General features: G+C 42.3%; 1 protein-coding gene across 6 annotated transcripts; it reads left to right on the top strand.

The window, feature by feature from the left end:
- The first annotated feature begins 22707 nt into the window (after positions 1–22707).
- On the top strand, positions 22708–61846 carry ppargc1a (peroxisome proliferator-activated receptor gamma, coactivator 1 alpha). Of its 6 annotated transcripts, none has more exons than XM_072687800.1 (13): positions 22708–22938; positions 26393–26572; positions 43074–43265; positions 45150–45272; positions 45915–46263; positions 47960–48005; positions 48193–48266; positions 51162–52188; positions 53190–53282; positions 53705–53825; positions 55784–55905; positions 56290–56441; positions 59051–61846. In XM_072687800.1, exons 1-13 carry the CDS (start codon positions 22891–22893, stop codon positions 59152–59154), a joined length of 2631 nt encoding a protein of 876 aa, XP_072543901.1. In that variant the 5' UTR covers positions 22708–22890; the 3' UTR covers positions 59155–61846. The 6 variants fall into 6 exon arrangements, with proteins under 6 accessions (XP_072543901.1, XP_072543900.1, XP_072543904.1 ...); XM_072687799.1 differs by having other exon boundaries at positions 43071–43265; XM_072687803.1 differs by having other exon boundaries at positions 43071–43265; positions 45915–47112.
- The last annotated feature ends 10243 nt before the right edge of the window (positions 61847–72089 follow it).

Below are 72089 nucleotides of genomic sequence, written 5' to 3'. Positions count from 1 at the left end.
GCGCCTAGCCTTCGGCCTAGCTGGCACGCTCATATAGTGCTTATTATATACGGAGGGTTATTAATAAACGCTAGCATGTGTCACTACCTCCTGATGTGCTATCACACTCTCTGTTTTGGCCCACTGCTTCTTACGTCTCTGACTTGTTTACTCGCCAGTCTAAATTGAGGGCAAAGCGAGGGCAAGTGTTAAAGTACAGAGTCACTGCTGGTTCCCGCATGCTGCTAACCGCACACATCCGCTCTGGGACACACACACACACACACATATATATATATATATATATATATATATATATATATATATATATATATATATACATCGCTGACATACACACAACCATGATAAAGTGTACACATACACATTAAGCTCTGGTCTACAGGCACATTCTTTCCCTTGCTCTTATATACACACACCTGTTAAGCCATTACACATAAAGCTCTGGTGTGCCGACACATTCTCTCTCACACTACCATTCTCAATGCTCTCTCTTTTATTCTCTTACTCTTTCACGCTCCCTATGTGGTCTCTTGCAGTCTCTCTCTCTTTTGTTCTCACTCTATATTTCTTTCTCTATCTATTTCTATTTCTCTCTCTCTCTCTCTCTCTCTTTCCCTGTCACACACACACACAAACACCTGTTTAGCTGACTACTTGACTGCCTCTCCCTGTCTTCTTTTCCCGGCACAATCTCTTATGTCTCTTTCTTGTTTTCCCCGGCTGACTCCTTAATTGCCTTTCGCACCCCCTCAGCCCATTAAAGCCTCATGGCTGTCATTACTACATATTCATCTTGTCAACATCGTTATCCAATGTGACTTGATATGGGCATGAAACAACAACTGCTTGCGGGTCCACTGTGACATCATTGCCTCCATGCTAAATGGATGGTTGGCAGTAAAACTCCACCTACAGAGCATTGCCTTTCATACTAAAGCGGATATATACGCTGTATGTCTTTACTATACTGCCATGACACCAGAAAAAGTTCAAGTTAGATTCAAGGTAGATGATCAGGTCAAAGAACATGGGTCAGAACCCTGCTGGGCATTTGGGGTTATGATGCCAACAGGTGGACCTAGCTGAAGGGCACCTAATGGAATGGGGGCATCCAGCAATGAAGGGCACAACAATGCTTTGAAGATGGTCAGATATAGTAGATAAAACAGATACCCCTTTCCATGGGTTCCACAAATAGGATGATGTACATGGAAGTTCTTAGGCAGTCAGCTTCCCTATTTTAGAAAAGTCTGCTTCGAATAAGAAAGAAGAAGTTGTCATTGGTCAAAAAGGAAGAGGGTCTGACACTCATGTGCCAGTGGGCTGCTACTATACACCCATGACTTCTGTCAGTGGCCAGTGCACAGCAAACCAACACACATCAACAAATAGAAAAAAGGGATTGTCAGCAGTGGACTTTAGAATGTTTATAAAAAAAAGAACTGATGAACCAAATCAACTAGAGTGAACGAGGGCAAGCAATCTAGAACAGTGTAGAACAGTGTGACCAGATGTGTTTTATGATGATGTGAATGGGGAGAACATTCTAGAATAGTTAATAGAAGAGAACGTTGTAGAACCATGTGAATGGATGAGTGTATATATATATATATATATATATATATATATATATATATATATATATATATGTGTGTGTGTGTGTGTATATATATATTGTAGAACAGTTTAAATGATGGATGACAATGTAAATGAGGAGAACATTCTAGACCGGTGTGAATGAATGGGGCGAATGTTTTATGACAATCTGAATTAGGATATTCTAGACTACTGTGATTCTAGACACATTAGCTTGCATCATAATCTGTACTAAAGCAACCTAGTGGAATAGTATGATTATTATTTAATGCAAACACTCATATATGCACCCCTGAATGTTCCGTTTTGACAGTGTAATGTCTGTGTTGTTGGTATTAGCAAACCTGTACACTATTAAAGATGCAATGGTCCATTAAATGATTTCCCAACAGTTCTGCTTGTGTGGATGCTCACATGGATAACTCACTGATTAACAGGACTGTGTACCTTTAGCATTGAAGTAATAAGCAAGTCAAAATACTGTGAAGGATTCAATATGTCACTTATATGTGCACCCTCACGATTGACCAAACTTAGCATGAGAATGAGAATGTGTAATGTCTGTTTATAGAGTATTCGTCAGTGCAGTTTATGAAGATTGTGATTATTTACTTTTTCGTTAAATTACAGTACTGGCTCTCATTTCTGTTTGCCTTTCAAGAGTTCATAAGATTCAAAGATTCTGCAGGCTGGCCCAATGTAACCCATGGCTGCATGTTAGCTGTGTTCCAAGGCCTAGGCTGCAGCTGAGGTAGAGTGGGTCCTCGGTAGGACTGTCCTATGAAGACTCCTTCTTAATAGCCTGCTGGCTACTAGAATGAAACAATCTAATGAGGCAGCAGGGTGACATCATCAACTGTGCAACTGTGATACGAAAACTTATTAGAATGAATTAGAATTATAACAACTAACATTTTAAAGCAAACTCCGAAGGCTTGGTTTTCTGCCATTTTCGTGGTGCATGTGGTAAGAAGGGCTGGCAAGGATTCATCAGTTGCACCCTCAAAATCACTCAGAATGTGGACTGCATTTCTAGGCTGTATGCGAAGGGTCCTTCACTTTAGGCCAGCCTTCTGTGACACTGCGGCCTAGAAATGCAGCCCACCTCGCAGGCAGCCTTGGCTTTGGAACACTGCTGTTTACTGAGATTCTGATTTGGTTACCTTGCCTTAAACCTTTCCATGACACTTTTAATAAAGGACAGCATTCTATAACAGTCTGAACAGAAGCAGTCTAGAATAGTCTGAACAGAAGCAAACATTTCAGAACAGTTTGAACAGAATCAAACAGTCTAGAACAGTCTGAACAGAATCAAACAGTCTAGAACAGTCTGAACAGAATCAAACATTCTAGAACAGTCTGAACAGAATCAAACAGTCTAGAACAGTCTGAACAGAAGCAAACATTCCAGAACAGTCTGAACAGAATCAAACAGTCTAGAACAGTCTGAACAGAATCAAACAGTCTAGAACAGTCTGAACAGAATCAAACATTCTAGAACAGTCTGAACAGAAGAAAACAGTCCAGAACAGTCTGAACAGAAGCAAACATTCCAGAACAGTCTGAACGGAATCAAACATTCTAGAACAGTCTGAACAGAATCAAACAGTCTAGAACAGTCTGAACAGAATCAAACATTCTAGAACAGTCTGAACAGAATCAAACATTCCAGAACAGTCTGAACAGAATCAAACAGTCTAGAACAGTCTGAACAGAATCAAACTGTCTAGAAGAGTCTAAACTGAATCAAACATTCTAGAACAGTCTGAACAGAATCAAACAGTCTAGAACAGTCTGAACAGAATCAAACATTCTAGAACAGTCTGAACAGAATCAAACATTCCAGAACAGTCTGAACAGAATCAAACAGTCTAGAACAGTCTGAACAGAATCAAACTGTCTAGAAGAGTCTAAACTGAATCAAACATTCTAGAACAGTCTGAGAAGCAAATAATCTAGAACAGTCTAAGTAGAAGCAAATTTCTAGAACAGTCTGAACAGAAGCAAACAATCTAGAGCAGTTTGAATTAAGGAGAACATTTTAGAACAGTTTGAATGGAGCAGACCATTCTAGAAAAGTGCAGAAGAAGAGCTTTCTAGAACAGTGTAGGTGAAGGAAGACATTCTGGAGCAGTGTGAATGGATGAGATTGTTCTAGAGTCTCCCAACATTGGCCCAAAGGTATGAAACACCAGCCAAGTGTTTGGGTTTCTAACGTTCTATTGCTCCTCAGAAAAGAGCATAGCTCATGTTTCGCAGTTCAGTGACTTGGGAAGAAAGAGTGTGTTGATTGGTTTGTGAGACCTATACAACTACTACTCTCTTTCCCCTGAGGAGAGTTCGGTTGGCCCTCTAAGCGAGTGTACAGTAGATGAATCGGTCTGAGGGGTTAGTCTACGAGCCGTATTAGTATAACATTTCCCTTTGTATTCTTGTAATCCTATATTTAGACTCTCTGGGTTCAATCCACCCTCCATGCACCATTGTACAATCTAACAGTTTTGCCAAATCACAGGTCGACTCTAACCTATATAACACTTTATCCAGACCAAGGGCTCAAAGTGTCTGGTTTAATTGCAGCAGTTTATGGACTGCACTCTTGGCCAGGGTCACAAATATAGGCACTCAATGCTCTGAAGTATTTTTTTTTTAATGGGGTCCAAAGCCAAAGCTGCATTTATATAGGATGAGGATCTGTTCCCCCACCAGTTGGAGACACTGGCACAGAATGAGGTGCCAGCTGGCTGCCACATGATGCCAGAAATCTGGCACAGCCAGCAAAGCTCTACTGGCCACGCAAAAGCACTTCAGCACCCCATGCCTGCACACACATATGCATGGCAACATATTGATGTGCAGATCCGTCAGTGGGTTATTTATTTCTTTTTTGCAATCTCATGGTGTACCGAACACACACTTGTCACTGTTTGTGACATGTACTGTGCAGATGGTGCCTTCGAGTTCACCTTGCATAACTGTGTCAAACACAGACTAATTAAGATATCGTATTATGTTATGGGCGCTGCAGCAGCCCTACAACTAAACATCAGCGTTTTCGTATCCAAACTATCTTTTTTTTACATTTTAAAAAGCTGTTTTTTTATACTATGTAAATATTTGATGATTCAAGGACCAATAGAAATCATTACATTATTTGCACATTTATTTTATATAGTAAAGGCCCTGTTTCAACTGTTACAATTGTTATTCATCCTTTCTCTGTTTGACAGCCCAAATCATACAAATTGAGATGTCAACCCTAAAAATGGGTGTCCAGATTAGCACCAGCTAGGCATATCAAAAATCTTGTATATCTACAAAATGGTGGGCAAAAGCCTCCCTAACGTTTTTATAGAAGTGAATGTAATTAGACTTTATTCTATTTGGATCATCTCTATTGGTCTATTTACTTATTATTTATTTATTTGAAATTTGACACAATGTAAAGAACAATTCCCAGATTGACATAAAAGTAAAAAACTGTCAAAAAGTAAAAAACTTTCTGATGAAAGTTTTTGCATGACAGTGATGATATGCTGCTTGTTCTTGTGTAAAGATGTAAGAAGAGTCCAGTGTCTCAAAGAGAATAAAAGCAGTGCTTTTTTGGCTGAAATCTGCAGATTGCTCCTTTTCACCTTTTTCTGTCTCATCACCATCCAGTGCTTTAGAAGCGTCCTTCATAGTGATTTTGCTGGTTTAGCAATTCTTTTTCATATCAAAAGGACTGATATCTTAAATAGAAGATTAACTTTAGATTTCAGCTTAAGCAATTACAGACTTCAGTGTATATCTAGTCTATTTGATGCTGCTGAATAGAGTTTAGGGTCCAAGTCTATGTGTACTTTTATCTGTTTCAATCCTGCATGTACACAGTAGATGCATTTAATTATATAAAGTTTATTTACAGTTTTTAATGGCTCATCAAACAACCCATCAATTACACACTACCATCCTAAACTTCCCAAACACTAATGTAAATGTAGACCTCATAGAAACCTATATAGTCCCAATGCATGTAAAGCAATGTAATCTAAAGCAATGTTTCCTCATGTTAATTCTTCTTTGGCCCTTTGCGTTATGAAGTATTTTGATCATTGATGTCCTGCGATGGTAGGCCATTATGTAGAAGAAGCTTAATTTGCCCATCGCTAACTAATTGCCACATACTTAAGGGGAGTAATAAAAATGCTATTAAGTAAAATACCTGTGTCATTAACCTAACTGGGTTAATATGGGAAGCAGCAGGGCTTAATAAACAAAAGCAGTGGTGCCTGCTCCATGCAGGGCCAATTAAAAATGTGCCGCCATTAATTACGTAGCTTGCCTTCGTCAAAACAAGTTATTGGCACTCCAAGGCATTAAAACTTTTGTCCTTTTCATTGTCTGAGCATTCCCTACTGTGTTCTTTTTTGAGAAATCGGGTTAGAGTCAAGTTTAGGTGCTGGATTAAGATTAACGGTAGGGTTAAAATGAGTGTCACATTTAGCTTCAAGAGAGGTTATGGCAAATTAAACAGATGTTTCAATCTGTTGTGTTGTCCATAAATGCAAATTACGGGCAAGGCAAGCATGTACCTTGCTCTAAAGTTAACTATTTGAATAAAATATTATCAGTTCTTGAATGAATGGTGTAAAAGCTTGAGCACTCCTGGTCAAAATATTGGTCCCTTGCGAATAGCTAAGCAAGTAAAGGTTGACACATTTCTTTAATAATTTAAGCTAGACCTTTTTTATTTCCGTATTTTACAGTTTTAAAATAACAAGAAAGGAAAAGGGCCTGAAGGAAAAGCCTCATTTTTCAATACTTGTTAAGGGGATTTTCACCTATTCTTCCCTGCAAACGGCTTCCAGTACTTTGAGATCCTTAGGCTGCCTTGCATGCACTGCTCTTTTGAGGTCTATCCACAGATGTTTGATGATGTTTAGGTCGGAGGGATTCTGAAGGCTATTGCTATAAAAAATAACTTCAGCTTTTGGCTTTCTTAGAACTGTTCCATGAAGGTCATGTTTGTGCAGGTGGCACTGCACAGTAGAACAGTAACCCACCACCAATCTGCTAAATCTTCCTGAAGGTGTTTTGCAGTCAATCAGGGGTTTTTGGATTTGCTGTTCTAGCAATCCTACAAGCAGTTCTCTCGGAAAGCTTACTTTTTTATTCCATCTTTTCTTAATTACACAATCACAAAACGAGGAAAGTGCTTTGTGGCCATCAATATTTGTAACTTTCAGAGTGCTAGGCAGCTGCTTAGAGGAGCCCATGGTTGTTGATTGTTGAAACAAGGTTTTGAGGAGTTGATGACTGTGAACAAGCCATAGCACTAACAAGCTAATTAAGGTCTAAGACCTTGGTAAAAGGTAAAACGTTATCTGAGAGTCTCTTGGTGTGCTCTTCTTCAAGACTAAAGAATACAGTCATTCATCAGTTCATCTTCTTCTCACTTTACTATTCAGAGTAGCAGACATTTTGATCAGATGTGCTCAAAATTCTGTATGAAATGTTATTTGTCATTTAAGTAAGCCAGAAAGAAGAAGGAATTGACTCTATAACCACTGCTTGTATCTCCTAGGTGAAAATGCACCCACTGCTCTTGCACTCTTGTCACATTCGGTTGTCTGTGAGCTCAGGAAATAACTTCACCCAGGCTGGTCCAACAGGGCCAGTTGCCCACATAAATCAGCAGCACATCTTCACACCTTAAACCAAGGGTGTTAAACTCAATACTTGGAGCTGCCGAAGCCTGTAGAGATTTATATTCTTCGACCACACCATGTTCAGCTCATGAAGGTCTGGTTAATCAGCTGATGAGTTCAATCAGGTGTTTAAATGGGTTAGGATTCTAAACTGTGCAGAGCTGTGGCCTGCAGTCTAACACCTAAGCCTTAAACAAATGAAGAATGCTGACTTGATTGACATCAATTCAAAACACAGAAAGTTGTTGTCAAAATCCTTGTCTTCAACTGGATCGTCAACTTTAAGAAGGAAACCTACCTTCTTAACTTTCAATGGTTAGCAATGGAAAAAGATTTAAAGTAATTGTGGAGCATTTCTACTGGTCCATTAATCATGAAATCCAGTATAAAGAACAGCAGTGATATAGACGTATACTTTAGCTTTAGCAAGCGTTTAGCATTTCTTTTATTTGATCTCCTGGGCCTTCTTCTGCTCCTCTCCAACATTTTGTGCAGGTTGTGTTAAAGTATATATTTGTAATAATTCTTAGTCAATGAAAATTCAAACTTGCACAGTTCTTTTCTCTTAATTTGAGTTGACCAGAGGTATAGGTAGAAATGCAGGACTGTGGATATGGCAGAACACTGTATATATAATGTTTCTCTGTGGTAAGCTGTAGGTGCATGACAATGAGTTGTGAGGAAACAGTAATATTCCTGCAGTCTCTCCCAGCCAGAAAGCCCTTCAAAACACCCTTTGTGAGCAGTGTTGTCAATAGAAATGCCAAAGCATGTCGACCTAGAGTGGTTAGGTCAAGAAACCCATTAAAAAAAACCACACACGCACATACATGAAGTTACACATTAACAGTCGTGCAGCCTTGCTGAAATTGGGTTCTTAGATCTTCAAAGTGCCATCAGGCATGAGTAAACAGATCGTAGTTAAAGTGCTGATTTGATGGGGCTCAGATAAAGAGAAGTTAGTGCAGGGGAAAGTTTGAATCGTGAAGGAGTGAGGAGCATGCAGTCGAATGTGAGTCTGATTCCACTGGCATGACAGATACTGCAAAAGATATGAAATTTCTGCCCATTTAAAAATAGGCAGGGTTCAAGGAAAACTGCCCTCATGTCAGGTACTTGTTTTTCCACGTTGTCAAGGAACGACAGCGCTGTTTCCATATGCATAGACAGTGCATTATCATTTCTCCCCTGAGAATTTGTGAGCTCCCCTTAACTTTAACTTCGATTTTGAATGCAGGTCCCTTGCCTGGAATCAATACAGGTAGGATTTGTTAAACCTGGTGCTTTAACACACTTACACATAATAAATATTGTTTTATATAAATATTGTTTTTAAATAATGTTTTAGTTTTTTGATTGTTGTGATGCTTCCAGGAAATATTTTCTAGATCTTTACCTGACCTAGATCCTCCTGACCACATATGCACATGTTGTCCTTCTCTTTTTTTACCTCTTTCCACTACTTTCTCTTTCATTCTCTCTTCCTCCAAAACAATGAGTGTTACTGTTGCCATACAGTATTAAATCAGGAACATTCAAAACCTTGAGCCTCATTAATCAATAAGAATTTTCTTACATTTGTACTTTAAAAAATGCAAATAAAAGTCTACATCACCACTATGCTCTTATAATGAAGTTACATTGTCCTCATAAACTCTACAAATCCCAAATAAGAAAACATTGATGATGTACAATGATGTCAGAATCATTGGGAAACGTGAGGTTAATTTACTTAACATAGCAAAACTTGAATGTACGGATGCACAACTGAACCATACTAAGCACATGACTGTTGAAACTTGGCAAATTTTTGTGTTACATATTTTGAATTTCCTGCAAGGTATACGCTGAATATGGACATTTCATTCCTTATTTAATTTTGTGATGTTGTACCTATGATCATTGTTGCTGTCCATGTCTTTTGTGTTTTTTTCTGTTTTTTTTTTTGCTGTCTGTTGCCCCCTATCCCCTTGTTGTTTGTTTGTTTGTGAAATAAAAATTCTTGATCACAAAAAAAGAACCTCTAGCTGTGAGTGAAGCCCAATGTCTAAAAATTTCAATCTACCTCTAGTACAGTCTCTTCTCAGTTTTGCCAATGTTACCAATTACCCAATTGTCAATCTGTGTAGTGCACATTCACAGTTGTAAGTATAATGCTCTTTAAATAGAATCAATTTTATCACAGAAATAATAAGAATAAAAAAAATTTAAATAAACCTGTAAATATGTGCATTGCTACACCCATCCAAAGCACTAAAAAACACATATTGGTGTTTGATGTACACTCTTAGAACTAAAAGTAGCAGAAAGGTTTGGAGCAATGCCATAGAACCTGAGCACCCGGACTCTTAAACTCTTTACATGTATGGAGGCCCGGTGTAGTTGGCATCCTTAAATGGACTTGACTTGACCCCAAAAGCTGGCTTCATTGACTCCGCATTCAATAACTTCCTGATTTCATGGACAATTAAGAGAATTGTCCGTTGACCTCAGGTTCATTTTCAGAGTTCTTCTGGGCAGGATTCTGTTTTTGGCGTGAACTGTCGCGTTAGTTACGGAGATCACTTGTGTTTTGGTCATCATGCTGTTCATGTTCATCAACATCTGTAATGTTACTATGATCAAGAGTTTCAGAAGGTGAGCCGTAAAAAAAATAAAACATTATAGGTGTTTGATCACACAAACCACATTCCTCTCCACACTGTGTTTTATCACTTAATTGCCTTGATTCTACTAGTCTGTTACACATAGTTGTGTCACCACACACATTACATATTTTTTTTCCATGACAGGGGGTGGGGCTGCATTGACATTTCTGAAAATAATAAGTGTAAATCGTATCTTCTTCACACGTAAAACCTTCTTCACTTTCAGTGGAAGCCTATTTCAATGGAAACCAATGGTCCATTCATCATGAACGTTTGGCACAATGTGAGGAACAATTGCCAGATTACAATTATGTCAAAAGTATATACATAACCTAGTACTGAAACCACCCGTGCTCTCTTCTTCCCTCTCGTTCGACCTCTCCCTCGCCCTGTTAAGAATGATGCACTTTTTTTCCCTTTTTCACTTTCTTCTCTCTCTTCCTCTCTCCATCCACCCCTGCTTGTATCTGTCTCTCATGGCTCCAGTGCAGAGGGGACTGGCGATGGAGGCATGAAATTGACGTGATGAAAAACAACTGGGCTATCTCTCTGAGCCATTGGCTGTGCCATTAAGATTCCCCGCCCTGCGCCCCAGCGTGTCCCCGTCCCTCTGCTGCAATAGGGGGACATGCTGCAAATTACCCCGTCGCTATCGCGGGTTATCAGCCGTCCACAACCATGACCCCCCTCTCTGAAATACCCCAACTCACTTCCCTCCCAAAGCTCAGTCATCCAAGCTTCAGCTGAATGACCGCACACACTTTCTTCTTTTTCCTTTTTTTTCTGTACCTATTTCCTCCTGTTCGGCTTGGTTTGGCGGTAACATATTGGTTCTATACCCTCTCCCTGCTTGTCTGCGACTTTATTTGGAGGATGTAGCATGGCATTCACTTCATTCTCATGGCTGCAGTTCTGCTTATTACACCACACAGAGGGTGTTAGCAGGCTAATTAAGCACTATTGCAGCAGGGTTGGTTTTACCAGTGGTTGTCTAGTAGTGTAATTTGTTAGGGATTGGCTTGTCTATTTAAATGGGTAAATTGAGTAGGTGTTTAATTTCCCTAAATTGAAATATCAGAGCTAGTATCAATAACAACATGGCTGTGTCTGTTAGCAAGTTAGTTATTACATTAGCTTGAGGTCAATTTGAACAGAGCTATTATCATCAGTAATCACTTAAATTACCATAGAATGTGGCATGTACACAGGCTATGGGATATTATAAGCTTTCTATTTTTCAGGGCAACCAGACTTAATACATAATGCATGCAACTATATTATTGCAGGTACTGATAATGTGTTCACCTTGTGTGTTTACTTAAAGGCACTGTATACGATTCTAGAGAACGACTGTTGATATGTGAACTCAAAATAAACATACCCCTCCCTTCAGTGTTCCCTCAAAAGCTCCTCCCCCAAATTCATACACATTGTGGTTTAGCAAACTGTTGCTACAATTGCAGCTGCTAAGCAAAAAAAGTTGTGAATATCTATCACAAACAGAACTGGGACTAAACATTGCTGGCCTGTTTTTGTGAAACAGAAAATGCTACCTGCCTTTTAAGCAGGATCAGTGCAAAATCCTCATCTCTTTTTATGTCTTTCAAACACTTTATCAATGTTGACACTTCTTTGGCCCTGCCCCTTCCCTTCCTCCGTCCCTCCGCTTCCCCCATCCAGTTCACAAGCATGAATGCACCCTGTTGCTGATTGGCTGGAACAGTGTTGTGTTTCTCGGTCTGAGCCACTTTGTTTGTTTCCCATTTACAGAGCCAGGGCTGAGTACAAACACTGTGCAAACCGACCGGCGAGCTAACAAACCACGAGGAAGTATTTGCCATATTTTACAAAAAGTGTATTGGATTGAAACTCGACAGATACAGCATCTTTAAAGGATGAGAACCATGACTACTGTCAAAAAAAGTGCTATTAGAAGATTCACACTTTCACAACTTGTAGTGTTTCGTAACTCTAGTCTGGAAGACCTCAGGCTGCTCTGTCATATGTTCCTCAATTTGTTTTTCACTGCTGTCCACAGACCATCCATATTGGCTGGGATTTTCTTTCCCACACATTTCCCACACATTTACAGATCTCAGTGGCTTTTAAATAGTTTTAAATGCTTAATTAACGATGTTCCATCATGTTCTATCAGTCATTTGTCATTGTTTTTAAGAGGCTCTTTCCACATGTAGCAATCATTTCTAACATTTTAGAGCCATCCAACCATCATTACCATAACCCTGTTTTTTGATGTTTCTATTATCATCTTTGTGATAATATGGATACAGAATATAGAAATACGGTTCAAACTTTTGAGTCTGTAGAGCCAGCTCTTTCTATTGCAGGTCATCGCCAGATCGTATGTGACTCACATCCAGAGTTATGAGGCTAGAAGGACAAGTCTACATACTCATCTCCGCCTTTCTAACTGGTGAATTTGTGTGTCTGTCATATGCCTCTCATCTGTAACTGGTGGATTCATGAGTGTGTCTGTATTTTGTGTGAAACTGACCAATGGACACTCAGGGCCTCTTGCCTTGTCTATCTGGTGGATTTGAGTGGTCGTCATCTATGTTATTTATACATTCCACTGCTTTAGTGAAGCTAAGACTCTGGTAAACCCATTTCAAGCACTAAAACAATCTGTCCACATGAGTGAAGGTATGTTTTCACAGGAAATATGAAGAATTTTAAAAATCAGACGTCAGTTATTACCTTATATGCAAGTGCCTTAAAATTTATTTTGAGAAAATACCTGTAGACTCCAGAAGACTAATTATGCTGGTGTTGTGGTGCTTCTTTAAGTGAATACTAAATTCACTACGCATCAGTGTGTAGACATCCACATGAGAAGTCATTGGACATAAATGTTGGACACAGTGTTGGACACAATTTTGCTCCATTTGCTTCTGACTGACTGATTAAGTCAACTACTAAAAGCTGACAAATGCTGGATCTGGGTGACTGGCAGCAACGTTCAACAATAAGACACTCAACTCATCCTTCAGCATCCCTTTGTTTCTGGAGTCAGTTAGAAGAGCAAGACAATTCCATTCCAACACTTTACTCTAGACTTAAGTGTAATGTAGCTAAAGTAGCGATGAGCATCATCATCATCATCATCATCCACATCATGAACAGACGACACCACATTTACAGATTCACCACATCTAATAACCCTACTGCAGATTCACAGTCTCAGCCCCTGCCCTCAGGTCTAGGCCCTCTGAGGCCTCAGCTAATGCACTGTTGTTGTGTGAGGCATATATATGCAAGCCCTGAGACTCGAGTAAAAATATGGGTAAATAACTAAACTGGCAATTAAGTACACCCAACGAGTTACTGCGAGGAAGAGTGTCATTTAGTATGTAAATTAGTGCATAAGTAAGTGACCAGGAGCGTAAGTGAATTAGAATGGAAATAGATGAAGAGGTAAATGAATAAAAATGTTATGTAAGTGAGTTTGTATGTAAATGCATGCATAAGAGAGTGAAGGCAAAGTCAATAAATAACTTAGTATGTAAATAAATGAATAAATACATGACTTTAAAGAACTGAGCGTAATGTTTGAGAGAGAGAGAGAGAGAGAGAGAGAGAGAGAGAGAGAGAGAGAGAGAGAGGGAGAGAGAGAGAGAGAGACAGAGAGAGACAGAAAGAGAGCAAGGGAAAGAGTGTTGGAATGAATGTGTGAATCCACACAAACAAACACATAAAAAGCCTTGCAGTCAGTATTAATTAAAAGACTTTAAAGGTGTGTTTCAGCCCCAGACAAACTAGTGGTTCTGTCTGTGGTTCAGTTCTCCTTTTCTTTCCATTTTTGTCACCTAGCATATTCTTTCTCTCCCTCTCTTTCCCCGTGCTGCTTTGCGTCTGCGTATCTCTGCCTCTACGTGGATCATCTTCCCTCATGTCCAGATGATGTGCCAATTACTCCCTAATTACATGCGTCATCTGGACGAGAGGGGCCGACTGCGGCCTGATAAATCCTGTTTACCGTACTGACAAGCCTTGCGGTGCTCACAGCTAGCCTCCAGAGGCACTGACGGAGGAATGGACCTGGAGGTGGAGAAGAGGGAAGGATAGAAATGAGGGCGTTTAGAATAATGGCCCTCTGGACGATGTGGGGTCTGAGTTGTGAGGAGGACTGGTTAGGTATGTGTTTGGACACGAACAGTGGCTCATATTTGTTTACTCACAGGCTAATTTAGCTGCAGGATTGCGGCAAGGTGAGTTGGAGAACGTCTGGTGTTGCACCTTCATGAAATAGCATAGTTAAGTGCTTCATTAGTGTCAAGTAACATTGATAGGAGACGTACACTCTTAAAGCTAATGGTGCAAGAATGGAGACTTTGGAGTGATGGCAGAGAAGAAGACATTATTACTAAAGGAGCTTTCAGTTGATGGTTCTTTGAAGAAGCAAACTTAACATATTGTCCACATAATATTAAGTTTCTTTACCAGTTCAAGAGAAGCTCCACAATTGCTTCATCAAATGAAATGTTTTTGTATAGTGTTTCACAACTGATGTCGCCACAAAGCAGCTTTACAGAAACCTGCTAATGAAACAAAATATCAAAAAATACTTTCAATCTCTTTAACTTCGTGAATCAGCTTCTTTAAATCTCAAAAGGTTCTTCAGACATATACTATATGGACAAAAGTATTGGGACACCTGCTCATTCATTGTTTCTTCCGAAATCAAGAGTATTAAAAAGATGCTTTTGTTGAAGTAACTGTCTCAACTGTCCAGAGAAGGCTTTCTACTAGATTTTGGAATATTGCTATGAGGATTTGATTGCATTCAGCATTTTTAAAGGCCTGTTATGAAACTCTCCTCAAAGCCAGCCAGTGACCCTTTGACAACCTTTATTTTTAAGAGTGTACAAATAGCAGAACCACAGTGGGCTGTACTTTCTCACCAGAAACTTTTGAGGTCATGAACTCTATTCCATTTAAAGTTCTTTCAGAAAGCAGACACCCCGTTTCCTTCATGCATTGAGGCTTTCCCCTCCGCTTTTAGCATTAACTTCTAGCATCTCAGAACCATCCAACCATCTCCACCTTAATTATGCTGGTGTTGTGGTGCTGACAGTTTGCTGCATGGCTAACTGCGAGGCCAGCTAGGCCTCTACACTTCACTGTACAGAGTAAAAATGGAGAGAGACATCAACTATCGACTTAATGAGTCAGGACTTTAGGAGCTAGCCCCAGAAATATTCATTAGCATAGTTATGGGAACTGCTTTGAAGATTTCAGACCTAAGCTGAGAACACCGCGAAAGCCACCGTGCAAATGACTCCTGTGGTCAGCGGCTCAGGAGGACAGGCAAGGAACACGAAGAAACCGCGAGCGGAATGCTTACACACCCCTTTGAGAGGTTGGATGTTTTTCTCTCCTCACAGGAATGCTCGGCACAGCCCGAAAGTGTGCGGTTAATACTGAGTGAATCGGATTCACAATTATTCATGATATTTTCTCACAGAAGAGTAAGTCATACAAATAACTGTGAAAGATGCTCCACAGCTGTTTGCATGCATTGCAATATTCATTTGGGTCTCAGTCTGAGGTGTGCTTATAGCATGTAGTGAGGGGGAGCGTATGGATGTTACTGTAACTGAATACAGTAGCACAGTCGATGATGGGGAAGATACCCATCAAAAGCAGGAAATGCTGGAAAGGGGAGAAGTGTTGTGTCCAGTGGCAGCCCCTTATATTTAGATAAGTGGATTGATAGTAGGCTTGGGTGAGCGGTCATTGGGGGTCTTTGGGTGTGAACAGAGGGGTTTGGGTCTGCATGAGGCTGCTGTTGTTCCTTTTTAGTTGTTCCCATTTTTGTTGCCATGGTGAATGTATTTATATTGAAACTCTCTTATCACACATCTCTATCTGCGAGATCTGCTCCATCTCTGATTTCACTACTGTCTCTCTCTCTCTCTCTCTCTCTATCTCTATCTCTATCTCTCTCTCTCATTCTCTCTTTCCCTTCTATCTTTTTCTCTCTGTTTTTTCTTCTTACCATCTCTTTGTCTCTCTCTTTTTGTTTCTCTCTCCATCTCTGATTTCACTCTCCCCCTCTATCTCGCTCTCCTCTCTCTCTCTCTCTCTCTCTCTCTCTCTCTTTCTTTCTTTCTTTTTTCTTTTGTTCTCTCTCTCTGTCTATCTTTTCTGTCATTCTCTCACTCGTCTTGTTCTCTTCCTCTCACTCTCTCTCTGTCTTTATCTTTCTGTCTATCTTTATCTTCTTTCTCTCTGTCTCTCACTCTGCTCTTCCTTATTGATCTTTTTCTCGCTTACCTTCCACTCTCTCTCTATCTCAGATTTCACTATTGTCTCCCTCTCGTTCTCTTCTCTCTCTTTTCTGTCTCTCTCTCTCTCTGTCTTACTCTCTTTTCTCTTTGTCTCTGTCTCTGAGTTCACTACTCCATTTTCTATCCTTTTAAGCCTCTCCATCTCTTTTCTGTCTCCTATCACTCTATATTTCTGTCTGACTATCTCTCTCTTCATTCTCTGTTCTGCTCTCTCTCTCTCTCTCTCTCTCTCTCTCTCTCTCGCTCTCTCTCACTATCTCACTCTCTCACTCTCTCACTCTCTCACTCTGTGTGTGACAGTAAGAAGGGGCCTCAGTGGAAATGGAAATGAACTGTGTTGTCTCTTCCCAGTTGCCCCTTCCCTGCTTTGCGGCGCAGCCCAAAAGAGCTGGTGTGGGGCGGGGGAGAAAGTCCCTCTGTAAGGGGAAAAAAAAGATGATGATCCACTGGTTTTTATGATGCCGTAAGGATTTTCAGCCTCACCGTTCCACCCCTGTATGCAGGCCAGCCACAGAAATGCATCTCACATGTAATTTTTTTCCCCAGCCCCTCACGCTTTCTTAAAAATAATTAGGCCGGTCATGGGCAGTGCGCAGCCTTCTGATATCGCTTTCTGAAGGTTCCACCTTGCCCTTCCCCCACACCACCTCATGATATGATTTTAACATAGAATTGCAGCTAGCGTACACCGTTCAAATACTGACCTAATTCTTCTCTGGCATGAACACACTGCTGAGGGAGCAAGAGAGGCAAACTCATCTTCTCACACAAAGGGAGTTCTAGTTCTAATCATACCAGTGCCTCATAAAAGCAGCTGCTAATACGCTTTCCACGTCCCTCAGTCCAACGCAGTTAACGCATTTGGATGTTTTGGTCTCGCAGCCTCAGTCAGTTGAAGTCTTTACCCTCCAGAAGGACTGAGGACTTTTCTGTATGCTTTTTTAAGTAAAGGTTCCTCCGCGGTTCTTGGCTTGGTTGTAGGACTCCGGGGCAAGCCTATAATTAGTATAACGCCTTCATATTAGAGTTTCTTTAATATTTTATATATAAGGTCTCACTTTTTCAGAATTGTTCAGAAATGGATACCTTAGGAACCACCTATTGGTAACCTTTCAGGCTTTTATTTAATACCATGGAAGAACCACTTTTCCCTGATTCTCACAGAGATTTCTGAAGAATTGACGTTTCACATGCACACTTCTCATTCTCAGAAAGGGTTCTTTAAAGAACCCTCCACTTAAAGGTTATTTGGAGAACCACATGTGGTTCTTCCATAGTATCGCTTCATAAAAACCTTTCTATCTCCTTTATTTTTATGAGTACAGTTTACTTCTTTGTCCCCAAGTCGTGGACTAGCGTCCTCCAGCTTTTACACGCATATGTCATTCCAGCCTCGTAAAGTCTGCCAGTGCTTGTTTGCCTGCCAGATTCGCGTTGTTCTTCATGCATCTTTCATGACTGCGTGGTGGTCCTAACTCACCTTAATAACAGCTGCAGATGGGCAAGCTTTTTTTCATGCATTGCTGCAGCGTGAATCCGAGGCCTACTCTTTTTTTTTTTTACATGATATTTTCACGCTGGGAGGGAGGGAGGCTCCTGCATCGTAAGGCCTTGCTACGAAATAACACAGGGCTTCCCCACCAAGTCCACACTCCTCTCCAGAGTCATCTCCCGTTGTTGACACACTGCTGTTTCACACCATTGTTATTTCCAATTTCATAGTTGAGCCCTGGCTAGTATGCCCCAGCCCAGCTATGGCATTCACCGCAGTAATACACACTGGACTCTCCAAGGTGGCAATCAGCCACACTCCAAACCCTCTGTGAAATGGCTGACTTTCGTCAATAGGAAGCCTATTGTTCTGCTAGAGTGGGGCTGAATGGCTTTCTTTCATTCTTCTCCGAAGATGACTTCCTTTCAGAAGTGTGGGGCTTTCATTTGCTGTAATTATCCTTAGCTTTATTTGTAGGCTTAAGATGGTATCCTGCGTTTTTGAGGTGGAAATGCATTTCATGTGAAGTACATTTGGGTGCCTCTCATTACTTTTTTAAAAGTAGCTTTCATCTATTTTCCCTTTTGTTTTTTGTTGTTGTTGAGTGTTAGCTTCTCTAAGAGTGGGGAAAAGCTTCCGAGATGCCGGGGTTGGACGTATTACATGCCGCTCTGCATGCTAGGTTAAGTATTCGTGGAGGTTTTAATTAGGCTGTTCACTGTATGGATTAAGGCATGACATGATTTCTTCATATCTTGAATGCCTGTGTATTGCTCTCCCATTTCCAATATCTGCCTGTGTTGAATTTCATCGGAAGCATGCTGCGGCAGCAGACCCACACTAAAGGACATGCAATATGTTAGCTATATAATTTACTTGGATTGGCATGCCACAGTTCCAGCATGATCCTCGCATGCTGCCAGCAGTAACATGCACCATGATACAATGCCAAAGAATAACAACATGGATACCAGGCTGATTATTAAAGCTTTGCCTCAATGCATGGATAATCATAACCCATGAATAATTGGCATCTGTTCCAGAGTGTGCAAAGCATTTGCTCACCCTCTCTTGTTTACACTGCTATAACCGCTATACCAGACTTGCAGATATGTCTGAAAACGCACCCCTTCCGCTTGGTTTGAGAAGAAACCACACTGAAAGACTTGCAGCCACAGTCTTTCCCTCTTTCTCAGAGACATGGTTTCCCCCCTGCCACAAATGGTGGAATACATCCCACAAAAGAAAAGAGTCAGCTTAGCAAACATGAGCACAGATGCCTTCAAACTGCAAGGTAAGCTCCCCGGGCTTTGCCCCAAATCTGCCTCCAAGCCCACGTTAATAAATGTTTTACTGGGCTGGTGTCTCCAAGCCTTCAGTAGGCATGGCTTATCAGTGCATTTCTGTGGGCAAGTAGCCCTATCTGAAAATAATTATATATACACTATCTTTACTATCCAGTAAAACACAAGGTGTGCTCCCAGCATGCAAATACACAGATCCATATATATATATATATATCTACAGCTGTATATGAATATACATATATATGCCTGTCTCCCATTGAGATCTTATCATAGTTTTGTTCTTAATTTGCTGTATTTCGTGTGATTTATAAGGCACTGAATTTCTCCCAGACTGGAGAATCTTGCGATGGTGTTGAGCTGATTTTTGTTGTTACTTAAGTATGTCTCTTTTGACATCTGTATCAACAGCCTATTGTGAAGTTGATGTACAGTACTTATCCATGTTTTTACGGAGCACCAGCAATGTGCCAACATGCTGATTTGCCTGTAGACTGACTGTGTCTAGATCAGCCTACCTACCCATCTTGGAGACTTTATCTGACAGCAGGAAAAAGGCAAACCTAATCAAAAGCCATTTGAAAGAAAATCACAACAGAGACAACTCTATTTTTAGCCTGCGTTTTCTTAATTGGCATGACGAGTACAATCAGATAAGGTTTGCTTGCTTGTGTGTGTGTGTGTGTGTGTGTGTGTGTGTGTCTGTATGTGTGTATAAGTGTGTGTGTCACATGCCTCTACCGTGCAGTATGCGGCCATCCATTTCCATCCCTTCTGCTCCAGTCTGCAATCTCACCATTGGTGGCTTTCAGATCCATTCCTTTTACACCGATGTTGTGTCTACTCCATCATGCAGGAGATAGGGACATGTGCAATTTGTTTATAGAGCAAATGACTCAGATTGATTTTTTGTATATTTTAAAATCCACCCCATTTACAGTCTTGTGTATGAATTTGGCTCAGCACCGGAGCATTTGATGTACAGAGTTAAAAGCCTTGGGGTACACTATATCCCCTAATGTATTATATTCTACTAGAATGTCATGAGATTCAGAATTATAGTGCCATTGCTCCACAGATAGAACTGTGTGCAAAGGCATGACAGTTCATACAGGATCGTCTGTCCATCTAAAATGTCCATTTTAAAAATGGATTGAAAGGAGATCAAGTTTTATTTCCCATTTGGAACAACAAAAAACAACAGGAGAAGGAGATTTCAGCTGATTTGTAAAGGGAAAAATGGAGAGAGCAAAGTCATTCAAAGAGTGGTTTGAGGTAGAGAATCTTACTGACTCAGGTAGCCATCATTCCAAAAAAACACATTTTCACTGCTCCACAGCTTAATGCTGGGGGGCGTTATACCCCTCTAGCCCACACATGGCATTAGGCTCGGTGCCAATAGATTTATGTTTGAGAACCCTCATTGGACGGATGTTCATCCCAACCCATGGGGGGCTGTTAGAAAAGGAGAAACCTTGGAAACATGCCATTTAAAAAAGCCAATAATAAAATATATAAACAATTTACAAACATACATTGGAATTAATTAAATAAATAAATAAATAAATAAATAAATAAATAAATAAATAAAATAGTATAATGTTCAGAGATCTGTAATATATTTTTTGGGATTTGCAGAATAACATGGCCCCTCTGCAACTGTGTACTGTACACGTCAAGCATCTGGTTCACATGTATCTGCCCCAGAGAGTCCTATTCTATTAGCAGTCCTTCTCCACAGGGACAAGACAAGCAGCGTGCGTGCATTTGCACATCTGTGTCAGCAACTTAAAGTAAGTGAATGCATTCATTAGAAGGGGTGTCCACAAACATTTGGACAAATAGTGTATTTGTGGTTGATAATGGTAAAATGGTGAGGGCTATTACAGTGCTGCGGTGTGAGTCTACATCTCTGCCATAAATGTTTTTTTTTTTTTTTTTTTTTTTTTAAATCTTAAAAGGAAACTTTTGTAAACCCTGAACCTGTAATAACCACGTGATGCAGCTTTTAGATGCAATAGACATCCAGTTCCAATCCCCTCCACAGGAAACAGTTCTTTCTCGCTAGGTTTCTCTAGAATTGTGCATTTTACACCAAAAGCACTCAGGAATACTGCATTAACGTGTTAACCTTTAATCGGGTATACATTTAGAGAAATCAGTGGACTTCCCCTTTAAACGTTCAGCTAGCACGCTACACCTCATGCCGTGGCTGCCGTCCGCCACTGCTCTGCCCTGTGCTTTGTTTTGACTGTCTACAGAGCCGTTGTTATTGCTCTCTTTTGGTACTGTTTCGTACACATGAAGTGTTGACACTGTACACCTTGTCACCTGCTGCTTCTTAAGGCATGACAGAGAGAGAGAGAGAGAGAGAGAGAGAGAGAGGCCGTGGAGAACGGGTATAACTAATCTAACTAATGGGAGAATTTTCCATTCCCGTTTTTGCTGGTTGAATCCAAGCGGCATCCAGGAGAGCAGCGTGCGCTTCACATGGAGCGAGCAGGGCTGGATGAGCAGAGCCTGTGTTCACATGGTCGCTCTGTGGGCTGCAGGGGGGTCACATTACAGCGATATGAGGTGAGGCAGGCGCATAAGGGACAGTTTTCCCTCAGTAAAGAGAGACACCGGCGCTCATTGAACAGATGCGCATCTCCCATGGGGGGCTATTAGGAAGGAGAAACACCTCGGAAACACAGTGTTAGTGAACATATATGGACATGGTCCGTGAAAAAGACAAAAAAAAAAAAATTTAAAGCAAAAAATAAAAAAGTAATAAATAAATAAATATTTTCTTCGCGTGTTCGGAGATCTGCGATAAAGATTTTTTTTTTAGATTTGCTTAATAACGCGGCCCCTTCGGCAACTGTTTACTTCGCAGAGCTAAAGTAATTAAGGATTAAACGCTTTTCTTAAGCAGCACCAATATAGCAATTAATTACACTGCGAGTGAAAGCAGTTCGCAGGAAAAGCGAAGAGAAAATCCACGCCACTGCTCTGATACGCAAAATACACGCTGTCAGAGCAGCGGCGCTCAGACCAACCCTAAACCGCCAACAGTCGCCGACACAGCGGTGGAGTGGCGTGTTGTGACCAGCGAGCAGAAAAACTCCGCTCGCTAAAGCCATTAACCTGCCTCCTTCTGAACTTTACTCATTTCAAACGAAACCAATGACAGCTGACCGGAGCCTTAAAGCACATTGGCCGGCTGTTTTTCCTCACTTCCCCTCCAATTCCTCTCTGTAAGCTGAGAGGAAAGCAGTCGCGTTAAAGCCTCTGAGCAGAACCTGTCGTTTAGGGCTCTAGCAGGAGGGGGTAGCGCTCCGTTTTCTTCTTCCGCCCGTTTTCAGACAAGCCCCGCCCTCCCGCGCTAGGATTGGCTGATCCTTCCTGCTTGATTTGCAGCGTTCGAGAACGGTGGACTGTCTGGGAGTTGGAGCGACTAGCCAATCGCAGCGCGGAGGCGGAGTGTTCTCAGCCAATCCACGCAGCCGATGGGCGTGGTTTGTCGGTAAACGGGTGGGAAACGGAGGAAAAAAGAGCACGGGAAGGTTTTTACTACGCGAAGGCCCCGCCTCGTCTCCGTGACGTTCCCGGCGAGTAGCGGCGAGAGGGGAGTCACTCGCCTGCCTACTTTTAATAGCTCTGTCATGTGATGGAGAGCAGTTGTAAGACAGGTCGCCCTCGCTCTCTCGCTCGCAGTGAGGGGCACTTCCCTGCATGAGAGCAAGGTGGAACCGCTCGGATCTTTGTCGTCATCCTTTTGATTTTGATTTTTCGCCCCTTTTTTGTTTTTGATTTTTTTTTTTTAAGACACACGTTTTTCTCTCGCAACCGTCATTCAGTGGCTGGATGGCGTGGGACAGGTGCAACCAGGACGCGGTGTGGAGAGAACTAGAGGTGAGAAATAACGGCAAACTTAACGACTGGGCTGAGCACCGGAGCTGGGCTGTGTTATTTTCAAAGGTTGGACGCTGGCTGCTTCTGAATGCACTTTGCGTTTTGAGCGCACCGGCTGTTTATCCGGTAACCGGAGCCTCGGAATGAATGCACGGGAATACACAAACGAGTCGTTTTTTATTTTCTTTTTGAGAGAAACTGCGCTTTTTGGTAGGTGTCTGGCATGTTTTTGTTTTTTCCCCCTTTTTGTAATGTGGTGATAGCCTGTGCTTGGGGTGCAGCAGGTGAACCGGGGTGGGGGGGCGGTCTGTGTGTGTGTGTGTGTGTGTGTGTGTGTGTGTAGGCTATCCGTACCGTACACACACTCACTCACTCACACACACACACAGGTACCCCCGGCACCTCTGATATGTGTCGGCTCCAGGTGCTGTCCACGGCAACTTCTCCTGTTCTCGCGGATTTGAGCCGTTTTAAACGGAGCCCGGAGGGATGAGAGGTGCACGCAAGATACTAGCGCGAGTGTGAGCGCGCTGCTGAGCGCTTTCGGAAGAAGAGAGAGAGCGTGTGTGAGAGAGGGGTTTGTGTCCGTCCAGCTGACGGGATTGTACCAGCAGCGCTGTGGATGGAGGAAAGTAACGCAGGCGAGGCTGAACGGAGAGCGGAGGAGCGGTTCAGACCGTCGTGCTGCAGCTGTTTAATGTGTTTAATACGGAGGACCGGAGTGAAATGAGGAGATTACACACACACACACACACACACACACACACCGTGAACGCGCTCAGGGGAGTTAGTCCGCTGCTGAGAGACAGCTATCCACACAGATATCTGTCTGTCTGTCTGTCTGTCTGTCTGTCTGACAGTCTGTAGAGGAGCCGCGGTGGCTGGTGTGTTTATTTTCTCTGGCTGTATTCGCTGGAGCGGTAAATGAAGCCCACCAGAGCAGTGTGTAACATGTCAATTATTCATGCTGGAGATGAGCTCGAGTCTGACGTTGGATATCGAGTTTTTGCCCTCGATGTTTAGCCTGTTTGTCGCACATTACTTCAGTTCACCAGTGTCTTCCCGGCTGCTTTCCAGTAAAGCGCACAAATGCAGCAGTGCGCTCTCTCTCTCTCTCTCTCTCTCTCTCTCTCTATCTCTCTCTCTCTCTCTTATATCACCTGGGGAAGTCGCTATAGACACTGAAAGACAGTGTGTGTGTGTGTGTGTGTGTCTATCTTTTGATCTTCCGCGTTGTAAAGTGAGCTGGCGGCGCGCGCGTGGAAGCTGAAAGTGTGTGTGGTAAATCAAGGCTGCGCTCTCTCACACACTCGGGGCCGGTGCTGCCGAAGTGGGTCTCGCTGATGGTGCGCGCGCGTGCGCGTGTATGAGTGTGTGTGCGTGTGTTTGGGTCTTCTGGCCACGCGCCCTCAGTCGAACTCTGGCGTCATGCTCGTGCGCCTCGTGGGTGCGAAGCAGCCCCGCCCCCTAAACTCAACCATCTCTCTCTCTCTCTCTCTCTCTCTCTCTCTCTCTCTCACACATACACACAAAATACACGCTCGGCTCGTATTACTGTCTTCGTGGGTTATTCCCATTATGTTCATCTTCTGTGCTCCTGTAGCTGTATGCTGTTCTGTAGACACCTGGTCCATCAGGGCTTCACAAACCTAAGGGCATTCATTTGACTCTTTTAGCTCAGAAAATGATGATCAGAATAAAAAGCTGTATTTTTGCATAAGAAGCCAAAGAAGAAGTCATGGCTGAGTATCTCCCACATCTATGTTATGCCCATCTTTTCTTCTCAACTTGGGGGCACTTAGTCCCCATATAGTGCTAAAAACATGACCACACACACACACACACAAAACATGTCCAGAGCTTTTTGAGCTAAGCTTGCACAAATAGCTCAGATCACTGGAAGAAAGCAGAGGGATGGAGGAAATGTTTGTGTAGGAAAGCGATGTGTAAGCATAGTCACACACTCATAATTAAAACCCGAAAGGGTACGCAGTGCGAGAGTGCAAAGGTGAACACATTATGGATGCAACGCAAGCACTTTGACTGGAACCTGCCCACAGCCTTCTCCACTGGGTAGCTCATGTAGCTACTGTATGATTTACCTCCTGTGAAAGGTTCAAATAGGGTTCAGACACGGTCTTCTACAGAAGTAGTTCCTGGCCCTGGTCTTGGAGGACGCCCTGCCCTGCACTTTTGAGCGGTCCCCTACTCTAATACACTACCTTCACCTTGGGAAGGGCTTGTTAATTAGCTGGTTAGCTGGATCAGGTGTGTTGGGAGCAGGATAAACACTAATCCGTGAAGGGCAGGAGGGTCTTCTAGGACTAGTGTTGGAAACCGATGTTCTAGAGCATGATCTTCCCCTCTGATTACTTGCACATTGGTAACAGGATGGTGGATTACATAATGACACATCTTTCACAGTCTGGCCAAACACTCCAGTGTCTGGTCTTAATATAACTGTGCTGGATGCCGAAAAAACAGTACAGTACAGCTTGGCAAAATCGTCCCAGGAACTTGTTTACAGAGACAACATCAGCCAGTGTGTAGGCCTGTAGTGTTCTAAAGCCTCAGATAGAATTGAAGGTTGGCGAGTTTTAAGTGTGTTGATCCCAGTGTTAGCAGTTCGATGAAGCCTATAATTTGTGTTCGAGGAGCCACGCTGCAGCTGTCGCGCTGTTGCATAGTGAGGCAGCCGGTGAACAGTCAAAATATTAATAGGCAGTGCTGCACAGCAGAAATGTCTTTCTCTGACAAGAAAAAAAGATGCAGTGCAGTGTGTTATCCGTACACTTGTAAAGTGCTGGAAAGGCGTTACGGCTTATTGAGCTTTTAACATTAAGCCACTGAATGGAAGAATTGGTGAGATCTTTTTCTGAGACCATCGACTGCTGCAGTGATGATCACAGCATCTGTCCCTCTATCTGTCGTCATTGTCGGGAAGAAAACCCTGGATCTTCAACTTTTTAAAAACCTTCTTCTAGAAAGGAGGTTAATGCAAAGAGATTTTAATCCCATTGTATTTTGGACCATTTCCGTTGGCCAATTCACCATGAAATCTGTACTCAAAATAAATGGGCAATTGGTGGTTCAAAATACATAAACATGGCAATAAAATAGTTGTTGTGCTTAAGTATATCTCTTAAATCCTGCACTCATACAGTCTTCAATTCCACAGAGGCTCCACAATGGCTATTCATCTTTTGACACATGTACTGTGCTTGTTAAATAGATGAGTGAGTTCTATACCAGTTGCATGTACCATGCTTCTACATGAGATGTCTGATGTGGATGTGGGTGTATATCATGTGGACCCACACCTCAGATCCTGTAGAATGAATGGGGCTGGTTCCTTGGCTGGTTCCTTGTTCTTAGGAAGCACTATTAACATCACTTTGGCAGTTCACTGAAGATGAATGGCTGATGTTTATTCTCTTCATTTTTTTTTATGCAGTGTGCTGCCTTGGTTGGGGAAGACCAGCCCCTGTGCCCTGACTTGCCCGAACTGGACCTCTCAGAGCTGGATGTCAGCGACCTGGATGCGGATAGCTTTCTGGGTGGACTCAAGTGGTACAGCGACCAATCAGAAATCATTTCCAGCCAGTATGGCAACGAATCATCCAACCTGTTTGAGGTAAGGAGGGCCCTCTTTTGCTAGCTCATGTCCATTGTGTTTTTGACTCAATAGGTGCAAGAGGATATTGGATGGCTTTATCTCATTAATGTGTTATAGTGAAGACTGGGATATTATAGTGAACAGTGGAACCTGATCTCAGAGGAGTTTGTCACCAAGAGTCTCAAGAGCATAATGTGCCAGACTATTGGATTTTCACACCCTAGTTTTCAGTGATTACAGATAATGGAACGTACAGTGAATGTTGAATTCCTTGAAAGGTCTGATAGTTAATATTTGATAAACTGCAAAGAATGGGTTTTCGGCATCCACCGGAAAGTACAAAGGAGAGTACGCCGTACTGACTAATTCATAAGATACTGATATTGTGATAAGCCAACAACCTTTGTCTACTACATTAGCTTTGCGTTGTCAATTGGTGGCTTATCAGTGCTTAAATTGCACACACACAGGAGAGGCCGCTTGTCGAACTCACAAAGTAGTGGTTCAGCCGTATTGCTGCTGATTGTGGATTGGAAGCGACCATGGCTTGCTACCTCAAGTGACCCACACGTTACCACCCTCGTTAATGCCACACATACTATAGTTTATTTTGAGGCCGTGGAGTAGCTCTGTGTTCTTCTATGCCGCAGTTGGAAATCTCATCTTGGTCCAGCAGTAAATCAAGCGTGTCAGCTTCTAAACGAGCCTGGCCCATTTCAGTGCTGTCATGTTGCCGAAAGAGGAGGAGGGGGTTAAAGCTTTACACTTGTTACTGTGTAGCGTATTCCATCACTCACACAGAAAGCAAAGTCCAGAGGAGAAGAAATGTGGCAGATGAAACGACACGGCCGAGGCCTGGCCTAACTGGCTAGTTCATTACGCTCTTATCTGTGGAGATAGAGGGGGGGAGGGGGGGGTGGCGATAACATGGCTTTGCTCTTCGTCAGTGAAGGCAAGGGCTTGGTAAAAAGAGCAGTGACTGTTTTTGCTCAGGCTCGCTGGTGCTTGTTTGTGAGCGTGTGTACAGGGCTGTGTGCCGGGGGGGCCCTGGGGACTGTACAGTTACTCTGTGGTGTATTACAGTCACTCTGTGGGGGCCAATGGTTCCTGTGGCAAGAGGAAGGGGAAAGAGGGCAGGATAAAAATACCTGTGTGTGTGTGTGTGTGTGTTGTGTCTTGAACACAGTAAGTATCAGTGTCATGGGGGTCATGGAGGGGCTATGACCTGATGTGATAGCACTGCTGTGTGTGTGTGTGTTCATGGGGAAACGTTACTATCATGTTTCGTATCACAAACTTAATGGATTTGGTTTATTTTTCTGGTAAATTCTATCTGTTTTTTGTCCATTTTTCTTTATGAATGAAATATATTATTATGTAATGAGGCACTTCCTGAAGTTTCCTCACTTTTCAAAATAAAAGCATTTACAAAAACATACCATTCACTTCCTAGTCAATACAGTCTCTATATGGACGATAGACTGGAAACCCAGCCTGTTTTTAAATCATTGGTTTTGTGATGAAACTCAAAATGACCCATTTATGTTTTCAGACTTTTATTTTGAAGGATGCAAAATACAGGGCAAGGAAGAAGTCATTTTAATACAATAAAAGTTTAATATATATATCTTTTAGATATTAAAAATGGTTCTACACAGTGTTTCATGTCTCCTTTAGGTCTTTAAAAGAACCTAATAAAAAGTGGTTCTTCCATGGAATTGGTACAAAGAACCCTTATTGCCGCCTATATTTTTAAGAGTGTAGATTTAAACAGTGTTCTATATATGGTTGTCGAAACGGCCACACAGTTTAAATGGGAATATGACATATTTCCAGTTTGTTGTGGAATAGACGTTTGAAAGTGCACACTGACTGGAACACTTTTATACATTTTGTAGCTTTTAGCAACTGATGTATGCCCGTGGCCCTGATATTGGCCGGGGGCGATGACTAGGCCCTGCAGCAGCAGTGTGAGGCATTAATAAATACCCACACTTATGCCTGTTTGTTTCCAGTGCACTGCCGTTGCTGTCCTGTGTGGGTCACTACAGCGCTCAGCAGCGATGTGAAGACAGGTTAATAAATGGCCAGCTCTTGTGTAAAGCGAGTTGGCAGAACGTTTTCATCTCCTCCCCTTGCTCCCATTCAAACCCCTGGCAATGTTTTCTTAACCCGCATGACTGCAGTGTAGTTAATAGGTGGCCTGTCTAGTCTTCTGATCTCACACACACTCAGGAACATCACACACTTTCTCTGTCTCTCTCTCTCTCTCATGCTCACACTCTCTCCCATACTCTCTTTCTACGACACATACTCTTACACGACACAAATCCCCCCCCTTCACCGCATCCCGCTTAAGGCCTTTTTAATGAATCAGATTCAGTGAAGTCATTTATTTCATGTCTTGCTCTTTTGTGACATTTTTACATCATGTCCCATTATTGCAGGGCCGTGTGGGGCTGGCTAGGAGGCAGATGAGTGAGAGAGATAGGAGCCAGTAGGGCAGCGCTGCCTGCTGACTGTGTGTGACGTGACAGCTAATGCCCTTCAGTGCCAGTTCAGTCCCTACTTATCAGGCCCATCTCTAGGGCTAAAATGCAGTGGAGGTGGGGGAACTTCCTATGCCCCACGGTGCTGGCCAGCAGGGCTGTACTGTCACTGACCAGCTCTCTCCTTGGACTGGACAGGAGAGGGGTTAGAACAACTCTCTAGCAAATTTGCAAAAGTCATGGCACTTAAAGACAAGGTCCTTTCCCTTCTTTCCCTCTCTCTCTCTCTTTAGGCTTTAGGCAAATGGCAATTAGAATAAAAAAAGCTCCTATTTGGGCAGTAAGTGTTTCTTTATTTTAACTAATAATCACTAATAACTTACAGACAATAGCGGCTTTACCTCACTGTGTTCATTAAAACATTTCCAAAGCTCTCCTCATGGAAGTCAAGTATTATTTAGAGTTATCACCCAACACCTGGCACTGACTGGGGGTGTCCAAGCTTAGTCCTCCAGTCTAGCTCACATGATTTCAACTACTTTCTTATTCATTGTTTTTTACTGTATTTATATGTACTGTTGTTATTGATCTATGAGCTATCTTCTGTAATGTGATTTTTTTAACACAAGCGAAAACATCTCTCTGAAATAGATATGTGTATTATCTCTGAATTTTAAAACGTATAAAGGTTGTTAATATCTGTAAATGTGTTAATGATAGCATTAATATAAACTGGGCAGTACTGAGAGTGAGAAGCTGCAGTGTTTTAGCAATCTTGTGTTTCACTCTAGCATCATCATCATGATTTTAATTCAAGACACTCACTTCCACACTCACAGCACTCTCTATTCTAGAAGTGTTAGTTTGAGCAAAGAGCAAAACCAGGTAGGTAATGTGTAAAAGAATGGTAACTAAGTAGCAAAATTTCACAGAAATGGAAGAATTTATGGTTCAACAGGCTGCTAGATTTATGATTAACTGAGGGGTGGTGAAATTGTTGACATCAGGCCTGTTTGAAGAGTAGCTTTGACGTGAGCGTGGGACACCAGTGTTTCTATCAGTTACCAATCCCGAAGGACAAATCTGCAAAATCTTTGCTTGCTAGAAAGGACTGGGTTATAAACCATGCTTCCAGCAACTGTGAGAAGATTTCTCACAGATTTATTCACTCATTTAAATATCACTAAATAAAATATGCCACCAATTATTGCCCAGCTGGGTTTCAAACTGACGTACTGTAACCAGAACATGCTGTCTGTCTTAAAAAGTGGTCATGAAATTCAGATTAGGGCAGAGCAGTCTTCTGGCATAGTCTTTTGGAGGAGCTATCTCCTTCCCAATATACTTGTACACATGTACGCTATACTTGTACTCTGTCATTGAGGTCTGGCATGCTGACTCTTGATGATGGTCCCTGCCACTGTATCCAAAGCTAAATTGTGTTCTCTATGTACCGTGTGTGGAATGATACAGTTGCTGGCCTCGAGAGAGATCACAGCGGCCTTTTATTTTGAGGGCACTTGACACCTAGTCAAAATAACTGCCCAGCGACTGCCCTACTGTATTAGATCATCCAATGAGGAGTTACTGCCGTTTAAAAGCATGAGTGTGCTGCCAGCGAGCACATGCAATCCTGACTTGGTCGCAATGTAAAAAGGCAAAAGGCGCCACCTACTTTTGCGAGGTGCCTGAGTGTGGCTGGTGTTGACTGATCAAGACTTTGACCACACATTGACCTATCACTCAGCTGTTCGTGGGGTGCTTCTGCCAAGGGGACTGTTTGCGTGTAAATGTGTGTGGCGAGACTGATTGAGTGCACGTTTCTTATAAGAAATAACCGTGGGAATACAGTAAGAAAGCACATAAATTATATTTGTAAAGAATCTACAATCAGTTCACATCTCTATAACCTTCATGTACTTTTCCAGAACTGCCTTTTGGTAATACTATCAAAATTAGGGATACATCTGTAGGCTTTGTCTATAAGGTTTGAACATTATAGAAAATTTGGATTGTCACAGGTTTTATTGTTTATTACAGGATACTACAACTATAATATACTGGCAATGTTCCGCAAGAACCTTGTATCTCCAAAATGGTAACTTTACAGGAGAAGGACAAGTCATTTCTATTGGTCCATTTATCATGGCAATTGGATACAATGTAAAGACCAACCAGATTCAAATTATGTCAAAAAGTAAAAAAAAAACAGCAAAAATGGAGATACAAGGTTTTTGTACGTAGTGTAGTGGTTGGACAAGACTTTTTTATGTTGCTCTGGATGAGAGTGTTCAGCCAAATGCTGTAAAGTGAAATGAGGGATGTGTGTAGTACCCCAGATTAGTGGTGTAGGATAGTGGATAACAACACTGCCCTTCCCATGGCAGCCTGGGGTTGGATTCCCCCCGGGTCAGCCACATCACACTACACCAATAACAGGGCAAAACTCCTAATTCTACATTGGCCTACATGTGTAGCACGATTCCAATGTATGTCACTCTGGATAAGTAATAATATACTATAGGACACTACATTATACTATAAAGTATAATTTAGTGTCCTATAGGAACCCAGTAGAAAGTGCTGGAGTATTACGTAAGGTTTAAGGTATGTGTTTTTGTGAGCATTAACATCTGAGGTAGAAGAGCCCCACAGAACATCAGATGGCACACAGACACCCAGATGTCCCTCAGACTGTAGCTGCTTTGCTTTCTGCATGTCTGCTAATTCATTTATCTATCACATGGACACATCTGCCCAGTCATACATCAAACAATAGAAGGAGAGGGTGATTGATTACACCTTGCCTTTGCTGCATTCCAAAGTCAACAAGCATACCTCAGAATGCACACACACACACACACACACTCTCTCTAACACACACACATATGCACACGTTAACAGTGACTGCTGATGGCTTCGCATGTTTAATTTGCAAATTTATGCTGACATTTGAAGGCACACCACTACTTGAGCTGCAGCAGTTCAGCTGGGCCGAGCACATTATCATATTGTGCTGTATAATATGATTTCCTCAAGTGAACACTTATGAAACACACACACACACACACACACACACACACACACACACATGCACACTCACTCACACACACAGAGGATTGCGTCTCTGCTCTCCTTCTCGAAGCACATGCATTTGTAAGTGGCTCAGTGTCAGCCAACTCTGAAACACTGCTAACAATGGTGAAACGGCTGTAGACTTTGCTGTCGTTTAACAGCGTCTGTAGCGACTGTTGGTTGTTTTCATCTGTTGTTTACTGTGCTGTGTCATCTCACCGCTGAGGATCTGTTGCCGGCAGGTCTGCTTTGATCCTGCCGTTTGCTTTAAAGGCATTTCTGTAATTTAAGCGCACTGTTTTGGGAGATAATGTGAGAGATCTCTTTGGTAGCTAGTTCTAGTCTGTGAAGGAGAGCGTTTGATGAAGTTCATATTTACATTTTAGATGCCTTTAATCAAATTGAGCCATTGGGTATTGTTGATGTCAGTTGGTGTGAAGCTAAAGGCACCATATTATCGCAGTTGCAAAAAAAATGAGTACTCTTCAAAATGTTATGTTTACTTATTTGTGGGCCATTTCTGAGGGTCCAATCATCATAAACCGTTAAGCCAATGTGAAGAGCATTTTTAAATGGTATTAAAAGTAAAATTGCAGGTAAAAAGGAAGGGTTAGATATGATAGTGAGAATATGCAGTAAATATGAGACATATTTATGCAAGTGAGAAATTAATGGTGGACTCTCATACAGGCCTTTAGCCATTTTTGTCCATTCTTTCAGTGTGTTGCCATCAGACCGGACACTTCAGCCTTGTCCTCTCTGCTCTGGTGTCTCCAAGGCTAGCTGACCGGGTGGAGAGAGGGGAAGCTGGACTTTCAGCAGGGGAATATATTCACTCACAGTAGCAAGAGTGCATGAGGAGGAGAGGAGGAGAGGAGGGAGGGAGGGAGGGAAGGAGGAGGGAGAGAGAGGACGAAGCATCACTTGCAGTTGGAAAATTGTCCCTGCAGGGCATGTTTGGAAAAGAGCAAGTTAACATCTTATGGTTGTTGCCCAGCTCTCCACACTTCCACCCCTCCCTCCCTCTCCCTCCCTCTCCCTCCCTCCTTCTCTATACGTTTTTCTATCCATATTTCCCTCTTTTCCCTTGTCTCCTCATCATCTCTAGTCACAGAGCTATTTCTCATTTGTACTCCATATACTGAGGCCCAGTCCAGTTTGTGTGTTTTCTTAATACTTAATACAAATTATCTAGTTACATTGCCCAATACAAAGGGAGTAACACCAGGAAAGGCCTTCTTGACTATCAATGAAGGTGAATGTAGAAGTCATTTAGGGACCTTTCCATTGGTTGATCTGTTCCAATGATAGTGTGGGAGGCAGTCCTCCACCAGCGAGGAGCCTTGATCGCACCGGTACTTTTACTGCAAAGTATGTAACAGCAGCGCATTCACATTTTACGTGCGGCTAGTTTAAGCGTGTTTTGACTAAAGGTTGCTAGCTTAACAGCAGTCGCAGAGCACCAGCACTGCAGATATTAAATTTCACAGTGCACTTTAGAACACTTCCATCCTGTGAAGATTCAAACGACTTGCTAACTTCTGAAAATGTGCTGTACTGTTTATGGTACCTTTGCAACAGGGGTGCAAATAGAGTCTGATGGGGTAAAAATAGCCTTCGAAAGTAGACTAGCAGTGAATCGGGCTAAATATATCTGCGTGCGATTCCTTAAAATATGCCTGCATTGGCTCCAGCCCTGCTGTTTCAGATCGGATTGTGCTGTATGTAATTTAAACTGTGGTACAGAATGCAGAACTGGTGACAGGGAGTGAAGCCAAAGCTTGACTTTAGACTTAGATTTGTTAACAGCCCCAGCTGAGCCCTGTTCTCACCCACTAGACACTCATCTCAGAGCCCATTTTACACCCCTTTACCCCATACACACCCCTGGAGAGGGAGGGGGGGGGGGCATTTGGAGAGAAAAGGTGACAGATACCTACATGTGTGTGCAGCCCTGAGGGAAGGAAGGGGGGGGGGGGTTCTGATTTTGGGGAATCATATTACACATATTATTGCCGTCAGACAACAACCTTGTATCTCCATTTTCGCCATTCGTCACTGTTTGATAAAAGATAACCCATCAAGCATCATGCTTGTGATCCAGCTGTGTTTACTAACACTTACATGTGCATACTAATATCTATCTATTGCTTTCAAGTCACCAGTGTGGATTACCACAAGCGTTCTATTTAATACAGCTTGTTTTGCATATGTGTGTGTGTGTGTGCATGTCTGCGAGTCCGTGTGAATGTGTGTGAGCGCAGCGGTGTTACCTCAGCCATCCCGGCATGTCTAAAGTTTCGTCTGCTTATAAAAAGCTTTCGGCGGTCATGGCGCAGGGACACACTGTACTATGCCAGCCGAGCTGAGTGGCGTACATATCAGCTGACCGGCCCAGTATTTGAGGTCAGGACCAAAGCACTGCAGTGGGGTCACATGTGTGACACTGTGTTACCAGCAAGGCCACCTCACAAATGGGGGCCTTCCATGACATAGGGCTTTATTTAAATCACATTATAATGGGGCGAATGAAACTGCTGCTTCTTAACCACTGTCCTTAACCTCTTAACCTGTGAAGGCCTCGCTCTCGCTCTTGCATGCCTTGCATATGGTCACTCTCACATCAAAACCTTGTAACTGTTTTTGTTTTGTTTTTTTTCATTAGAATGAACAACTGCTGCTTACCATCATCATCCAGAGTCTGAGAGAGCACAATTGGCCTTGCTCTCTTTCAGGGGTGGGTTGATGGCATTTGCTACTCACATCACTCCCAGTGTGATGCTGGTCGGCACAGGAGTCTGTTAGCTGTTGTATCCGTAGTAGGTGGGCAGCTGTGATTTTCCACAAACGTGTTGGTTATCTAGCAATTCTGCTTTAGCAGCAGTTCAAAAAGGGGCGGTAGCTGGTCGGAGGTGACCAGAGCTTTACCAAAGTTGCATAGTGCTGCAGCAGCGTTCTGGACCCAGAGTGACAAAGATGCTGTTCTTCCTTTTACACGTCAATGAGGCAACACGATTTTGAAGCTGCTATTTTAGGATACAAATGCTACATAGTGTTGTTTTAAGGTTAAAAACTGAATCAGACCTGTAATTTAAAGGGTTAAACATTCTGAGAGACTGCAAAAAAGCTTCATGGTAAAACTGACAGTAAACAGCTTGAAGAGCTCAGTGTGGATAAACAAACATGTAAATACAACCCGAGGGACACACAAGGATTTAGCGTCCGCATGGCTGCAATGGCTTAATCACACTCTGCATTTAGGAATTTTGTACAGGCTACATAGTCTATCCCGGCTACATACCATACAACTTCCCCATCCCCAGTCATGGGTAGGCCTACACACACATACACACGCGTGCGCATGCACACAGTTTCCAGAAGGCTTTGTAGTTCTTGAGCACTGTACTGGAGCATTAGCATTCGCTACGTTGTGAGTAGTAGAGGCAAGCTAGAGTGGGCTATTTTTAGCTCGGGTGGGTAATCTCTTCTAAGAGCCTTTCGGGGCCTGTCTCTCTCTAACCTGGCCGGAAACGCTGAGCCAATAAGCCTTGGGTGTCTGGCTCACCTCACTTCAGAAAGAGGGAGAGGGAGAAGGAGAGCGCCTCAGCGCGGACAGTTCCTGGATTATTTAATAGTTCAGCCCTCTGGTGTCGGGGAGTTTGGATTTCCAGATTCCAGGAACACTGTTTCTCCCTAGATTTATGCAACAGCGATTTAAAACCATGGTCCTTTTGGTGAGTATGGGAAGGATGCAGCATTTGGAATGTCAGCACAGCGTCACTTTTGGCTTAGTTTTTTTTTTTTAGGCTAAATGTCTGGATTAAAAGCTGTATTATTCGGAGAAGTGGAGTGATGGGTGGCCTTTAGAGCAATCATTTGGTAGAAAACCCCAATTGTAGTCATAGTTACCCAAAGAAAAAACGGAAGTCCATTATTCCAAGTCATTTTGGAGCATTTCTATTGGTCCGATGTAAAAAAAAAAAAAAACTGCCAGATTCACATTATAGAAAAATGGAGATACAAGGTTTTTGTGGAAAGAAATAAAATGCTTGAGCTGCTCTGTCACACTGCAGTTCTAGTCATTGTTAATGATAGCAGATAGCATATCTGTACACTTCAAAAATGGGTTATTTTTACCATTGAGGACCCTGAAGTTTCCATTCCCGTGCACGATTTTCCCTGCATGTGTGCACCTGAGCTGTGTTTCCCCAGAAAAGTCTCCCTGCATTTCACACCAACATACACTGTAGTCTAAAGTCATACCCTTAGAAGAGTATGTATGAAACAGGAATAATCCCCTAACAAAGTCAAGGTCTGACAAAGCTTTCCTCAACAACACCTCAGGGCCAATGTGAGAGAAAGTGAGTAAGCGTGCGAGAGTGAGAGAGAGCGAGCGAGCACAGTGGAAGTCAAGGTAAAAGATAATGCATTTATTTAGTAATCAGCAAATAGCTTTTATGCATTGGGGTGAGGGTGCAATAGCGGACTCTGATAAGATCATTTGCTTTCAGGTGTTTTGCTGGCTACTGTACTCAGCATTGAGTGTAAATTGAATAGCATGACCTTTTTGCTGCTGAATCAAATTGACTGCATTTCCACAAAGATTTGGCGGTTTCAATTACCATAAATTTTTGATATTGGGGATGTAACCTCTCCCACTCAGCACACACTTAGACACGTGTGCTCACACTCACGCACACAGGCTCTCTCTCTCTTGCACACACACACACACTCACATTCTCCCGCACCCGTACACACTTAAGCGGAGCTGGCTCCTTTGGCCTCCTTGGCTTTGCTGGTTCTGATGGCATGCCCTTCCTGCTGGTTCCAGTGATAAATGACATGCCGTCCCGCTTCAGTGCCGCTGATGAGCCTGCCAGCAGCCGAAAGGTCAGAGGGGGATCCGGAGGGTAACGAAGCGTTCTTAACGAGAGAGGACACACGACACACACACAAACACAAACAAGTTGTATACATACATGTAGAACAACAAGCGATAACACATGAAATACCCTATACACATTAGGCCATAAGTGCCAGTTATACCTGTGATTTCAGTCAAAGACCAGTGCTTTTGTACCTTTGCCCCAAGACACACACTCTTTGCCCACCAATACCCCCCCCCCCCTTTCTCCACCCGCCAGCAATCTCTCTCTCTGTTGCAAGAGTTTCTCACCCCGTGCTTCGGAATGAAATGTGACATCACCCGTTTAGCAGGATAAAGTGAACACTGCCTGCCCTCCCTTTGTAACAGCTATCCAGTGACTAGCAGCAGCACATTTTGTCTTTCCATTGGCTACTTTCAGCCGATGTTTTTGCCGATGTCTTCTAAAGCTGGTCAATATTGATGCACTTCAATATCACATTACTTTCCAATGATATAACGCATTAATCATTTTGGGACCAGTGCAGCCTCAGTACAGCAACTCGATACTAATGGAATGTCTTACAAACCTCAAACCTCACGTTCCATAGTCTCGAAGCATAAACCGCAAACACACAGTCACCTTTCAAACGAGCCCAAGGAGCAACCAGCAAGTTGGTTCTGCGAGGTTCTCAGAGGATGCTGTAAGGTTGATGGTGTAACTAAACTGACAATATATGGTGGGGTTAAAAACAAATAACATCACTTTAAACTGTATCCTGTACATATATATACATATGGAGAAAATTATTTGGTGAGTGGTAGGTGAGTGAAGTGTCAAAAGTCTTGCTTGAAATGTTACAGGAGTGTTGGAGCCAGAAACCATGCCCTCCCATGTGGATTGATGGTATTGTACACTCTGCTATGTGGCAAATACTTTAAATAAGGAGCTATTGGACATTTTTCCCTGAAAATATCACTGGTTTTCAGAACAGAGATTCACTCTCTAGATAATATGACCTAATAGAATTATTTAAACAGTGAGCACAACCAAAATCAGCATTACTGTGTGTGCTACAGGCCACTTTGTCATCTTTTAAAAAGGCATGTCTTTATCACATTTCTTTTGACGGCACTCTTTTTTCCTTCACCCATTAAAGCATACCAGCAAGATGCTTTTCTTGAGGAACATAAGAGTGATCTAGCAGCTCTGCAGTGGCACGATCTTAAAACAAGAAACAAGGCCAAGCAGCAATATGTCTGAGTATCCAAACATTACACAGCATTAGAAGCGGCCCCTTGACCATCTGCTGTTGTGCGGCATCTGAAAAACATTACTGGCTCACAGAGGCTTAAGATGCTCATTGCTTTTCTTTCTTCGTGTTATTTGTCTTCTCTTTTTCCACTCTCTTTGTGTTACTGTGGGCTTTTAAATCATGGTTGCTTTGTTACTCTTTTCTTTTCTTTTCTTTTTTTTTTGTTCTGTCTCTGTTCATCTCTGGAGATGGGAGGTTACTGTGTGCGTACGAACGGTTCTCTCCATGGAGCATTTTCTGCTCATTGGAGATTTCTAGTTGTCGTCACAGAAGGTGGGTTGAGGACTGTGGCCCCCTTTGAGGCCTGAAGGTGTTCTCTGTCTGTCTACACACACATACCAGTCTGTACCAGTCTGTATGTTTTTCTCCAGTTAGTGCTTTACATTTTTACAGTTTGGAAATGTCAGCTGCCTTTTACACAGTGTGAACATTTCATGAAGAACAGACCAAATTGATAGAGATTTTAGAGTGTTTCTTACATCAATAAGGCGACACAGTAGAAATCAGGTTTTCTGCTCTCTTCTGGTGTTCAGAGTATCATGATACCACTCAATTGTGTCATTCCCATTGAGAAGGACCAGGTGGAGAGTCTGCGATTTGACACCCCTGGCTCCACTTAACCGTGCCTTTTTTAAAAAGCACTATTGACACTAATGGAGTGGTCCAATAAGCAATCGTGCTGCCCATCAATACATTTGACTGGCGAGAATTACTCCAGTGCGCACCGCTGTGCCCTTTCTTGCTTCCGAGTCCATTAGGATGAGAGGATCTCCTCCATGCTGTGCCTTTTTGGCTGGGTGTTTTCAATCTGAATGAGAAGAGCCTTAGACTTCGTGTCCAGTTAGAGCAGGGCCGGGCGGGGGTGGCTTGTAACGTTGCTGAGCGGTATGAAAAGTTAATCCATGTGGTAGCCTGACGTGCTGTGATCATTGCCTCTGGAGCTAGCATGCATCAGTGACTGGCTTGCAGGATCATTTGCAGAGGAAATGAGGTTTGAAATAGTGCTAGTCCTTCCACTGGCCGAATCCTATTTTTGCGGTTGACAGATGAACGCTGGGCCGTTTTTCTATGCGCTGTGACATTATCTGGGCGACATTACAATATGATGGATCATGTCAAATTACAGGGATTTGCTCTTTAATGTATGTTCTGGACACGTTCAGCGGTGTGCTTTCACAGTATTGTGCGACAGCTGAAAGTTGCACTTTTCGGATTTTTCTCAATTTGGCCTGAGAGTCCTTTAATATCAAATTCTCTTGCTATTTTCTCTCTTAATCTAGCAGCTCTGTCTCTGTCTCCCCGTCCCTTGCCAACCCCTGCCTAAGTGATGTTGGTGCGGCCAGCCGTTGTGTGTGAGCACAGTTCACATATTGCTTTGAGTGACTTTGATTAATTTGCTGTGAAATCAGGGGGCAGACTAATAACACAGACTGACATTATTTGTTTATCAGATCTATTGCGCTTTTCTCCACGTGCCCCAGACACTGGGCCTCAGTCGCCTGCGCACATATACGCACGCACACATGTTTCTGCTCGTGTTGTGATTAGGGGGTCTGGCAACTTAGTTAACCTCATCTGCGGCCTTTGATATTTGTGAGAGGGCCACAAAAAAAAAGAATGAAAAAAAGAAATGCACTGCAATTAAATGGTCAAAGCTGTGGCTAACCGCAAGCAAGCTGCAGACTAATTCATTGAACATGATTTTATTCTGAGTGAGTGGATGGTAGTGTTGGGAAAGAGAGAGGGAGAAAGAGAGATAAAGCTTATTTGAGATAAGATGGATCTTTTTGAGAACGTCCAATCAAGCGAGGTCCTTTAGTGTCTTCTATGACGCTAAGCTGTAGGTTGTAAAACTCTCAGCACTTTTATTTTATTACCTTTAGAATGTTTTTTCCTCAAGGCCACGAACATACACACACGAAACCCCATCTTTTCTACCTTTCCTTGGGGGACGTTTTCAGGGTGGCTTGCTATAACAATTAGTGCTTGCTAAAAAATGTTCTCTATTTGCCTTGGAGTGCAAAAGTGTATTTAGGAGCGTAAAAAAAAGCATTGCCTGTTATCAGTGGGCATGAATTGTATCTTGGGAACACAATGGCTCGGTGGAACTCAATAAAAGAGTTGAAGCAAGGACGATTTCAAAGACAGCCTGTCTGATAACAAAAGGGCTCACCTGATAATGAACGACTCGTGAGCGCTGCCTCGCCTCTGAGGGAGGGGGGGGGGGGGTAAAGGGGAGGGGAATAAAGGTGGAGATGGAGGGAAGGCGCTCAGTGCTTGCCAGAGTCTTTTATGGCTAATTGAAGCATTTGGAGTAAAACAGCCGTGAATGGCACCCTTTAGAATTGAAGCAGGTTAATATATTGTGATCCCACAATTAGCCTACGATTGTTAAGATCTCTTTAATACTGTCGGGCTCATTAAACACGATAGGAGGCCTTAGCTATTTTTTTTTTTTCATTTTTTAACATTTATTTATTTTTATTTTACTTTTTCTGCCTGCACAGCCCTGAACCACTTGCTGTGGGCAATCAGTGGAGGCATACGTGCCTGTCAGAGATTGCACATGATTTTTGGCAAATCTTACCTTCAGCATTTGTCTTGGCACTGGCTTCTGCTTCTCTGTTTCACTTTGAGTGTCAGTTACACCAGCTTGAATGGGGCTTTTGGATTGTGCACTATTGGTAGTGGTAACGGAGTGGTGAAAGACGGAATGCAATTTCTGGTATGACTGCTGTGCAATCAAAGGCCATGTGTCCTCCAAGAGCCCTAGAAATGCACACTATGCTTTAAGCCGTTCTAACTTTGGTGTCATGCTATCGTTAAGGATATTTTCACCAGGAAAGTGACTTGAGAGCACAAAGTGCAGTTTGTGGGCAAAGTGGCGGTAGCCTGTTTTTGTCATGGAAGCTGGAGATGCAGAAATTTCTGGTGCTATCATCTCTGTTATAGCTTGGTTGGATGCGATCAATCCCTCAATCCATACCAGTATGGCAAGAATTGAACCAAACTTGAAGCAGAAAGTAAAGAAATGGTCAAACATTAGCAACATTTGAAATGATACTGAATGATTAATAAGCTTGGCTTTTGTCATGGAAGCTGGAGATGCAGACATTTCTATTCCTATTAAGAAGTTACTTAGGACTATACCATGAGTGTATCATCTCTTTTTGAGCTTGGCTGGATAAGATCAATCCATACCAGTCTAGGAAGGTTTGGAACCAAACCTGAAGTAGAAACCAATAAAATGATAAATCATTATAGCAACATTTAAAGTAATACAGAATGATCTGGGTTATAATTAGCTTGCTGAGGGGTGATTTCTATAATAAAGAGAAGGCTTAAGTGTATATTAGCTGCAGGCGTTCAGGTATTATATATTAAAGTGCTGCAATGAGGTATTGAAAAGCTGCTGGGGCACAGGGAGAAGATAGACATCCATTTACCAACAATTAAACAGTGTGCTTGCAGTTAATTTGCAACAATTTACTTCTAGCAGTTTTAGGCCCACCACCAGAGCTCACAGGCCCCAGTGGGTGTCTGATTATCTCTTAAATTTCTTGTGTTATCATTTTCATTAATTGAGTATCCTGAAAGATCTCCCAAAATGAATGTGGGAGTGTCCTTAGAACCATCTCAGTGTAGCTTTGTTTGTTTTTTCTTCTTATTTTCTTCATGTCAGCGGTTCCTCAAATCAGCGCTATCAGTTACCAGGGTCCTTTAAGTAGGAAGAGATAAGAAGAATGGCCTCTGTTTTGATTTCTCAAAAGCTGCTCCTACGAGGATAGGGCCATGCTGGCATGTAATCATGGGAAACTATGAATAGAAAGAGGATCAAACGGGGTGATTGTTGCACATGGGACTGGAGGCTAAGCAGCGCAACACCCCTATCTAAAGAGGACTCTTTGCCTGCAGCCACAATGATTGCGCTCGAATGCTATCGGCAAGCGATACTAATCCTGTGGTGTGCATAAAAGGATTTGTTCTTGTTGGGCTGCATGTGCCATGACCCACAGCAGTTTGGGTGTTTATCTTCCGTGGTTGCTAAGTCCCGTGGGTTTTTGGCAGTGGAACTTCCAGTGCCTGTCACAACCCCTCCTCCCCTGTTGCTGTTCCTCAGACGCTGCCCCTCCCATGTTACCATGACCACTTGACAAGGAGAAGGTCTCAGCAACCCTGATTTGTTGTTTCGTAGGTAAATAGGCTAACGGCTGGTTTGGTTTTTCTCCCCCCACTGCCTGTATTGTCAGCTTTCTAGCGCTGCTTTAAAAATATCACATCCATTTAGCATTAGCGGATGATAATTATCCCTTATCTCTGAAGTGTTTGCAACATCTTGTAGTCAAGCCGGTTGCCTCCCTTCTGCAGAGAACGAAGTTGGAGACTGGAGTAACTCAACTTCTCATCCATTGTTCCCCCTCCCTTTTCCTTCTCTTTCCCTGGGTAGTTGCTGTGTGTCAGCCCAGTTAATGGGTTTCTTAGGGGAGATATTATTTTGGTCCAGTAAGCCGCATGCTTAATGTATGACTGACAGCACTGACTCATGTGGCTAAGGCAATTTGTAGTTGAAAGAAATTTCTGCGCACACTTTTTTCCCATACAGCACTGCAGAACCCCCCCACCCCTCCATATTCTATTAACAACAGAGCAACACCCCACTCTCCAGTGCTTGTGCCAACATAGAGACAGACAGAAATCGACTTCTCCAAACTAAACTGTCCTATTTTCTCCCACTGTTCTTTCTCTCGCCCTTTCCTTTTCCACCTCCTAAGAAGATAGATGAGGAAAATGAGGCCAACTTGCTGGCAGTGCTCACAGAAACCCTGGACAGTATCCCGGTGGACGAGGACGGATTGCCTTCGTTCGAGGCCCTGGCAGATGGGGACGTGACCAACGCCAGTGATCAGAGCTGTCCCTCCACCCCTGACGGCTCGCCACGCACCCCAGAGCCCGAGGAGCCCTCCCTGGTAAGGCTCTCTCCCTCTCTCCCTCTGCTTTTGCATGCCCCCAATCCCCTGCTGCCATGAACCATGTCCAGCCCCTCTCTTTCTGTCTCTCGCTCTCGCTCGGGCCTCTCTCTGTGCCACATTTTCCCTCGTTTCCCTCGCTCTGCCTGCCTGGCCCTCGCATGCACCAGATAAGGAGATGCTGCGGGCCTGTGACCAAAAACGGGCACAGGCTCTGCAGGCGGCAGCTCTGGCAGGCCCAGCACGGCGTCTGTGGGCAGAACTAAGCCATACAGCACAGATGAAAGAGCAAATCGAAGTGGATCAGTGTTCTTGAGGTGTTAATTGCATTGTACATTACTCCAGAAAGACACACATGCACAGTGGTGGTCCTGGCATTATAAATAAGCCGCTCATGGAGTCAAACTACAGCAATGAGTAAGAACGCCATCTTTCATGCTGCTGCGCCTTGGGTAATCCCTGCACCTAATATGCTCATGATTTTATGATTGGTTACAATCATGGGTTATAAGGCACATTCACTGTCTTCTAGGATAAAGGCAGAGTGTTTGGGACCACAACAAGGATCTTAACCTGTGTGGGGTTCACTGGGTTAACACGGTACTAGATTGGTCATGTTCTAGTATACATACAATCAGTACTCACTTCCATTTACTACCATGTGACACCTTTTCACACTCCCTAAAGGTTTCATCACTCCCTAGTATCATTATTTTCCTTCACACCGAAAAATTACATGTATGGTTGTGTGTTATGACAACATTTAAGTTGGCCTTTTAACACAAACAGTTTTTTTGCTGTATTATTTGTTCCACTTATTTCTGGTTATTATGCAAATGCAATGCAAATATCTCCACTTATATGACAGCAGTCTTCTCCATAATATTTAATCATATAATAATAATAATATTATTATTAGTAGTAGTAGTCGTAGTTGCAGTAGTATTTTCATGTGACAAAAAAGGGACAAAGGTCATTAATGAGCGTTTTAGCCAAGTTAATGATGATAAGTACATGATAAGTACATGTCTACACTATAAAATAATCTGTCATTCAGTTTACGTGTTGTTGTGTAGTGTAGCGTCATCATGCAGTACTTACTTCCGTTTACTACCATGTGACACCTGTTTCCAGTGGGTTTCTACACCACTCCCTAAACTGTTATTTTGGTCATCACAGAAATATTGAAAGTACATGTAGGGGTGTGTGTTTTGACAACATTTGCTCAATTTGACTTGACCTCTTAGCACAAACAGTATTACCATAGCAAATGGAATTTGCTGTTTTTTCTGTTGATAAATCGATCATTTTCTGGTGATTATTAATAATGCAAACATCTCCACAGAGTTATTTTTTACATTATTGTTATTATTATTTTTATATGTGTTATTATTAGTAGTAGTGGTAGTATTAGTAGTAAAAGTGGTAGTAGTACTTTTTCCATACACGAAATAAGCGGCACAGGTCATTATTGTCAACTTATTACCAACTTATTACCAACGTATTGCCAAGTCCATTACACCATAAAATTAATACTGCTGTTTGTTTTAAAATGATACTTTACTTAATATGTAGAAAATAGAGCAACAGAGCAATTCTTTGCCACTTCATATCTCACAACCATTGCATTTCAGTCTCTAGTCAATGCTAGGCTACGTAGCTACGTACAATAAAATCCACTATGTAAGAATCATAATAATGTCAACACAGTATATCTCCTAAAATATAGTACATTTTGAAGGATATGTAATAAACATTGTTTTTGTAATATATTTTATGACTAATAAATAATAAAATTATTACATTTAATTTAATTGAAATTGTAGTTTTAACCATTAATGCTTCATCATCCATCATCTAATTGTTTATGTGCTAAATTTGCAGCTGAAGAAGCTCCTTCTGGCTCCCCCTAACTCCCAGCTCAGCTATAATCAATACCCAGGTGGCAAGGCACAGAACCATGCAGCCAGCAACCACAGGATCAGACCAACACCTGCTGTTACCAAGGTAGTTATGTGCTACATGCTTCATCAAAGACCTGTCCTTTTGTATCCTAGTTCTGTCCTCTTCTTACTCCGGAAGTGTTTGGTCTTGTTTCCCAGTAATACTATATTTTGAAGAAATCATAAAAGTGTGAGAAATGTTGGCTCTACTGTTGTGTTTATATATACATGTCATATATATATATATATATATATATAACCAAATGTGGTCTTCTGGACACGTCAACAAAATACTGTTAAATTGTTCCACAAAAGCTGACTTGACATGCTGTCCTATGGTATATGCCATAAAAAGCTTAAAATTTATCAATAATAATGAAATATTTTCTTAGTTAGTTAGTCTTTTGTACCCATCTCTTATGCACATTTACCCATGCCTTCCCATGAGTTTTTCTTTAATGACTTTGACTCCCCTGTTTCTGAAGTGCTGCACATGGCAGGCTCCCAGAGGACACTGCGTTGCCTTTCCCCACCAGAGCTATCCCAAGACCTCGTAATTAAGATGATGGGTGATGCACGCTTGCATTGCCCTGCACAGAGAACTGCACTACAAGTATGCTAACTGACATCCTGTTTTATTTCTCGCCCCTCTACTCCTTTTTGCTTCCCTCTCTCTTTCCCTCTCTCTCCTGCACCTGTTCTGTAGACGGAAAACCCCTGGAACAGCAAACAAAGAGGGGTCTGTCCCCAGCCAAACCGGCTGGTGAGACGCCCTTGCACAGAGCTGCTCAAGTACCTCACCGCCAGCGACGATGCCTTCCAGACAAGAGCCAACGAAGCCAAAAGCACCTGGTCAGGCTGCGGCAAGGACAGGGGTGGGCCTGGTACCTCGTCCTGTTCGTCCTCTTCCTCTCCGTCCTCCTCATCCACCTCCTCCTTCTCCTCCCTGTCCTCTTGCTCATCTTCTACTGCCTCAAAGAAGAAGACCTCCTCTGCCTCCCTGTCGTCGCAACAGCAGCAGCAACAGCAGCAGCTGGCAGCGCAGGCCCAGAGAGGTGAGAGCCAGACAGCTGGAGCGTGTAGTGTGGCTGGTGAGGGGGCAGGGCATTGGCGGCAGTGTACACATGGGGAGCATTCCGCCCCTGTTGTGCCATCCCGTGGAAGTGGCTGTGGCCATGCCTGCTCCAGTGAAGAGGGGAGGCCGCCGGGCCTGCAGCCGCGTGCAGACACAGGCAGCCTGGCCGCCGCCCGCTTCATTAGGTACATGCACTCTTACTCTCTCCCGCCTAGAGAGATGGGTCGCGCAGGCAGCTGTGGCCGTTGTCTTGAGGCGGGCGGCTGGGCTGGGGCCAGCCGTGCCGACAGGCACATCACGTTAACCGCTAGGAAGAGGAGGCAAGAGCAAGAGCATCCCATGCTCAGCAAACTGCTGACCTCCAGGCCCAGGCCAGCCCGTTACCGGGCCCACCTGCAGATGCCCAATGATCCCCAGACAGACAGGCAGAGCCCACCCATAATGACTCCTAAAGATAATGGGTGGGACGGGCACATAGTGAAAGCTAGTCAGGAACAGCAGAGAACAAAAACTGTTCCAGACTTCCAAGAACCTTGTCAGGCTGACCCATCAGAGCTTGAGCTTTCAACACTGGTTGACTTGGACTTAGAAAGTTGGTTACTGAAATTAGAGCAGGAGACAGAAGGGTCAAAAAATACAGAGGGGCAAAATAGGGTGGATGTTCATGATGATGTCATAGGCAGCCCTGTGTCATACCCATGGGGCTCGCAAAGTCCGCTCTTCCCAGACTGTTTAGTTCCAGAGCACACCCCCTCCGCCACACAAGGGCAGAACCCACACAAACAGGCACTCTGCAAGCACCCCGATGACCAGGTTCCACCACCGTTAGGTAATCATTGCTGCATCCCTACCCTCTCTCTCTTCTGCCTCTCCTCTTCTAACCGCTTCCCAGTTTGACAACAGACTAACCCTGATGCTGACTAAAACTAGACGCCTTTAAAACGCAGCCGTTGCATCATGCTTTCCTAAGGGCAACATTCTCAGTGTGTACAGACCCTTCACTTGAGACAAAATGAGGGGCGGGTGAGACAGCAATCTTGACTTATAAAGGCAATTGGAGTCGACCAGTTTCTTGCATGGAACGAGCAAAGCGTGCTGAATTTCCATGTGGTCTCAGGCAAATATGGCTGCCTTGACATAGCTGTCTAACTGAGAGATGCTCCCTAGCTACAGTTGGAGACAGTCGCAGCCTCAGGCAACTGCACATGCTTCCTCGACTCTTCTTTCTTCTCCTGCGTTGGTTTAAAATGCATGCCGAATAGTTTACTTTTTAGTTCGACTTCCACCATCACCATTTGTAATGCGTGTGCTGTTTATGTTCATTTCCAACTCATTCTCTTTTTCATTTTGTTCGTTCTGTTGTGGGGGGGCTTTCAAAAGGGTTGGATATCTGGACATATGCCATCACTTCATCTTGCCTCAGAAAGTGAGCGATGAGACCAAAACAAAAGACATAAATAAAAGCAAACAAACAAATGGGGTCAAGTTAGAAACCATTAGCTTTCTCTTAAACCTTTGGCTGGGTAATACTCTAGCCACTCTGTATTGGGTTGGGAGTGCCACATCATCCTTGCTAATGATCAGAATCTGACATGATTTTTAGATGTGGACCTGATATCTTTTAGGCACAGTGTGATCTAGTTAATTAATTACCCATGCTCCTTTGTGTTCTGCAGCCAAACCAACCACCTTGCCACTTCCTTTGACCCCAGAGTCTCCAAAGTAAGTGAGAGAGTTTTTCCACCATTCTTGTAGAGCAGACAAAATCTGATCTAAAGCACCAAAGAAAAAGTGATCTAATCCAGCGATGAGGCATTTTTTTTAGATTTCATTTCCATTTGTAAAACCACACAACCGTTCAGATGTGCCCCAGCACTGTTATTTTACCACTTCTCTTTATGTGTTGCAGTGACCACAAAGGATCTCCATTTGAGAACAAGACCATTGAACGCACACTGAGTGTGGAGATCTCTGGAACCCCAGGTGAGCAAACCGGTTTTTGCTCATTTGCTCATAATTCATGTGTGGAGAAACGGGACATTTTCCTGTTTTACGAGAAGGATTCTTCACTTCCCTTCAAAGAGTTAATCTTCTTTTCTCATTTAGACCATACTGTTCTTTGACTGGGAGTCATTCTACCCCAATATATCAGCAGCAAATTGATGCAGCATTAGTATTGTTTTAATTAGTTTTGTCATGTAATTTGGTTTGCTGATATTATCTGTGTCTTTGCTGTCTGGTAATTTGATTAGAGGACATTGCCGTAATTTCCGATGTTGAGCCTGATATTTATTGGAAGAATGCCATTTGCCAAATGGGTCAATGTGAAGGGATTGTATTATTATTATTATTATTATTATTATTATTGTTGAAATCGTTGCTGTCCATTATGTATTTATTAATAAAGAATATTGGTAAAGGAAATAGGCAAAAAAGTAATTAAAGCCAAGCGAAATTAATGATTAGGTAAAGCTAAAACACAAGGCTACTGCAGTCCCCCCCCCCCCTCTCTCTCTCTCAGTGTAAATCATGCAGGTAATTATTTCAGTAGCCCCCATGCAGAGATTAATCATTCCAGGTCAATAAAAACAAAATGGCTGCCCTTTTCTTCTTCCAAGGTGTCAGAATGAATGGGTCATTTGATATTCATTTACCACCAAGTAATAGCCCTCTGTTCACAGATCTGACTCACCCCTGAGATTCAGGCTAACACTCTGATTTGGTAATTCACACAGACAGTGATTGTCTCATGGTTTGGGGGGGACTCTTCAGATTAACCTAGTTTGAAATGCGACTCAACCTTTTCTTTACATCTGAGTTAAACGCTGCACTTGGTCTTCCAAACAGCCACTGGAGCTGTGCTCAGGAATCATCAGGCGCTGCTGATTTTTTCCTTTTATTTGTTGCACATGCCTGAAACCTTAGTTAAAATGCAGCTCCATTTAGTGCTTAATGCAGCTATACTACCCAGATTTTCACCCTGCACCCCCCACCGTACACAACACAGATTTGGGATTAGATATTAGCGTAAAACAGCCATTAAGGCAAGCACTTTGATGTCAAGCCTTTCCACTTAAGGATTAGTTTGCTAGGGTCCTGTACTGTTGTTACTTGCAAAGGCCTACCTTGAGCTCTGCACACTCTGATAATAACACTCTGGAGCTGCAGAGGATAATTCCTGCTTCACCTGATTAATTGGTCAGAGCAGGGTCAGTAGAAATAGTTTAGTCTGAGCAAATTTCCATTTTGGAAGCAAAAAAAAGCTCACACATTTCCTTCCATGTGAATCTGTGGTTATTGTAGTTGCAGCAGCAGCAGCAGCAGCAGCAGCAGCTGATGTAATGCAGCACGAAGGGAGAAGGTGGAAGTAGATGTAGTTCAATGGTTATGATTTACTGGAGAATGCTCAAGTTAGTTAAGGCTGATGTGGAGGAAATTACTTAGGCAAGATACCTGCAGAATAGACAGAGAGCAGAAGCTTTAATACTGCTCTCTAATCCCCTCCTCTCTAATAGATTTACTGTGGGCTGCTGGTGTCTTTAATTATGGTATCTATGACACCCAGGTCAGTCTGTGTGTCACTCCTCGCATGGCTTTTTGAGATTACCACAGGGATCAGCTGCGTAAGCTTTAGGTAGTGATTCGTTTGGAGGTCCCTGTGTAATTCACACCCGTATGGAAACAGATGAGAAAACCCACAGCTGGATGATTAGTGTTTGTGTCTATGTCACATCCATCACTGACTGAGCGGCATATATTTATCTAATTCTGATTTATTCCAGAGGTGCTAATGGCTCTTAGTTTACAGTCCTGTGTGCATTGTTTTGCCCAGATGGTGTTTCATTGGTGCAGCAGAAGATCCTTTGGCAGCACTCCTCCTCCCTACTTTTCACAGCTCATTGCACTGGCATAATAATACACCTATTTTGAGTCCCTTTATTATTTGAAATACTGTATCAGCCATGTTGGTATTGATACCGCATCCTTCTAACAGATTGGACGTAGACAATTGTAGAGAGTGCTCTAGGAGCTGTATGGAAGGGCATTCTCTAAATCTAGTTGGTGCATTTTCTTTTTGCCTTAAGCCTCTCTTGGCTACCTAATGACCAGACCTTTACCATAATAAAATTCAGAAATGGCCCCCCTAACAAAAATAAGTGGTGCAAGGTGTGTATAGGGCAGGAGTCTGTATCATTCCCAGACCGGAAAAGCATAGGGAAGAGAAAAGAGGGGTACACAGAGAGGAGGAAGAACTACATTCAGTTGTTTGTGCAAGTGCATTAACAATGTCGTAAAACGGCACATCTCAGGATTCCTCATATAACTGCCATCTGGTGCCACATAAATCTGTCAGGACTGCCGTGGTTCATGGGGGGAAGAGGTGGCAGAGCCAAGGAGAATGATAACACATTCCCCAGCAGCCTTTGAGCTTTTATTCTCTAAACTATAATGCAAGCAGCTCATACTATACATATACTAAAGTAAGCCATCAACATCCACACTAATGCAGGATCTAGTTTTTGCCAGGTTTGGTCATAATGATTATTCCCTATTACAAAGAACACATTTTCAGTGTTCTTGCTAATAAGATATAGCTATATCTAAGAGAGAGTGAGAGCCCCATTATAATGAATGGGGCTGTCCAAGGTCAGGAGGAAATCAGGAGAAGTGACTTATGCTCTTTCAGTGTGCTATTTGAGGTTTCATTAATCTGTCAATATTCCAATAAATGCAGATCAGGATTAGAGCTGAATGAAGAATATTTTAATCAAGGGTATTCCCTGACAGAGCAGATGGAGTCTAAGCAGAACTGCATTAGACTGTAAAAAAACTGCATTGTGAATTTATATCCCTCTTGTAATCTTCCCTCTTGTGCAGGTCTGACACCACCTACCACGCCTCCTCACAAAGCCAGTCAAGAGAACCCTTTCAAAGTATCACTCAAAACCAAGCTGTCTTCATGCTCCTCTTCAGCCCTGACGAGCAAGAGGGCCAAGCTGAGCAATGGAGGCCCTTGCCCTCAGCCATCCAGTGGCTCCAGCAGGAAGGGCCCAGAGCAGACTGAGCTTTATGCCCAGCTGAGCAAGGCATCCTCTGCCTTGCCTCTGGGAGGCTCAGAGGAGCGTCGGGGCAAACGGCCCACGCCCCGTGTCTTTGGCGATCATGACTATTGCCAGTCTGCCAGCACAAAACGAGATGGCAGCGCCACAGCTACTGCACTAACTGGGCCGCTGGAGGGCCGGCATGTAGAATGTAAAGACTCAGCCATGCCGTCCTCTTCTGTTCCTGCATCCTCTTCGTCTTCCACTTCTCCCCCGTCTTCCTCTCTGGCCAGGCAGCTGCAGGGCCTTCCCCCTACTGCCCAGGAGGCTTGTCCGGACAAGGAGGTTCACAGCCCAACGCTGGATGCCAAAACTTCAGCAGAGTGCACATCTGCTGCCAGGAAGTTGCTGCGAGACCAGGAGATACGGGATGAGCTCAACAAGCACTTTGGTAACCCCCAGGAAGCCTTCTTTAATGAGGCTGATCAGAGAGGATCCCAGCCACAAGATGAAAGTGACTCTGGGGATGAAAATTATTACCCTTTCGGGGGCTACATGCACACGGGTTTGCCCGACTTTGAGGACCTAGAAGTGGGCCGTGAGCGCCTTCTCTGCTCGTGGGAAGGGACGCCACTGGAACTTCTCTTTGAACGCTCACCCTCCTGTTCCCCAACCAGCAGCTCACCCTCTCGGAGCTCAGTCTCGCCACCCTCAACTCTGCTCTCTCCACGGCACTTCCGCTGGCCCCAGTCTGGGTCTCGCTCCAGGTCCCGCTCCAGGTCTTCCTCCCACCACAGACGTAGATCCCTCTCCAGGTCTCCGTACTCCCGCTCCCAGTCTCCAGACAGCCGCTCCCCCTCTTGGTAAGTACGAATGGGGCAGTTTTACTTAGGTATCATAATCACAGTGTCTGTAATTAACTAGACACAATTGCATGCTGCTCAGCTGATTTTAATGACAGCAGCAGAGTTCAAGTCTTGAGTACAGACAGGATATCCAGAGTCTGAGCTGCCTTATTCAGTGCATTCAGTGCAAACCTAAATAAAACGATTTAAGAGTTGCACATAGTGCTCATAGAAATATAGAAATACGAATGTGTTTTTGTCATTTCTTGAGCTAACAAGTGTTTTCTGAGAGTATGTGAGGACCTTAGCGCTCTAAGCATTGCATCCTTCATCCTTTTTATGCTGGATTTTAGATTATGTCCCTCACTGCTTGACAGGGCTTTGTTGTTTTTAGTGGCAGCTGTTGTTTTGGCTCATCAGTGTTAGCCACTCGGTCCCTGGGAGATGAAAGTACCAGACCCCTTTAAAGGGGGGTTACATCATCACAGAACATGAGGGAGACAATATTTATAGTGCTGCTTTTGATTTTGCACCAAAGGCAAAAGGAATAGTACTGAAAGAGGACTCTCCAAAAAAAGGAAGTTCCCAGACATTCCCATGGTGGTATACTGTCTCGTCAGACTACCAACTGAACAAGGCAGCATCACAGTTTCACAAGCTTATGTGAGAGCCCAGGTTGTGTTTCAATGAGTTCCCACATCAGGCCGGCGTGGGGAAACTACAGGACCTGTCCACCTGCATCTTTTTTTGGTTCAGTAGTTTGAGTTTTAAGTGTAGAGGTCTACATTAACCACTGTGGTGGTCTGTGACATATTTGCATCTTTTCCTCCCTCAAGTAGTACAGAACATGTGTGTGTTAAAAGCAAAAGCAAAACCCAGTTGACTGTGTGTCTTGAAGGTGTCTTGAACAGAGATCTAGACTGAAGAACTAAAATATTAGTACTGCTTGAATTAATTACTGAATGCAAATAGAGAAGATCCGTTCATATAAATTACCCTCCTTGTTATTTGACATGCAGGTCTCGTCACACTGTTGACAACAGCACTTTCAAATCCAGGATACACAGAAGCCCTCAGTCCCAATCTCATTCTACTCTTGGTCGGAGGCCCAGGTAAATATCTCATGAAATTTCTTTGCATCTCTCTGGCGTAAGCAGCCTGTTCTGCTTTCAAGATTCGAAATCCATTTTTGTGAAGGGAGTCAGCCATTTACAAATGAGAAAAAAAGTTCCACTTTTTTCAAAGCTCAAACTAAGCAGAAAGTAATGGCATGTGAAGTTGTGCTGACAGAAGCAGCTGCCCAATTCCTGACGTGCTCCCTCAAGAGTCCCTCCTATGGGAGCCGTAACCTTTTGCGATGCAGGGAGACGTCTTATTAATGCATTTGTTTGTCTTCTTTGCTTCAAAACAAACAAACAAACAAAAAAATGTAATCCACTGTGATCTGGCCAGATCTTGACCCCACTTGAGGGCATGTATGATCGCATTTGTGACAAGTTTTTATTCAGACTTTTTCTTTTCTTTTCTCACATAGGTACAACAGCTATGAAGAATACCAGCATGAGCAGCTGAGGCGGGAGGAGTATCAGCGGGACTATGAGAAGCGGGAGGGTGAGAGGGCCGAACAGAGAGAGCGACAACGACAAAAAGCAATAGTGAGTTAATACTGTGCTCATTGATTAATATTAGTATTAGTAGTCTCTTTCGGTTGCTACTTCCAGTTCATCTGACTGGATTCTCATATATTTCTGCTGCCTAAATGCTGCTCTGTAGCTCTGTAGCTCTGTATCTCCCACTCCCTGCTCCGACTTTACTGACTATGCCTGCAGACAGCTCCGAGCACACAGTCTTCCCTGCGTTCTCTTTCAGTGAGGGAGTTCAGGCAAAGCTAGAATTCTGAATCATTCAGGCTACACGCGTTTCCTCTTTATCTCCCGGTTGTGTATTTTTAACGTCTCCATGGCATCTCGGAATGGTGTCGGATCCTATTAATCACACCACGGGCTAAATGCTATCGACGAGACAGAGGGGGAAAAGAAATCATGTTAAAATAAGACAGCACAAATCAAAGCTATGGAAATATGAATCTGAAACTGCGGCTTTAGAGCGGATATCTCTTTTAAATGCAATTCTCTTCAAATAAAATATCAATTCTGTTCTCCTCACTCCTGCCTGACCAGAGCGTGAAACGAGACAGGTTTCCAACGCAGCCCTTTACTGATAAATGCACACGTCAAATAATGCACGCGTGACTAGGTCAATGCACCCCCCCACCACCACTTCTGCGGCAGGGAGACAATTATGAGAAGTGCGGGCCGAGCTGTCAGGAGAGGTTTGGGGGGCCCAGAGATGTGAGAGCTTCATATGAAGCGCCACCCTCGGGGTGTCATCTTTAAAACCTCACTGAATTTATCAGCTGTCAGCAACTAAACCACCAATTCAGCAAACACTTTTGTCTCCTACACGAACGTGATGGCAGGAAGGAGGGGCTGGGAGAAAAAAATTCTGGTTAATTTGTAACATAATCAGAGAACAGCGCAATGTCCTGACTTTGTGAATGGAGTCATGTGCCAAGGTGTACCATTAGATTACAGCAGGCCTCTGGATATGACCACAAATTCTATGTACTGTATTTGTTTAGCATAGCAAAGATAATGGCAAGTAAGTGAGCAAGTGCATAAATAAATAATGTCAAAATGGCCTGAGGCTTTTGCTATGTCTTATGATTAGTAAACAGATTTGAAGGGCTCTAAATTCATACATTCAGCCTGGTGGGTTCTTGTTTTGCTCTGTGACCTTATTGTCCTTTTTGTTCCGTGGAACAGTGGAACAATATGTTTCAGTTGTGCCTATGGCTAATTTGTACTTGCTTAGTCCCAATTTACTTTGACATTAAGGGAAAGTTAGTGGAATACTGGAGAACTACCGAAAATTCTGAAAACTTTTGAGAGTTTATTTTTTTTTTTTTTACATTGTGTCAAAATGTAATGATTAATGGACCAATAGAAATGCTTCAAAAATGACTTGGAATACACTCTTTTTACTCTGACTTCCATTGAAAGAAGGGTTTGTTCCTTCTCCTGTAAACTTGACATTTTGGAGATACAAGGTTTTTGCATGACAGCGGCGATATTTTGTGCAGCAGTTTTGAGGCTCTGTAGTTAAAGACCTTCCATAAAAGCTCCACAGCAGCCGCTGTACATTATGGCTGAAAGGGGTGGAGGGGGGGGGTGGGGGGTGGAGGTAGAAGAGATGAAGTGCCGTTCTACTTCCCATTCGCTTTTATCTTGTGATCATACTTCCGTGGTCAACGCTTAGTTGTCATGAACTGGAACATTCTAGACGAGTGGGCTGTTCAAAGCTGCTCCAATTGACTCTCATATCAGATAAGAGGAAGAGTTTAGCTCTACTGCATACACATACGCTGGATGAAAGAGAGAGAGTGAAAGACAAAGGAGAGTCCTCCAGTCCCTCTCTCTGGGCCGCTCTTGGCTTACCCACAGTGGTGAATGTTAATTACAGTCATGGAGTGAGGGTTAAGGGCAGAAAGAGAGGAAAGACAGAGGTGCTGTGCTTCTCTAATCCCCCTCTCTGCCTTGCCTTTAATGACCAGGAGGAGAGGAGGGTGTTGTACGTGGGACGTCTTCGCGCCGACAGCACACGCTCCGAGCTCAAGCGCCGCTTTGAAGTCTTCGGTGAGATCGAGGAGTGCGCCATCAACTTGAGACATGATGGGTAAGGCCTTCAGCAAGTTTGCGTGTTTGTGTGTGTGTGAGCGCACAGCCTATGTCATGTGACAAAGAGAGCCAATTTCTATCCTGGTCTGAAAAACATTTTAATTATAGATTCGTCTCCATTGGCAGATGATTAAGAGGGCAAGGATAGATTCTTCTCTGGGCCTCATGGCCAGCCAAATCCAAAAACGAGCCAGATTCAACAAAAGACAGGCTGCCTTGAATAGAAATAGGATTATGCTGTTTTTGACCCCCAAAAATAGCAAGACATCACCCATTTATTGATTCCAGTTTTGCATTTATATGGTCTAAACATCAGCTTGAGGCCTCCAGCCGATGTGTCCTGCATAGTCTGACACGTCATTTTTTTCTGTTGCTGATCCAGGGACAATTTTGGCTTTATCACCTACCGCTACACTTGTGATGCCTTTGCTGCCCTTGAGAACGGACACACCTTGCGCAGGTCGAATGAGCCTCAGTTTGAGCTCTGCTTCGGTGGACAAAAGCAGTTCTTCAAATCGAATTACACAGACTTGGGTAAGTGCGCCGGCTTGGCTGTGGCCATACATAAGTGCCTGAAGTCACGACAGACAAAGGGCTTCCTTTCAAAGCAGGAGAAAATAGCTGGGAAGCAAAAGGCTTGAGTGATGCCTTAAAATCAAAGAGGATGCTTTTGCCATATCCCCTCGAGGCAAGTATCTTTCTCTTAGGCATTGAGGAGGCCACGTGGAGTTCAACAGGCACTCTGTTTTGGTCCAGAAATAGAACCATAGCTCTATATGTCTTTTTGTTAAAGCCATGTCTGGAGGAATGCAAAGGATACACCATTACCAACAGCATACCACCTTTGACGGTTAATCAGCATAGCAGCGATTCGGCTTAATAAAGCCTTGGAAATGCCCCGCTGACAGTTTGATACTGGGCATGCATATTTCATACTTTGCTTCCCTGGATGGTTGGAGAAAGGAGGGATGTAAAAAAAAATGAAGAGAACAGAGAGAAAGGCAAGGTCAAGTCCCATCAGTTCACATGTTCCCAAGTGGGCTTTGTCTGCTGCCAGATGCTGGGATGTTCAACAGAGGCAAGATTGTCATGACACTGAGTTGCATGTGAAGGGAGGAAGGGTGGGAGTGATAGAGTGAGATAGAAAAAGAGCTGTGACTTGGGGGTCTGATTTAATCAGTTCTGTCCCCATCTCTCTGTATCTTGCCAGTTCTCAATCTTCTACTAACTCTTTCCATTTTTCTTTTTGCTTTTCTGCCTTCTGTTTTCCCTCTTTTTACCCAATTTCCCTGCAGTATACTCCTCTCTCTCCACACCTCCCCCCCTTTCTCATGCTCTCTTTCATGTATTGCTTTAAGAGACCTGTGCCATGTTTTGTCAAGATTTAGAAGTCTGTGAGATATATTTCTAGCCACGATTCTCAGTACATGTCAAAGACAGCACCTTTGCACATGTGCTCAATGCCCTCTCTCCAGGATAGCAATCACATTCTTCAAAGGTGCTGCAAAGGGTTCTTTGAGCAATGCTTTTACAACCTTTACAAGTGGATGTAAAGGTTATTTACCTATTTAAAGGTTCTTCACACACACAATATTTTACAAAAGAGTTCTTTATGCAACCAAAGGTTAAATTTTTTTGGCATTGCTCAAAGAAGCCTTTGTAGCACCTTTATTTTTAAGAGCGCAAAGGTGGCAATATTCAGAGAATTAGATTGTATTACATCTAGAATGGAGGAGTGTGAAGGAACAGTCAACCATGGTTTCCGAGTCATGGCAAGTATTTTTAGGGTGAGATGGAAATAGTAAGGAAAAATGGAGGGAATCCTAAACACGCCAGCTCTGAAAGATGCTCATTACAGGCAACAGCAAGATCATTTACTCTCGTTCTAGAAAAAAAAGGGGGGGGGGGGGGGGGGACTGGTGGTGACTTTAATAGTTAGTCGATTTTCCACTTCACATCTATTTTCTGTAAAATGTGAGGTCAGGGATGCGTAATGGTAGGGGACACTGGAAAGATTTGTCTCTGTGTCATTGATGGCTATGCAGGTCAATGGAAGGGAACGAGAGCACTTTCCTTCAAATAATGAGGACATTACTGTGTATTTCAATGGCTGAGGGTAAGGCCAAAGGTATTCAGATAGTGGACATAATGCATCCTCCAGATCCGGGCAGGGTGGCATTTGTTAACTTAAGAGACCGTATATGGGGAGGCATTGTGTTTAGGAGACCACCTCATACTTGGAGCAAATAGATGAAGAGACAACTTTTCAGGAAACAGAGGGTTTCGCTTTGAATTCGGCCTAAACAGCAGCGCCGGGTTCTGACGGAGGCAAAAGGAGAGGGGGAGGAAAAAGTGAAGTGAATAATGCTGCACCCAGGCAGTGCCCTCCTCTCAAGCTTAGGGCCGTCTTTTTCCTCTCTTCTCCTTGTTTTCTGAGACACTGTCCATTAGTTCTAAGTAGAGCACAGGGGCATTTTTCATCCTTCAAGGTGTGCGATGTGACACAATCCTCCCCTTAGCCATAGTATTAGATCACAACTGGCATCTCCTGCCTGCCATGGTCATTCTCATTTCTCACACACCCCAACTATGCCGCTGTCCGTGTGGGGCCCCCATTTGTGAAGCTGCCTGCCACCAGAGATAAGACAGCCGTATTTATTATCGTAACTACAAATCATAATACACGCCCTGCGCTGACTGGCTTCTCAATTTTGCCGCTGGCTTTGATAGTTCCTTTTTCTTTTCTTTTTTTTGCAGTCAGACATAGTTTAATTAAGGACATTTAAGTAGGTGATCCACAGATCAGCAGAGATTTTTTCGAAGATAACATCATGGCTGTGGTGCACGGAACTGAACGAGCAAAATTCTGAAAAGTGTGAGATGCTTAGCGTGTGTGACGTTTCAATCCATTCAATGATTGCATAGTTTTACAGGGTCATCCTTTTGAATTCCTTATAGTATTCCAGACAGCAGCACTCCAGCACTCTAGGCCAAAAATACACAGAGCTGGAAAAAGTAGTTTTAGCAAGTTATTTCACAGGGGTGAAAGAACAGTGTGTTTAAAATTCAGGAATGGGCTGTGAGGCCAGTGTCCCTGCTCAGCTCTGATGTCAAATTCTGTCAATATCTCCTGCTTCTTTCAGACTCCCATTCTGACGACTTTGATCCAGCTTCTACTAAAAGCAAGTATGACTCTATGGATTTCGACAGCTTGTTGCGTGAGGCCCAGTGCAGCCTGAGAAGGTAACGAGCTCCAACACACCTGCTGGCTACGAAGAGAGGGACTCGTGATACCTCACTGTTGTTTCAGTCCTCTGAATTTGAGACTACTAGAAGTTTTACACTCAGCGTGAGAAAAAAAGCCTATATACAAAAAGAGAGGGAAAATATGAATATAAATAAATATATATATATACATATATAGAGAGAAAGATATATATGTATATCTAAAAGCAAAGTTTACATGAACATAGCTGCTGCAAAGCTGAGGTGAGACTTTACCTGTGGGGATAGCCAATGAACCTTTAGAGGAGTGCACAAAAGATGTGCGTGTGCTGTACTGCTGAATGAGACGGTGATCTCCGCACCAAGTTTCTCCATGCACTGCTCCAATCTCAGCGCTTTGAGGAGTGAAAACGTGCAGCCTGTTCAGTCTGTTTTTATTTTACTATTATTATTATTGTTATTTTTTTGGCCTTTTTTATTTAACCTGGTATTTGGATGTGGTGTTACACTATTGTTAAGAGTATGGGATTAATATCTTGGGTATTCAAGATGATATTGTCTACATTTTGGGGAAAATAATGTAGTGAGATATTTACAGATATTATTAAATGGAATATTTTTATTTTCTGTACATATGGAGGCAAATGTTCTTTATTTGTTACAGCTATGCACTGTAAAATGCAGCCTTTTTAAGATGAAATTTTCTTAATTGAGAATGTCAATCTGTAGTCATTACAATGATGTATAACCAACATGACGGTTCGGTGACATGATATGATTGTAAAAAATATGTATGGAGATTGGTTGCTCTTGGGGCTGGGGGGAGCATGCGAACAGATTTTTTTTTTTTTTTGTGGATTTTTTTAAAGGTTTTTTTTTTTGTTTCTTTGTTTTTAAAATGTCATATCATGTATTCTTTCATTTGATTTGAAGCTCTCTCAGTGTTTTATTTTCTTATTCGACTATGTATATTTAAATTTTTTTATCTCCAAGACTGTACAAAACAATATCCCAGGATTTTTTGAAGGAATCAATAAGCTTTTAATTCATTTTTTTGTGCACAACAATCATTTTTATTTTTCCTATTTTGTTATAAAATTCACTTTCACTAAGAGGTGATTACTCTTCCTCAAATGCAGAGAAACTCATGTACTCATTTTTCGTGAGGAAAAGATGTATTTATTTCAGTATTCTGATCAAAATATTTATGGTTGCCATCTAATATGATGTGCAATACAAATTCTTTGCTATTTATATTGTTATTTGATTTGTTATTTAACATTCGCTGAGAAAGATGTACAAGTAAATGTTCTGTCGAAATATCATTTGTGTTTTCTATGCCTTTCAGAAACAAACAAACAAAAACACTAGGCACATAAGGAACTCTGCTGTTCTACAGTGATGATTTCTTAAAAGAAGAAAAAATAATAATGATCTCTTTGTCCAGTGGTTTTTAGCCATATCAGATCTACATTCTCTGTTTATTTTTCTTTCTGCAACACATGAAGCAATAAACTCATTTAGCGGGTATTTTATCACACCACAATCTGTCTCGTTGCTCCTCACACGCTTGGTTATGTGAATGCCAAACTAAAGTTTACAATTTCCTTTCCTGACTTTTTTTAAAATCTTGTATTTGATGTAAAAAAGATATATATAAATACTAATCTTCACATTATTCACAATAATTATAAAAAATGAACAATAAAAATAAAAGACAAAAATATGTTTAAAAAAAAGGTAAAAATAAAAAGCAATAAATTATTTTTCAAAGTTGTATTTTAGCTCATGTTGTTGTATGGTTTGACCTGACCTGATACCCAAACTCTGTCTAAACATGAAGAATTTATTCCAGTGTCTTAGTACGTGTCATCACACTGAGAAAATACTTTTGTATCGTTTGCTCCTGTGAGGCTACTGTAAAGTTTGGATGTGTGTGTGTCCATTTGAAGAACAGAAAACTATCACACGCTCACTGACCTACAGCTAAACCCTACAAAAACAGTGCAATTCTATTGCCCATACGGCTTGTCCTCTTCAGTTTCTCTTGGAAAGTTCTCTGAATATGAAAAAGCTTAGTTTTTATACCACTTTTTTGAGTAACTTTATACCAGAACCATCAGAGGAACTATGAGGGCCTCCAGACATGGCTCTACCTTCCAAGTGGCACTCAAGGTAACCTTGCGGCTTCCGGCTCAATTAATGTCCAATTGATGGTGAGAGTAATAAGAAAGCCAGTCTCTTTTTCAGAGGAGCCCGAGACCTTCTGTATTAATATCACCAGACCACACAACACCTTTCATGAAGTATGATGAAAGTGTAGATGAAACTGCATCTGCATCTGTGAAAAGAGGCAATATCAGAAGGGCGAGAAAGCCCTTCTTCCTTTGTTCTTTCTGTAGTGTTTTCTTTCTGCACAGAGCTTGGGTAATGGTGTCACGTCCAATTTGATATGTGGCTTTAATCATTGTGATATAAAAAAATGCTTTGTAAATTGCTAGAGTAGCAATATATTACAATCCCCAGCGGGGTTTTTTTTCAACTGTGTGGCAGAGTTTTTACTAATGTGAACTACTGAGGGATTTGCCACTACTGTATACATTTGTATGTGGATGATCATGTTTCTTTTGGAAGGACAAGATGTGTGTTTGTGCGTGTGTTGAATGAGAGCGTATGTGAGTGGTTATAGTGGTTATATGGAGGGTTGAGAGGGTGGTGGGGGGCGGGGGGGTGGTTGTTGTTACCTTTCTTTTTTTGTCTCCTATCCATGTTGCCTTCTGCTGAGTCCTTACCAATGCCTTTGTGGTTCTACCTATTGTACTATCTTTCTTGTGAATTTAATTTTTTATGTGCAATTCTCATCAGCCTCACCATGCCAATAAAGGGAAATGTGTTTCAAAGAAACGCACTGGATACCCCTAACCTGCTCCTCTCTTTTGTCCTTTTCTCCTTTTGCTGGAGCTACAGCTGTTTTTTTTTTTCTTCTTTTCGCTAGTAAGAATGTGAAACTCCAGGAAAAGCTGTGTTGGAGTAATCTGTTTGGATTCTTTGCAATTTGTCTAGTTACAGCTTGACAACAGCTATTTGTTCCTTCAGGAATTCCACCTAATGAAACTCAAGTATCAGACTGCAAGTTCACTTTGCATTGAGCTTCAGCAACATTTGTTGAATTTTCCATATTAGCTCTATAAGCGCTGGAAAAAGGTGCAGTGTTATGGATGACTCACTTGCAGAGTCAGTTATTTTGGGCTGATGTTTATGTTTTCGCCAACTCCGCACGAACCTGGGGAATGAACGATGATAATCCTGCAGAGTCTTGTTTCCCAACGTGCATAAATTGTTCCGACGGGTTCTGCATCTGAATTAAAACTAAAGCACAAACCAAAATAGGTCTTCAGAAACAGCTTTGCTACATCTGATAGCATACCTGTCCAGCTGAAATGTAATACCATGCTATTATTATTCAACCTGTACGTGGATCTCAGAGTGAGGGTGAGTAACCTTTTCTCTGCTTTGAGAAATATGGCAGGAGTAGGCATTAAATTTTAAAGAAGAGGGATCCGATTGTATTTTTTTTTCATTAATGCTGCAGTTTAGCCCCAGAGAAAAGAGCTGTTTCTTTCATTTTGGCTCGGCAACCATACACAGGCAGGAGGACTCCCTCAGTGTGCCCTTTTCCACACAATGGAACTGGGAACTGGAGAACTCCACTTCCCTGCAATGTTCCTGTTTGAGGACATAGTGACTGAAGTAAGATGACTGTAGATGATTTTTATAAAGAGAGCTGGATACGCACCTTCGACCACCTCACGACAACTAACTTCTGCATCAATTCCCAAATCCCAAAGCTGTCTCGAAAAATGATGATTTTTCCTTATTTTAAGACAAAATCCATGAAATTACTGCAATATGAATGAGGACCAAGATGTTGTTGCCAACAGTAACCTACTCTAAGACTCTGTTTACACCTTGTCACTTCATGTGACTAGTATCTGGATTGTATCCTGATACAATATTAGACACTTCTCTGGTTAGTCAGACTGAAATCCGATTACTGTGTGTGACACAATAAGCAAAGTAGCTTGTTGCACTGCAATAATTACTAGTGTTTGGGTGGTTCTGGGAGGGGTTTCGGGTATATAGAATGGGTCTTGGAGAAACGGATGTGTTCACAGTGCTATAACATGTGGCTCAAATGTATCTCAGACATACCTCCTGAAGTGGTTTGAGAGATCAGATGTGTATCTGGTTTACACCTGCATTTTTATGTGTCTTGGTCTTATCCAGATATAATTCTGATACTCAAGACAGATGAAGTGACCAAGTGTAAATGAAGTCTAAATGGACTACAATAAAAATAATATAATTATTACATTATTATTATTATTATCTCACTTCTTGTTGTCATTTTATTAAAGCAATAAGCCACCTGAGGCTGTTATAGTGATTTTATCACGGATAAGGGAATTTTAGGCTCTTCGTCCAGCCTAAGAAAATCCTTATCTGTAATATATTCTTATTAGCGCTGTGGATAATTGCTTTAGCTAATAGTTGTAGATCCAGATGTGGGGATTAGCTCATATCACACCAACAAAAGACGGGACTGGAAATGATGAATGACCTGCTTTGTGCTCTCACTCTTGCTCCATCCTGCCATTTGAATGGAGCTAAACCAGATGCAGGATTTTCAGATACATTCATCAGTGGTGCCAGAACTGCCCCTTTTGGATGAGCACAACAAATTTACAGTTGAGCTGGACCTTGCCGTTCTTCTGGTCAGGGGGCTAATGAAGTAGTAACCATGATAATGAGGCATTTCCCTTACAGAAAAGGCAGATGTTTTTTGATGATTTCTCATGTTAAAAACATGCAATCATGTGAAAATACATCTCATATGAACATGTTTTAACTCACCAAGAAACTGTTCACATGGTTTTGACTATTTCATGTGAAACTATTTTTGTAAGGATTGTTAGGCATCGACCACAAGATCTCATAAGCTCATAAGAGGATCTCTCACTTTGTACAGAGAAGCAATAATGCCCATAGTGTAATTTTAATATGCTTGTGATTTCTCCCTTTTATTCTGCCATTTATGGCTTCAGGTTTAATGAGCCATACTCAAGATCAGTCAGTCACAGTTTTTTATTGTATTTGCATAATATTATACGGAAAGCTTGGTTACATTTGTGCTTTGAACAAGTTGTGTTCATATCCTTCCAATCCATACAGTGTTTTTTTTTTTTATTCACTTTGTTGACCATTTATTTTATTCAGAGTTATAAATGCCGATACTATATTATTTAGTAACTTTGCATATCCTATTTAGTTCATTTGTGTTTTTTTACTATGAGAAATGTATTGCTGAACTTGAGCTTGAGCAGTCCTTTTTGATAAGCCATCCTCCAAAGAGGGTGAGCCCAGACCTGTGGGGCTCAGTCCGACTCCTGCCACCGCTTACTGTATATTTGTTCTACATGTTCAAAAACGGATTGATCTGTAAGTAAATATCAGCAGTTCTCAAAAGATTGTTCTGTTGAGACAGTAGTTGAAATGTTCAATTCTCCTGGACTATTGCTGTCAATGTTACCAGCCAAAGTGGCGGCTATTTGTGCAGAGCTGTTGATATTTATTAAAGTATGAAAAAGTTGCCCTGCTATTGGACATTCAGTGGATATTGGTTTCTCTTTTCGATTTCTCATGAACAAAACCTTCAAAAAATGATCAAAGCTCTATTTTTGCTCTCAGGAGAAGAAGGCAGAGAACAAACCACAATCGAATTTTCCAGCAGCTCTCGCAGTGGAGAGTGACTCAGGTTTTTGATCTTCAGCGTTGGGTTCCGCTTCATGAATCCCTCACACCAAAACCTGCCTCTCTTTAGCATGTGGAAGTTCTGTGAAGTAGCTTTAAGGGACGCCACTCTTCCTACAAATCACTTTAGCTCTTCTTTCTCTAGCCAAATCCATCAGCCAAGCTAATATAGTCATCCACTATGTGCACTTTTTCGACCCTCCCTTGCTGACTGGAAACAATGCTATCAGCATCGGATTCTCAGCATGATCACAAAACAGAGAAAAAACTGTACTTTCTGGACGAGGCTAAAAACTGAATAACAAGAAACACTGCAAAACTATAATAACCCTGTTTTGGACATTCCTGGAATATGGCACAGTCATAAACGCTGCTCTAAAACACACTATAAGTAAATCTGCCGATTAATGGAACCTTTGTAAACTCAATTAACTAGGTGTGAAAGCGAGCCATTTGGCTTGTAACCGGCAATCCAAATGCATTTGTCATTTCTAGTCATTTCGAGCTTCTGGCAGCTGTTAGTGATCGAGCCACACCAACGGCACTCTCTCTCTGTCCCTACCAGTGCTCTGCCATTTTAAGCTTTAAGGAGTAATGAGCAACAGAAGGCACAATATTATTCTTTTCCCAAAGTATCAACTTTTGGGACCAGAACGTATACTACGCTTGATAATTAATGACACCAGACAAACAGCAGCTGATTGAGCAACTCACTTCCATTCTAATTCACCATCTGGTCCTCCAGCAAAAACCCAACGCTAATTACCTCAAGTGCACCAAAGATACGTTTATTAATTAGGATGGCCACAAGTGAAAAAGAAAAAAAAAAGAAGAAAACGCACACATTTTTTGGAGAGCATCATCAAAAAAGTACAGATGACATAAACAGTCAGCTGTGAGGCTGGAGAGAGCGAGATGGTGCGAGTGGCAGGCGTTATTGTTGGGAGGATTTGGTGAGCTTTGTGAGGAGCAGTGCGCTTCGTGCCCCCAGGCCAGCGCAGGCCTTTCAGAATGCTGCGGCTGGCAAGTCTCGCTGCGCCCCAGGGAACGTCAGCAGAAAGTCAGGTGGCCGTGGTGACTGAGGTGACCGTGGGGACGGCCAGCTGACACAGTCGGTTAGGGCGGAGAGAAGTGGATGGGACGTTCTTTTTGTCAGTGCATTACCTGAGAGAGAGAAAGAGGAGAGTGATGGAGAGTGAAATATATTAAGATGAAGAAAGAGAGATAGAAAGAAGAGGAGGAGGAGGTGTAGGGGGGTGAAGGATTGACAGGAAGGCGAAAAGGGAAGGGTGAGGGTGGGCTGGGGTGGGGGTAAATATTAACTTGAACTGACATCACTGCTCAGTGGTTTATGGGCTTGGGCAACATCACTTTATAATGGAATAATTATGTGGAAGCTTGTCACACTCACATCCAATAAAACATGCAAATGTAATGATGCGAAAGCTTTGCTATATCGTCAGTAATTCAGTAATTATCAACTGTCATCAATACTCATTAGTAAGTAATATTGGACATTCGCATGGCCTGTAATGACAGGCGCTGACGAGCCAAATGACTTCATTTGCACTTTTAGACAGCAGTTCACTGAACGCTTCCACACTAATGTGCGGACACGTTCTCTTCAAGCAAGGAAAGCAAATGTCAGGACTAAAAATACCCAGATTATTTACAAAAACAGAAAAATGCCTGGATTGTTTGCGGTTTCAGAGGATAAAATGTGCGATGTGTATACTTTCTTAGGCATTATCTCTACAAAAGCAGGATTTATTTGCCTAGACATTTCAACATTACAGGGAAACACTAGTGTTTCTCAACCTAACATTTACTCTGACTAGTCATTTCTAAATGCCTGCCGAGCCTGTGGCAGGAGTGGCCTCTTGCCTTGAACAGTTCTCATCTGTTTTTGTTGTTTTCTCTTCTTTTAAACTGCATTGACGTATTCACAAATACAGAGATCCAGAGATCCAGAGCCAGCTGGCAGAGAATGCTATATGAACATTCAGCAATGTTTTCAAAATGGATCCAGGAATATTCTGAAAATATAGGAAGTATTAATGAAACAAATAAGTTACACTGATAATGATAATGCACTGAAAAGTTTCAACAATGAACATTATTACTTGTATTACTTTTTAACTATTTCTACCCAGTATGAAAAGTCCATATTCAATAGTCAGAATAAATGAATATGTTAAAATAAATAAATAAATAAATAAATAAAAGTTAAATTTAAAAAAATGCTGGGCAGCCAGAATGCTCGAAGTAAAGTGCCAGGTCCCCAGCTGCACCACACCCGCTAACAGTTGCCTGTGCCGGCCAACATCGCTTTAAGATTAATGATGGGAGAGAGCGCGTCTAATTGTGCTCTCTCAGACTCCAGTTGCTGATGGCAAAACAGCATGGCTCAGGATTTGAACTCGTAACCCCCGAGCCATAGTGGTATAATCATTTTTTTTGTAGATTGTGTAGGTAGGTTGTGTGAAGTGAAGTGATATTCTGGACTGATGTATTTTGTTTTGGACAAAATGTCTTTATTTATGATCTGTGGACAGGAGAACACAACTGCAAAGAGTTTTTTAACGACTAGTTATCACACACAGTAACCTTCTCCTCTCTCAGGTTCAGTTGTGCTGCTGGTAAAAAATTGAAGCATTTTCATGATAGTTTTATTTTTAACCAGACATAATACAAGAGGGAAAGATGTGGTGGTAATAGTGTATTTCCCACATGGGTTTGGCTGCATGGTTAAACAAACATGAGAAAAAAGGGCAAACAGCTGTGTAACAGCAACACACTCCTGATCTCACACACCCATATCTGGAGAAAAGGCTTCCTCAAATTCAGTCAAAACACATTAAGCAGAATTCTATATGTCTGCAAAATTGCAGCAACCATTTAACTCATCTCAGCCATCTCATTGGATCATTGGCTATATCTCCAGCATGCTGTAAACCCTTTTGCAACTTTGGGAATTTTTTTTTATAAATCCTATCTGTTGTCCTCACAAAACATTCACTCAGGAACATACAGGAGTAAAGCTCCATGTACAGCTCTACTCAATATTCATGATCTATAGTGGTCAGTGATGCCTCATCATGCAGTTTAGTTCAAGCCTGGTGTATGCCTGGAATGCCAAACTGTAGAGTAAAACCAACGCGTCTAAACGTCTGTAGTAATATACAGACAGCCGGGCCGTAATTACTTGTTAAAAATACTTTATGCCTTAATCCACGTGCTAATAACATAATTAAAGTGGTGTTTCATGCGCTCGGTAATCTTCGATGATGAGGCTTAAAATTCAATTAACCCCATTTTAACACTTTTGTTTCAACTTTTACTAGAGGGCTAATTTGCTTCAAACTTAACTTCCCTAAATGTAATTATCAGTCAGTCTCTAAATATAAGCAGGGATTGTTTATCTTCTCAGCACACATATTTGCTTTGGATTTTATCATATAGGATAATAGATTGACAGGCTGTGAAGATGAAGGCTTAGATAGAATGATAGAAAAATCTTATTGGTATTTATGTGGTAAACGTTTAAGCACCATTGGCCAGCTGACACATTTACACACACACACACACACACACACACACACACACACACATATATATATATATATATATATATATATATATATATATATATATATACATAAAACACAACTACATACACAGCCGTACTAGTTTCAACAAATCCTAGTGTGTACTTTCACAACATAAAAAAAAATCAAACCCGAAATCATCAGTGTGGCCTGTGCCAAGTTGGGCATCATGCAGAGTCAGGATTAAGTATCAGGACACCCCGCTTGGCTGAAATCACAGCTTGCAAACACATTTTGTAATAGCTTAAAGTCTTTTATTTCTTGTAGTTTTCCCCCCAACTCTTCTTCACTTCTTTCACAAATGTTATATTCCAAAAGCTTCACTTTGTGTCTCTTCAGTAACAGTTGGTAAATGCTGAGGTGTGTTTTCGATCAATATCCTGATGTAGAAACCACCTTCTTTTCAGCTTCAACCTCTTAACAACCTCTTGACAGATGAAGTTGCATCCACAATTTGATGGTATTTTGTTGCCATTCTTGTGATCTGTGTATCCACTCTTCCCTCCTCCTGTGCAATATCGCCAATGCCACTGGTGGCAACACAACCCCACAGCACCTGTACTTCACAAGCAAGGTGTTCTTTTCATGAATTGCAGTTAATTTCTTTTTTCTATAAATGCACCTTTATTGAATGTGGCCAAAGACTGAGTTCCCACAATTCATCTGGCTTATCCTGATGTTCTGTACTGTAGAAACGTCATATTAAAATGTTTGCGTATTCTTTAGCTGTTTCTGGTCCTGTAAAGCACACATTTGTGGGTATTGCAGAAGATCTGTAGTTGTGCCCTTGATTGTTCTTTATATGAATACAACACAAATGAACTGATCATTTGTCGATATGCGATTTACACATAAAAAATCTGATGGCGGAAAGTGGATATCATCAAGCTCTATTCCCAGCTAACGTTGTCTTGGAGTTGTGGATGCATTTAAATGATTTCAGCATCTTGTCGTCTTCCTTTAAAGTGCTTCTGACATATTGAGCAAAGAAGTTTTCCATGTTCTTGCAGGGAAGGTCGCTGGGCCAGCCCAAATCGCGCCTCCTGAAATCAAGCCAAGAGTTTCACTGGTGTCTTTCAAATTAGCATTGGACGTGAATGCCGTTCCCAAGCAGATCAGACAGTGTGAAGGACAGAGCTGTCTCCCGTTCAAGCACAACACTCCCCCACTGTCACGGGCACGCTGCTAGGCCTTGCAGTTTCCACACTTTATCACTGAAATTAATAGCCCTCAAACTCGTTTTATCACAGATGCAGTCCCTGGCCTAGCTCTTTACTAAAAGTCTTGTCTGTGCTATGGCAAAGGAATTTGCTGTTGCCATGCAAGATTCACATACTGGATTGCACATGAGAAAAACCCCAAAGTAAAATTAAGACAGTCCATTTAGAGAGCTTTATGGAGAGGTATTTGCCATTATTAGTGTGGATAATAACTACCTACATGTATATTATACGTACATTTATGCAACTTATTGAACCAAGCAGACATATATGCTGACAATGATCCTCTGTGTGAAATGCAATACACACTGTATCTTGAGCATGTAGTACAGACCTGTTTCTAAAATCACTTTGCTGTGTAAAATCAGTCAGAATCCAGCAGAAGACAGACTGCGCCGCTTTCCTTGCGCCACAGCAGAACAAATGCAAGTACATAGGTTAGCAGAGAGCTATTTTTACTGCGGCCCAAGAGTGTGGCAGGCGAGGCGAAAGGGGAGGACATTTTTGGGGGCCGTTCGGGAGCGTGAAACGGCCTGCGTTAATCATCCGGACAGCAGAGACATTAACTGTGCATGAAGCCAAGTCTCTGGACATCACGCCGCAATGTACACTCCTCATATAGAGGCGAGGCCAGGGCAGCAACTCTGGGATTCACACACCGCTGCTGCTGCTAGACTGAGTGCTATTGTAGCTCGCAGCAAAGCCACTCGGCCACTTTAGCTGTGGCGCTGTGGGAAAAAACACCCGCACCGAACACTGCAGTGAAAAAACGCCCAGACAACTCTCGAGCTTTTCGCTCAAGCTACATTCTAAACTCCCATTTCTAAAAATGTAACCAAATGTCGCTGCATGTGGTGCTCTCTGCTCGCTTATGTTCTGTGTAAATCTGGCAGACAGCTACGGGACTGCCGATCGGGACGTTTATGAAAGTAACAAACATTTTTTTTCTATCCAATTGCTCTATTGTTTAAAGCCTTTATTCATACCTGTAGGGAGCTGGGTCACACCTTTTTTGTGAGTATTTTCAGCATCGCTGATTTGCCATGACCTACTTGGAAAGGCTGGAAGGCAGAGTCCATGTGCATGGATGCGCTGGGTACTGTCATTTTTTAAGGATTACAAATCCTTCCCAGTCAGAATTGCTCAAAGCGAACAGCTTCCACCACTCTGGAAGTGCCCCAGCATGCTAAAATGATTCTGTGACATTCGTCTAATGTGTGCTATGACAATAACTAAATGTTTTGATTATTAAGAGCCTGTACCACAATTTCTTCACTTCTTTAGCATTTTTATGTGTGAGCATTTTGTGTCTGATACTGATACCAATTTGGGTGGATAAACATGTTGAGAACCAATAATATTGGCCAAAATATTTTTTAATTTATATTTTCATTTTATAATCTTTGCTATAAACCTTAGTTAATAACACATCCCTAACTGATATGACTGTCAGTTCTCAAGTGCCACATTTCTTAAAATTAAGTAAAAAGCAAATGCAATCTAATAAAATGAAGTATTGTAGCACTATAAGTATTCTATACAGTTTTGGTTTCTGTTTTTCATCTATTTGTTATTATTATTATTATTATTATTATTATTATTAATATTATTATATTCTATCCAAAATCTATCAAAAGTAATGTTCTTGTAATACTTATCATAACTGTGTTTGTCTTAAAGTTAAACAGGGGGATATATTTTGTATGGTTTCTGAAAATCCCCAGTGGAGGTTTGTCAGCCTGTTCTCAAGGCTGAATTTGTAAGAATGCGCCTAAAAGACACTTTCAGGATTCATTCAATGTGAACTAAACATAGATCAACCCTTGTAAACATGCAGAGATTACCGACGCAACCCAGACACACAGAATTCCAATGATTTGAACAGAATGTTACGAAGCAAGCAGTGAAATTGTATTACCTGAACCTACACCTCAATCTAAACCTAACCCTAACCTATTTTAACCTAACCATAACTTAACCTAACCCTTACCCTAACTCATGTAGCTAATATTATTACCAGAACCTAACCTTAACTTAACCTAACCTTTACCCTAACCTTAAACATAGTAGAATGTGAAATTCTTACCATTCTGCAAAAGTTTCCATCCATTTATTCCTTTTTAGATGCTCCATAACAGAGAAATTCAGCGTAAATGTAGCCTTAGTACTGTTTTCTCAATTCTTCTTCTAGTACATGGCAGACAGACCATGCGTGTTTGTCGAAACAGCACCACCAGTGGACAGTGAATTATCCGCATGTCATCAGTGATATGTTCTGCCCCTTGTCAGTATTGGCTGACATTATTAACCAACGGATA

This window comes from Salminus brasiliensis, chromosome 9, assembly GCF_030463535.1.
Source record: "Salminus brasiliensis chromosome 9, fSalBra1.hap2, whole genome shotgun sequence".
Taxonomy (NCBI): Eukaryota; Metazoa; Chordata; class Actinopteri; order Characiformes; family Bryconidae; genus Salminus; species Salminus brasiliensis.
This window is presented reverse-complemented; position numbering and strand designations above follow the sequence as displayed.

What these genes read in the sequence shown, in the direction of transcription:
- ppargc1a (XM_072687803.1), top strand. Translation starts at nt 22,891, where the DNA reads ATGGCGTGGGACAGGTGCAACCAGGACGCGGTGTGGAGAGAACTAGAG. An exon ending in GGAGATCTCTGGAACCCCAG is followed by an intron (nt 48,267 to 51,161) that starts GTGAGCAAACCG and finishes CCTCTTGTGCAG; the next exon opens with GTCTGACACCACCTACCACG. An exon ending in ATCGAATTACACAGACTTGG is followed by an intron (nt 56,442 to 59,050) that starts GTAAGTGCGCCG and finishes TGCTTCTTTCAG; the next exon opens with ACTCCCATTCTGACGACTTT.